The sequence below is a fragment of the Myotis myotis genome, unplaced genomic scaffold (genome assembly GCF_014108235.1).
Source record: "Myotis myotis isolate mMyoMyo1 unplaced genomic scaffold, mMyoMyo1.p scaffold_m19_p_10, whole genome shotgun sequence".
NCBI classification, from domain to species: Eukaryota; Metazoa; Chordata; class Mammalia; order Chiroptera; family Vespertilionidae; genus Myotis; species Myotis myotis.
In genome coordinates this window covers 73,141,565-73,202,512 of record NW_023416314.1, presented here as the reverse complement: position 1 = coordinate 73,202,512, position 60,948 = coordinate 73,141,565, and the positions used below count along the sequence as shown (strand labels likewise).

At 43.7% G+C, this 60,948-nt stretch overlaps 1 pseudogene; it reads left to right on the top strand.

The window, feature by feature from the left end:
• The first annotated feature begins 17,699 nt into the window (after nt 1-17,699).
• Nucleotides 17,700-20,085, top strand: LOC118664018 (annotated as a pseudogene).
• Nucleotides 20,086-60,948: the final 40,863 nt, after the last annotated feature.

Here is a 60,948-nt window from a genome sequence, read left to right as displayed (position 1 = left end):
TTGGTACACCATTTCCAAACCAGGCACCTTAGCTCCATACTTTTAAAAAAAACCTACCATTTGTTTAAAACAACTGGCTCTCATATCAAGAACCTGGAGGACACTTTTGCTTGTTAGTTCCTGAATTTTCCTGGGAATGTCATCTGGCAAGTATAAAAGACAACCCTGTCCCCTCCCCCCACCCCTCATCAGAAAAGGAAATTGAGTGCTAGCTGGTCTAAGGCAGTTCTCAAACTTGACCTCAGCCTCAGCTGGTCACTTGTTAGAAATGCAAACAGATGCTCTAAGGGTGGAGTCAGCAGCCTGCATTTGAACAAGTCTTCTAGGATCTTCTGATGTGTGCTCAAGTTTGAGAACTGCTGCTCTAAAGGAAAAGATGTTTCTGATGCAAAAGGAGACAACTGTCTCCTCATGACCTTGGCAAGGAGCTTTGGCAGGTGCTGGGGTCCAACCCCAGCAGGTCCAGGGGTCCCCAAAGGTGTGGACGGAGTCGGCGAAGAAGGAATGACACAGGGACTTCTCCAGCCAGGTTTGGTCGCCAGGTTCTAGTCAGGTTCTCTTGCCATGTTCTGTCTAGGTTCTCCAGCCAATTTCTGTCTCTAGGTTCTTCAGCCAGGTTCTCTCGCTAGGTTCTGTCTCTAGGTTCTGTCTCCAGTTTCTGTCCAGGACCTTTTGCCATGTTCTCTCCAGCGAAGTTCTTCTGTCTCTAGGTTCTGTGTCTAGGTTCTGTGTCTAGGTTCTGTGTGTAGGTTCTGTGCGCCAGATGCCGGGGTCCAACCCCAGCAGGTCCAGGGGTCCCCAAAGGTGTGGACGGAGTCGGCGAAGAAGGAATGACACGGAGACAGCGTTCAGTTGATCAGCAGCCTAGCCAGGATCTCTAGCCAGGATCTCCAGCCAAGTTCTGGTCTGGATCTCCAGCGAAGTTCTGGTTAGGATCTGCAGCCAGGTTCTGTGTCCATGTTCTCTTGCTAGGTTCTCCAGGTTCTCCAGCCAGGTTCTGTAGCCATGTTCCCTTGCTAGGTTCTCCAGCCAGGTTCTGTCCAGGTTCTCCAGCCAGTTCAGTCACCAGGTTCTAGTCAGGTTCTCTTGCCAATTTCTGTAGTCAGGTTCAGTCCAGGATCTTTGGCCATGTTCTCTCCAGCGAAGTTCTTCTGTCTCTAGGTTCTGTGTAGGTTCTGTCTTCCGAGTTCTGTCTCTTGCTGTCTTGTTGCATCTGTATTTATACCAGTTGATTCCAATCCTATCAATCTCTATTACAAAGGTTAGGGCGTTTCTTATCTCCATTCCAGGGAGTAAAGATTATGTAGCTTAAGCATGATTGTTTGTAGTTAAAATGATTAATTACCCGCCTGGCACTTAGTTAAGAGGTTTTATTCCCTCCCTAACTTCAGGGGAAAATCCCTACCTGGGGATTCAACCTTTCTCGGAGAGGTGACCTTGGTTAAAACACAGCGCCAAGAAGGTGAGCAAACATATTAAGAACCGTATACCATATATGCCAGGTCCCTTGAAACAGCAAGGATGGACCGGCTCCCGGCAGGCAGGTAGAATGGCTCATGAAATCATGGCGTCAGCCTCAGAGGGATTGGGCTCCTGTACTCAGTCCCCTAGAAAACTAGGAGACATTATACAATCCAGTGTCTATATTTCTGACTAACCCATCAGGCCATCGGGAAAGAATGCGATCACAACAATACTGCTGTCTCACATGAATTAGCAACACACAATTTGACAAAGTGCTTTCCTTATATTTTCTCATGAGATTCTCACACAACCAATGTGAACTAGAGCATTTTATATTGAGAAGATTTAACAGGTGAAGATTTAGAGGCTCAGGAAGTTTGATTTGCTTAAGGTCATACATTGATACACCTCAGAACCAGAACTTGAGTATTATCTCTTCTACCTCTAGTGATTTCTCAACACTTCTTTCCTCCACCAGCCATGCTCACTGTCTTTCACCTGGATTATTGCAATGGCTTCCTTACTGGTTTCTCTTCCTTCATTCTTATCCCTCTCCAATCTGTTATTATTAAGTCATTCACTTAACCTTTTTTTTGAACACCTGCTATATGCCAGGTACTATTCTCAGTGATAAATTATGGCAGTGATCAAAGTGATCAAAGTCACAGAGCAGTGATCAAAGCACTCATAGACCTGGCATAGCGGCAATAGGGATCTCCTACAATTTTAATACAGAACATGTTTCTTTTATGTTTAAAATCATTTATAGGCTTTCGACTGTACTTAGAACATAGTTCAAATACCTTGTCATGGCCAACAAGGCCTTCGATCAATCCCTGTCCCCTCAACAGTCTAATCTTCAGCTTTCCACCTTGCTCGCCATATTCCTTCTACACTCATTGAATCTCAGCTCCTGAACACCCAAAGAACTTTCCCAACTCTAGATCTTTGAACATCCCTTTCCAGTGCCTGAAACGCTCTTCTTTTTGGTCCTGGTATGTCAAAATCCTTTTTATCCTTTGGGTCTCAAACTAAATAGCACCTATTCAGAGAGGCCTTTTCCATCTTTCTTAGTGCCTTTGAGGTGCTATAACAAAATGCTACAGATCGAGTAGCTTACAGAGAGAGAGTTATTTTTCATAATTCTGGAGACTGGAAGTGCCATTATGGTCCAGAGAGGGTCCTCTTTCTGGTTCATAGCTGATGCCTGTGTCTTGACCTGTTGTAATTGGTCAGAGACCATTGTGGGTTTTTGTTTTATAGGAATTATTAATCCCATGCTTGAGGGCTCTATCCTCATGACCTAAGCATTTGCCAAAGGCCCCATCTCCTAACACCATCACAGTGGGCATTAGAATTTCAACACATGAATTTTAGGAAGATACAAACATTCATACAAAACCACCGCTCACCATGTAATATCCAAGATGGACTCTTCACTTGTGTTATCACCTGGCTGGGATGGCTGAATAACCAGAGCTCATGGGACTCTTTCTCCCCATGGCCTCTGAACACAGCTAGCTTGAGCTTCTTTACAGCATGGCAGTCTCAGAATGATTGGATCCATTGCATGTCAACTTCCTTCCCCTAGAGCAAGCATTCCAAGACAGGATTCTGCTACCTCTTTAAAGCCTGGATGAAGCATTACTTAGCCATATTCTACTAGTCTACACACTCTGAGAACCAGGCAAGATCCAAGGACTAGTGACAGAGACATCTCCCCTCAGTGAGTTGGGGCAATACCAAAGAATTTGTGGACAAGCCTATTCCATCATAGAGCACTTTCTATAGCCTCTATTGGCACACTGTTTTTGTCTCAACATGACATTTAAACTGAATTGGAACTGTCCAATTTTAGCCAACATTGTAACTCTAGAGGCCAGTACAGTACCTTCAATAATTCTTTGTTAAATGCATGAGTGAATTAAAAAGGATTGCTCTATATTTTCGATAATCCCAGGAAATCTGAGAAACAGGAAACAAGACATGAAGCTCCAGGAGGGGCCATGTCTTTCTTGTTCACTGTTGCTTCCTCTACAGGCAACACAGTTCCTGGTACATATTTTAGGTGCTCAACAGGTATTTGTTGAATGAACGAGTGAATGCATGCATGCATATATGTATGAGCCTAGTTCCACTACCCTTTCAATGGCACCAAAGGTGAATGTATGGGAACCTCAGAACATTTTTTTATCTTATTTTTAGTTAAGCCTCACCCGAGGATTTTTTTCCATTGATTTTTTAGGGAGCGTGGGAGAGAGAGGGAAAGACAGAGAGAAACATCGATGTGAGAGAAACACATTGATTGGTTGCCTCCTGCACAAGCTCTGACCTGGGCCTGGGCTAGGAAGGAGCCTGAAACCAAGGTATGTGCCCTTGACTGTAACCAAACCCAGGACCCTTTGTCCGCAGGCCGATGTTCTATTCATTGAGCCCAACTGGCTAGAGCAGGACATTTTTTTTCTGTACCAGCTGCAAAGCCACCTCCATCTCTGTCCTTCTTGGTCCTCTTGAACCTGTAGCCTCAGGGAACCAGATAGAGTCACATTCCCCATACCATATACCACACTTCACACATGTATTTTCAGATTCTTCAAGTAGGAGTAGGAGAGGGACACGGTGAGTTTTAAAATTCAGTCAGCTCAGAAAAAAGCTGCCTTCAAAGCTAAAAGTTCTCTTGACTGTAATATTTAGGCTATTGAAGCCTTTCAGCCTTTTCACGTAGGGGTACATTGGAAAATAGGAAATTGGAAAAGGCCTTGGATAGGAATGCAGAGAAAGCCGTAAGTGCGTGAAGCTCTTTCCTCTGTGCCCAGGAGAAATCCAAAGGGGGGCTTTGTGAACATTTGTAGGAGTTACTGGGACACTCAGGATGAGGGCCATTTCCTGTAATGGAATTTTGCTTTTCAGCTCCATAAGATAGTTTCTTTTTACTCTGGTGAGTTTACTTTGTGTACTTTGAATCCAGGGGTTGATCAATTGACCCGGACAATTGATTGTCAAATAAGGGAGTCCTTTGAATTTGTATCTTTGGTTTAAACTTTCTGATCATTAGATCTTTATATCAGACTGCCTACCACAGATCTCTCTTGGACATCCCAGTTATTTCAAACTGCACTTGCTTCAATTAGAATTTTTCTCTTCTCCCAGAAATGAGTCCTTTCTTTGATAGACCCTAGGCACCACTCTCCAAGAGTCAGTCACTGAGCAGAAGCATAGAGATAGAAGAGAGAGGAAGAGAAACACTGATGGCTGCCTCCTGTACACCCTCTACTGGGGATCGAACCCACAACTCCTGCATGTGCCTTTACAGGAAATCCACACTCAACCAACTGAACCACACTGGCCAGGGCTATTTTTACTTTTTAAATATGACTATAAAAACAGTCTAAGTTAGATACATGGCTCACATTATATTTCTACAGAAAAGTGCTGGCAGTCTGTCCTAGGACGCCCATTGCCTCTTTACCACACACAGCCTGTCGTATGTGAGACCTCACCGCCTGAAGGGGTCAGCCTAATGCACCAGCAATTGGCTTCTGATCCCATATAATTAGACCGGATTGAACAACCAGCGTTGAGAACCAATGTTATAATATTTGGTTCCTTGTGTGGTCCCTGATGTGGGCTCTCACTCCATGGATGTGAATAAAACATCAGAAAAACTCCACCAACCCTGCCAGAAACTTCATGCTGGACCAACCAAATAGAAAGTTGTAGGAGATGAAACTGCAAGGTGATATATTGGGCCTCCTGGTGACCCAACGCCTTCCTTGGGAGAACAGGAGCCTTGCAGAGGACACCAGTTTGCAGCGTGGAGAGCGGGTCCATGTGCAGGGCCCAACACTGTGAAGAAACAGTGGGACCAGCCGCACCTCCCACGTGGAGTTCTGTGAGATTCCCTCATGTCGTTGCCACAAATCTCTCTTGGTTTAATGTAGTTTGAGTAGATTTCTGTTTCATAAAGCTAATGATTTTTACACACACCTGCACACCCACAAACCACCATTGGGGAATAAGCAAAATATTTGTAAAAATTTTAAAAAGCATAAAAATATACACAGTGAAATTAGAGAAATGAGCATGTATATGAAGGTGGAGAGAAAATAGAAGGATGGACTAGAAAAGAGGTCCTCAGAGTGTTGTCTGGGGGTTATTGGGGGCCCCGAAGACCTTTTCAAAGGGTTCCCTATAAAGTCAAAGTTATTTTCCTAGTATTACTAAGACATTATTTGCTTCCCATGTTCTCATTCTCTCATGAGTGTCTGGTGGAATTTTCTGGAGACAGTAAAATGTGTGATATAGCAAGATTAAACACAAAAGCAAATATGAGAGCCCAGCTTTTTCTTTTTTCTGTTAAAGAGATTTATAAAAATGCCAATGTCACTTTTCTCACCATTCCTTTTAGAGTCTGTAAAATAAAATTATTTTGTTATAAGACTATATTACTTATGAAAACATGTAAAGAGTTTATTAACTATTCTAACACTTCTCCATTTTAATTGCTCATATGTTAAACATCTATAGATACAACCCATGTAAACCAAAGCTTTTTGTGTTCCTCCATAATCTTTAAGGGTATAAGTGGCGTTCAGCAGAAAATAACAAGATAAGTCAGCAAAGAGTTCGGGAGGGAGACTGAGCTTAGAGATGCTCTGAGATTTTATTTTCTGTTCATGATACCTAGTCTCAAACAGCAGCCGAACAAAGGTGTGATGACAGTGATTCTCAGCCTTGATTGACATCCAAATCAACTTAGGGGACTAAAAAGAAATATATGGTAGATCCCCAGGTGTTTCTTTGCAGGACATGCAAAGAGGAGCAGAGAAAACACATCAGTTAAAGCCAAAGCCATTGACATTCATTATCACGTTTAAAGCCAACGGGGTGCCATCCCCAGCCTGGCTGTGGACCTTTTCCTGGCAGCTCGGTGGGTGGGTGGCCTGGGGTGTGTGAGAGGCTGGCTGGTTAGGTCAGAGGGAGTTGCATGCACCCCGGTAGCCCGTGCTCTCCCGCTGACCCCCGGACGGCCTGCCAAGGCCACCACTCGAGTTGATGGCGTGGGTTCATTCACAGGTTCTCAAGGGCACATCCTGAAGCCCAGGAATCCCCCTGAGTTGAGAATTGGAAAAGATGAGATGCTGTAAACATGAGCTGGTCCCTGTGCTTCATTTCTACAGTTTTAGCTCTTTAAAAAATGTCCCCAGGGCTGACGGTGGCTTCTGAAGCAGAGGCTAGCTGTATTTCAAGAGGGGGGGCTGGACTTTGTCATATGAATAGCAAACCAGCAGAGGATTTTCGTGTGTGTGTGTGTGTGTGTGTGTGTGTGTGTGTGTGTGTGTTCGTTCTTGCTACCTTACAGGAAGGAAGTCCCCGAGACCCCTCCTGACTGCAATACTCTGCAAACTCATACTGATTGCTTCTGAGGATTTAAAGATTGCCATGTTTACCTGCGCCCATCCTGCACACAGGGAGCCTAGGAAGGGTTGATGTGGAATTTTCTCTCACTCTTGGGTGATACATTGAGGTGGATTATGGGCTTATTTTGGTTCTCCGGAATGTTTTCCCTTCATTCATGTTCTTCTGGAAATAGACACTGCTCTCCTGGACACAGGGGTATGCTATGATACAGGACTGTCCATTCATAATATCCTGTCCTTGGGAACCAGGTCACCATGCAGTACAACTTTAGTAACTCCCAACGCCATCACTGACATGGACTTTGATGTGAATGCTGACCCCTGGGGTTGTCTGACAGGCCAGGATTGATCTAGCATCTCAAGGCTCTGCTTTTTTCATTCTTTGTTTCTCAGCTCTAATTCTGCAGCATTGACTCTCATGTACCGAAAATATCCGACGGCACATAATGGGGCCACCTGCTCCACATCCAAGTCCTACAGGGAAGAAGGGGACCATATCTCCACATCCTTGGCAAACTCCAGGGGTTTCTTCTGACTCTGCTGCTCAGGTCTTATTTGTCCTTGAACCAGTCACCATGAGAGGGGCATATGCCAACCACGAAGCCAGTGAAAACCTACTTCTAGAGCTGGGGCTGAGGGCAATGCCACGCATCACATGGGGAAGATGGTGAGAAGGTGTGGTTCCTAAGGGAAAGCCAGAGCTCTGTTATCAGGAGGCAGAGGGAAATGAGTGTGTCCATTCAACTTTCTCCGAGTTGTGGGCAGGATTAAATGTGATAATGAATGTCAAGCATCTAGCACAGTGCTTGGCACATAGGACCTGCCCAATTAATATTAGCTTAGTATTTTAGTTACTAAATACACCTTTAAAGTATCTGTGTATATGAAAGTATGTGTGTATATGAAAGTGACGATTGAAAGATAAGTGAATTTATTTCTCTATTGACTGGCACTGGGGTATGCAGTTTCTATCTATCTATCTATCTATCTATCTATCTATCTATCTATCTATCATCTATCGATTTACCTACCTACCTATCTTTCTACAGTATACACATATCACCTCCAATGATATGTGTATAGTGTAGAATAGAGTAGAAACTCCAGGTAAGCAAAATGAGTACCCATGATAGCATTCCTGGAGATGAGCTCAGAATGGCCTTTTTGTGACAGGAAACTGCAACCCTCAATGGGACAAGGACTTGCCAGAAGTTCATGTGGTGCCAGGTTGGGCAGCAGACCCCAGGCCCTTGGCCCCCGCCCAGCTGTCTTTCCCCTTGATTGTGTTGCTCTCCTTACCTGGCCTGCCTTTCCCAGGTGCCTCTGTGGAGCTGGACTTGGCATCCAAGCTGACGGTGATACACGGCCCTGGGAATCCCCGAGAGGGTACTTTGGAGCCACACTGAACCCGCAGGTTAAAGGGAGCAGCTGCATCTGGAAGCCTGTGGACGCTTCTGTCTGAGGAAGCGCTGCCTGCCACTCTGTCCCTGCGTGCATCCCTTTCACTGCCTCTAACCTGTCATAATACAGGAAGCTGCCAATTAGAAAGGCCACTTCCAGCTGTTCTGGCCTGTGCCTACTTTATAGCGACTCCCTCCCGCTCCCGCAAATGGGTCCCCACTGCAAGATTGCTCCCTGCTGGCAACAGGGCACACAACAGCCAAGTTTATGTCAGAACGCTGAAGTCAGTTATTGCCAGCAACAGTAATAATGGTGCCGGGAACATGACCTAGTTTATTGCTCAGCACCTAGTTTGAGTTGATACGTTCTTCCTGAGAGACTGACGGGTCATGTGGGCACCTGAAAGGAAACACAGCGTAGGACTGTGGTGGGCACAACTCCAGGGCACAGAGAGAGAGGGAGGGGGGAGGATGGAGGGACGGAGGAAGGGAGAGGAAGAGAGAGAAATAGATGCTACCGCCCTAACTGGTTTGGCTTGTGGATAGAGCGTCAGCCTGCAGACTGAAGGGTCCCAGGTTTGATTCTGGTCAAGGGCATGAACCTTGGTTGCAGGCACATCCCCAGTAGGGGGTGTGCAGGAGGCAGCTGATCGATGTTTCTCTCTCATCGATGTTTCTAACTCTATCCCTCTCCCTTCCTCTCTGCAAAAAAATCAATAAAATGTATTTTTTTTAAAAATGCTACCATTTATTGACAGGCACTTGAGTATGCATTTTAAACACATTTCTCTAACCTTCTCCACAACTGTGCAAAATAAATATTTTTATCCCTGTTCCGGTGCTGAGAAAACCAGAGCCCAGAGAAGCTAAGTAACCCACCCAAGGGCACACCGCCAGTACATGGAGAAGCCCAGTTCAGATCCAGTTCTGTCCGATTTCAGAGCCCAAGCCATTTACACATTGTGCTGCATCGCCTTTGTCACGTGGCTCATGCTCAGCTGGTGTCTCCAGGGTCTCTTTCATGAAGCGGCTATAAAATGATTTCACATGCGTACTAACTAGCAGTGGGCTGAAATTCTCATTTGGATTAGTTATGAAAAATGGAGCGTTCCTAAGACAGGGGCCTGGAGCTGCCCCGGGAATGGTGTGTGCGTGTGCCTGTGTGTGAATCTTAATTGTGCCTACTGTCGTTGCAGCCTACATCCATGATAATATCTTATTAATTGTGGCCCTACATCTCTGCTGGCAGCCCCGTGTAATCCTGAGGCAGTAGGCTAGAAAGTGACTAATGAGAATAATTTCCTGATCGATGGGGCTGTTCTTTCCGGATTTAAAAGGGCCTTGTTAAAATGACAGAGTCTCATTTTCACACTGTATCTCCAATATCTGGATGTGAAAACCCGAACAAAAGAAAACATTGCAGAAACTTGGAGAACGGCCGCTGGAGCCGGGCATTCTGTTCTGCCCCGGCATGCTGAGCCCGCTGATCCAGCAAAGCTCCAGGCCGCAGCTGCTTGCCAGTTGACCAGATGTGACTCTGGGCGGTTGTTCTGAAGGGTCTCGCCCACCCTCTTTTGCCCTCACCGTTTGCTTGCACATGTCTCTGTCTCTGATAAGTCACCACTTAGTAATGATGCTTCTAGCATATGCCTGGCATTGTGTGTCTCTCTCCTCTTTGCTAATATCTGAGCTCAGCCTTGGTCCTCACAGGGAAGTGGACAGGACAGTGATGGGCATGGAAGTGGTCACCTTTGGGAAGTAATTTGAGGCACTGATTACACCTTTCTGTCTTCAAACATTTTATTTTTCTTCAGTAGACATTATACCCATTTACATTGGCCATTTACTGTGTGTGTGTTTTAAACTCTGAAGAACTTTAATAATTGAGGTCTCTTAAAAAATTAAAATAATCCTGAGAGGACAAATCCCAAAGAGACCATCAGTCATAACTCTTTTAAGAACTCCCTAAACCAAAGGCCCTTGGGTCTGGGCTGGAGGTCCGGTGTCTGGGACTGAGGAAGGCACGTGCAGGCATCAGGAGGGGAGGAGAGCAGAGAGAACAGCACAAGACACAGTGTCTGTATCTCAGTTTTGCAGAGAGGTGGCCGTTTCCCCTGCCAGCAGTTGGAGGAAAGGTCCAGGAAGGGCTAAGGATCCTGTGCTACTGACCCTTTTTTGAGTATCTGGCAGAATAGTCCTTTTATCAGGAAAGGGCAATGTTTCTTGGCAAAGAGGGTCACCATTTTAGCCCTGTTAGAATAGCATTTTGACAATGCCAACTGATAGCATCCTAGACATTCCCTCCGTCTGTGTGAATGGAGCCCATACAGGCTGGGCTGACTACCAACCTGATGCAACAGGTGGGGAAGGATCCCTCCTACAGGGTACCTGAGGGTTAAATGAAGGAGGAGATGTGTTGCTCTAGAAGAGTGTCATTGCGATCTGATCAGCCAGGAGATCCTTGACCTGGTCTTATCCTTGGTGTCTCAGAAATGCTTGCTGCCCAGTAGGAGTTCAGTAAAGGTTTTCAGAATGCATTGAACAGATGATAGACTGGGAGGAATACAGTTAGAGTGGAGTTTTACATAGTTTTCAAGGGTCAAGGTTTAAGGGTAGCTAGCATCTCTTCTTTGTGGCAATCATTGGTCAAAATAGTATTCTTGTAAAATAAATTCTATAAGATTCTTAAATCTGCATATGGTTATTAGGGCATTCCATCCATTCTTTTATCTGCTCATCCATACTGCTAGGCACCCATGTGTTCATCTGTCCATCTTTTCATTCTTCCTGCCCCCAAATATTTATTTCGTGTTTGCTCTTTGCCAAGTTAACTTTTAGAAGCTGAGGCTAGAATTTGTCTGAATAAGCAGCTTCTTAGAGCCAAGTAAATGGCTTTGACGCTGGGTTGACAGTATGTGTGTGAAATCCACCCATCCTTTCAACATATACTGCTTGAGCACCTGTTACGTGGCAGGTATGATGCCAGGTGATGGGGATACAGTGGTGAGCAAACCTAGACATATCTCTGTCCTTAGGTAGCTTATAGTCTATCAACAGTAGAATGAAATAATAACTCCAACATAAAATTGCAACTGTGTTAAGTGCCATAAAGTTCAAGTTCATGGGGCTGTTGAAAAGGACATTAGGGAAACTGACCTAGCCTGAGAACTTAAATGCAGTTTCTATGAGAAAGGGATCAATGAGTTGAAATAGGAAGGGATAGAAGGAGCTAAGGGTATGTGTTCCAAGCTCGGGGAATAGCATGTGCCAAGGCGGGAGTATATTTGTTTTTATGGCTGTTGTAAAAGATTGCCACAAACTGAGTGGTTTAAAACAATGCAAATGGATTAACTTATAGTTCTGGAAAGAAGAGAAGTCCGAAGTGGGTCTCAATGGGCTAATAGCAACGTGTCACAGGGCTGCTTTCCTCCTGGAGGCTCTAGTGTGGAATTCATTCCTTATCTTTTCCAGTTCCCAAGGCTGCCTGCATGTCTTCCCTCATGGCCCCATTCTTCTTTTTTTAAAAAATATGTTTTATTGATTTTTTTACAGAGAGGAAGGGAGAGGGATAGAGAGTTAGAAACATCGATGAGAGAGAGACATCGATCAGCTGCCTCCTGCACCCTCCCTACTGGGGATGTGCCCACAACCCAGGTACATGCCCTTGACCGGAATTGAATCTGGGACCCTTGAGTCCACAGGCCGACGCTCTATCCACTGAGCCAAACCAGTCAGGGCATGGCCCCATTCTTGCATCACTCCATCTCTCCTTCTGTTATCACATACTAGAAGCCCAGCGAGCGAAATTGCACAGCCCTGCCCACCCATGCGCACCCCGCCCACCCGCCCACCGCCCGCTGTGCTTGTAATCCCTCCCACCCATGCGTGCGTGCGTGCCTTGCTGCACTTGCAGCCTCCTGGTGACCGGTCTTTGGTCATTAAGGCGTTAGGACCACTGGGTTTTTATTATATAGATTGCCAAACCTTCTCTGATTCTGTTCCTCCTGCACCCCTGGTAATTATGGTCGGGCCCATCTGGATAATCTAGGAAAATCTCTCCTCTCAATTACATCTACAAAGTACCTTTTGACATGGAAGGCAACATGTTCACAGGTTTCAGGGATGAGGATGTGGATGTCCTTGGAAGGGGGTTGTTCTATAAGGAAGTATCTTGATTTTTAGAGTGATGGGGAGAAGCACCTGGCTGGAGTGACAGGGACCAGGGGAGGTGAAACTGGAATTTTATGCAGTGGAACAAATAAGGCATTTGTCAAGTTTGTAACTGTCTGCTGTCCTTGGTCATCTTTCTCCATTTGGGGAATTTCCCACACCATGTACTTTACCTCCTAAAGTGGACACTGGAACACCCTTTCCCCCTATTTACTAGCAGCTGGGACACAGCCATGTTCTAAGCTTCAATAATCAGACACCAACCAGTGTGATTTCATTTCAGAAGAGAGTAAGGCTAGGTAGTGGCTGCCACGTGGAATCCATTCTCTGGTGGGCGTGGTGGCAGAGGCATGGATTTCGGGAACATCTTTGGTGGAGGTTCTGGCGTCCAGAGCTCAACAAGGGTGGGGTGGACTGGGCAGTCCGTGTGAGGGATGAGGTCAGGGAGGGCTTTTCGGGAAGAGACTGGGTGAGGTTGGCTGCTGGCTGTGGAGCCCTCTGACTGTCTCTCCCACAACTTCTTTGAGTTATGTTTATTCCCCAATACATTTATTTTAGTCCAGTCATGGTGTGTCTGTCCTAAAGTATTCTGAATGCCCCACAAAGCCAGGCTCTAGGAGGTCCTGCAAGTCCTGGGAAGGACTTGGATCTTTACCCTAAAAATAATAGGAAGCGATATAAATGTTCTAAGTAGATGCTTTGGGGAAGAGTGACATATTGGAATCTACTCAAGTGCATTCACGTCACCCTAATATATTCTAGACTGCAAACATATCTTACAGGCATGGTGAGGCAAAGATGGCCCACATTTTCTGTACCATGTTGGTAAGTTGCAGTTGATGGGGGTGTTTGTTCTGATAGAAAAGAAGCACAGAAACAGTTCTGGAGTTACATGGGGGTAGTGAATGCGTTTATATCAGTGATTCCCAGTATTTTTAACACTGTTTGAACATCATTTAGCAAAGCATATGTAATGGTGATTATATTCCTACAGCATGTTGGAGAAATGAGGAAGACTGCTCACAACCAGAGGCAACTGGCCTGGGGTCTCCAACTTCCCCTAGCCCCAACCAGTGTGGAGGGGCTCAACATCTGGAAGCAGCTGTAAGTCACCTGTAGCACCCAGTGTGCCCTGAGGCGGGAGTTGGGAGGCTCTGGGTTAGAGGGTCGGGGATGGATTTGAATCCTCTGACTGCTGCCTCCTTGTTTGTACTGCCTCTCTCTCCCATTGCTTCCTGGTCTCAGTCCATCTGTCCGTGGTCTTATTGCTGCTACACCAACTGTCTCTGTTCTAAATGCCATGTGCTGCTTTTGATTTGTCAAGTGTCTGAGGTCTCATGGGCTATATTTGGAGTGGTCCATGCTGACCCAGTTATTTGTCGGTGTACAGACTGTAGAAGCTGTGACATGTCACCACTGCCTCTACAAGTGCTATTGGTGGGGAAGTTCCTGTTTATGAAAGATAACGGTTCAGTCATCTTTCAATTAAACTTAATAAGAAAAATGGACCTTTGAATTCCACTTGGAGGAAAGGGCATCTGAAACTGGAGAGGCGTTAGAGGCTCCGGGAAACAGTTGGCTTGAACAAGGTCATGGATTAATTAGAATTGGGCTTAATTAAAGCTCTGTGGGCATCTGGTCAACTTTGCCAACAAAGGAGATGATGTGGGTATCTCTGAATGGCCTCTTCCTCTGCTGGGCACTCATCCTCTGGTTTGGGCCTCAGTTCCAGCTGCTGTGAGAGACTCCTGTGCCTGAAAGCTTTTCCAAGTCAATTATTTAGGCATCTCTATGGCTAGTTTGGTTAGGGAGCTATTCCAATGAAGCAAAGTCTTAATCCCCATGTGGGCCCTTAGTTATAGTCTGTTCTGCAGCCCCTATGAAATATTTCCTTATGTGGGGTGAGATCACACTTTGTGGGCATAAATTGGGTATAGGCTGTGGGGGGAGTACTCATGTCCCAACAAGCTACGGTTGGCCCTCCCTATTCACGGGATTCACATCTGTGGTTTTGACCAACTGCGGATTGAAAATATTCAGAAAAAAATTTCAGAAAGTTCCAAATGCAAAAGTTGAGTTTGCCATGTGCTGAGCACTATACTGAATCTATAGGAGTGAAGTGATGTGTAGGCACACCCTGCTGTAGCCTCTATGCAAATGTAGGTTGTAAGCAAATCCTGTGCCATTTTATGTAAGAGACTTGAGCACCTGCAGATTTGGAACCTGTGGGGCCTTCCTGGAGCCAATCCCCCCTGAGGATACCCAGGGGTGACAGTATCTCCTTTCTTATAGCTGATCCAGGCCTGGCTCCATGTACTGTTTGCGTTGCAGAGATGCTCAGCTAGTGTGTAACCGTAGGTAACTGGGGGCTAGAGTTGTGAATAAATGAGAGCACCATCAGGGCACACTTATGGGGCAGGCAGCCGTGCTCATCCTTTTCTCTCTCAGACCCTGTTCTACACCTGGCTGCCATTTGGAAAGTAGCTGATGAACTAATTCCTACTAAGGTAGCAATGACCCACTGTGGCTTAAAGCATGACCCATATGAGAAATGCTTATATTTTTGACAAAGGCCATGCATTTTTTAAAAACCAGTGATTTTTCAAACCATCATGTAGCAGTATTTAGGACTGGGTAACCAACCATCTGGTTTGTATGGAGCTGAGGGCGTTCCCAGGATGTGGGGCTGTTAGTACTAAACCCTGGGACATCCTGGACAGACTCTAAACCCAGTCTGCCCAGGACATTTTTAAAGAATTTTTAGGAAAAGTATGTGAGGCAGGAGGATCGGGCTAGGACGGCAGTGCCAATGGAGGCTGAGCACAGTGATCTCAGGGTCCCTCCTTCCCTTCAGCCAGAACAGCAACACTTTTTATGTGTTTCATATTTGGAAGTTGTGGATGATATTTCCCTTGAAAGGCACTGAAAAACCTTGCACTCAAAGGAAGGGCAAAACGAGTCTTTGAGGAAGAAGAGCAGGGGCATACTTAGGGGGCAGAGGTGTTTTGAGTTCCCCCTTTTTCTCCAAGAAGGCATCGCTACTCCGCTGACATGAAAAGCTGAGCTTGGCTGTACTCACAGCAGAGACAGGAGGGGTTACCTTGTGTGGAGAATCAAAGGGAAGAGGCTGCTTTGGGAGCCAGATAATATTTGGCATGATCATTTGTGTGTTTCTCTGTATTTCCCCCTTGCATGCCTCCTCACTCTCCCTAGGGGTAAATTTCCTTAACCTCAGGAGGGGTTGTGTCATGGTGGATCACCAAAGCTGCCTACGATGTACTTTTTGTCCAGGCTTTTGTTTTAACAAGTCTCATTTTATTGATGCAATTATGTTAATTATCTTTGAATACTATGGGAGTAGAGGGAAGATTTATGCAAATGTTAGGGGACCAAAGGCTAAAGGACTTTGAACATCAAGGATCTAAAGAGGTGATAAAACCTTAGAAGACAATAGTTCTTTCTGGGCGCATGTGAACTGGAATCCAAGTTATAGCTATGTACATTTATAGTCTCATAATCTTATATGTGTACATTTATAATCTCATCGGATATATGTATATCTTGATATATGTATTTTAATATTTCAAATGCAGTGTGAAAGGATGACCCTGCCTTCCTCTGGAGACCATTAGGAGAGTTGCTAGTTTTCCTAGTCACCATGAACGCCCAGTCTCCCAGGGCATCCATTGTCACCATGACCTTTAATTCTGACTCGCCCTGTGCGCTTCCCTGGCCTTCAACCCCTCCCTTTTGCTATGACTTTGGAACCCTTTGGTCATTATTAGCCAATGCCTCAACATCTTCAACATCTTCTCTGAGTGCTGTCATTTTACTGTAAAAAGAAAGAGCTGCCCCTGATGATATCGCTTGCTCTGCAAAGCTCTCATGTGAACCTTGTATCTCTCGCAGAGCGTGTACCCTTCATCGTTCCTTCTGCTGTTTCCAAACGATTTCTTCTCTATCCCCAAAAAGAAAGCCTCTTCCTTCTAGTTTTAAAATAAGTGGAATAGGGAAGCATTTCACTACCCACTCTTGCATTTAAGAATAAGAAACAGAAAATCAAATTCCATCTGAAAGAACATGAGAAGACATTTATAACTCCGAATCATAATATTTGAGGAAGGATGTCAAAAACAGTAGAAGTCAGATAGTGGCTCTTCCTCCCAGAGAGGGTGTCGGTGGCCGCTGATCTCCAACAAGGCTCACAGAGCAGACATTCAAAGTCAGGAACATACCCTTAAGGACAAAGCTTTGTTGTTTTATTTAAGATTAAGCGCACCTAACTGAATATCCAAAATAGCAACTAAGATGTTTGTTTCTCTTTCATGTAAGAGAAGTCTCGAGGATTTTCCTGGAGAGCTGGTGTCATGGCTCCACTGTTATCAAGAAATCAGTTTTTGGGGAGGCGGCGGCGGCGCCCCAACGCCTGCCCCGGAGGCTGCCGCTCAGTGAGGGTCAGTGAGGGGCGTGGCGCTGCCTCCAAACCCGCGGAGCCCGAGCCGGAGCCCGCAGCTCCGGGAGGGGGGGGGGGGGGGGGCGCCGTTTCTGCGGTTCTCAAAGGCGCGGCCCGGCCGCGCTCCCTGCCTCTCAGCGGGCAGCCGCCCAACGGGCTCCCCTCAGCCCCGGGCCTCAGGGCGGGCGCGGCGAGGCCGCTGGGGCGCTTCCGTCGGGAGTTGGAGCCGCGAGGTGTCGGGCGCTGCGGGGCTCCCGGCGGAGAGAGCGCGAATCTCCTCCCCGGCGTTTCCCGGAAGCGCGGCCCGCGGGTGGGCGATGTGAGGGCGGCCGGGCGCCTGGGGAGGGCATGTTCGGGGGGGGGGGGGGGGGGCGCCACGGACGCCCCAGCGTCCCCTTCGCGCCACCGCCCCGTGATAACTAACATGAGACCCGCGCTCCCGCCGTCCGCCCGCTCGCCCGGCCGCGCGCCCGGGCGGCGATGACACGAAGACTCGGCGCTGGCGGTGGCCGCGAGGCGCCGGGCGGGCCGTTGGCTGACCGTTGGCTGACCGTTGGCTGACCGGAGAGCGGCCGCCGCCAGCATGGGCTGCGCCCCGAGCACCGCAGTACCGAGACCCAGACCGTGTGCCTGGGCGCCCCGGAGGCCGAGGACGCGCAGGACCCCGCGGCGCTGCTGCCCCCGCCGGGCGGGCCGGGCGCCCTGCTCCGTCCGGAGCCCGAAAGCCTTGGCCACCACCAGCGGCGCCCCCCCGCGGACCCCGACTCGAAGAGACCAACCTCTCATGTGCAGTTTGGCCCCATGAGGCTTCATGCACATCAACTCCAGGTACTTTTAGCGTTTGTCAGAGACGATAGACAGTGGAAAGGCTTCCGGAAGGCGTGTGAGAAAGCAGGGTTCAAGTGCACGGTGGCCCTGGAGGTCCAGCTGTGTTAACCTGTTTCGTGGCTGCAGATCACGACATCATCATCATCGACCACAGGAACCCCCAGCAGCTGGACGCCCCGGCGCTGTGCAGGTCTATTCGAGCAACAAAAGTTTCAGAAAACGCAGTTATCGTTGGTGCCGTACGCAGGCGGGATGGAGATGATGTGATGCCCCTCACTAGTGCCGGCTTTCCGAGGAGGTACGTGGAGAACCCCAGCCTCCTGGCCTGTTACGCGGAGCTGCGGCAGCTGGAGTTTGGAGAGGTGCGGTCACAGCTGAAACTCAGGGCTTGTAATTCAGTATTCACGGCACTAGAGAACAGCCAAGACGCCATTAAAATCACGAGTGAGGACAGCTACATACAGTCTGTAAATCCAGCATTTGAAACAACAGTGGGCTATGCGTCGGGTGAATTATTAGGGAAGGAGTTAGCAAACATGCCTCTACATGAGAAAAAGGCTGACTTGTTCAGTACTATAAATTCATGCACGAAGATGGGCATGGAGTGGCAAGGCGTTTACCACTCCGAAAACGGAGATAATGTACAAAATGTGAAGATAATACCTGTCATTGGACAGGGAGGAAAAATTAGACACTATGGGTCCATTATGTGCCGAGTGAGCATCGGCAACAGTAAGGCCGAGAAGATCACGGACTCCGTTCATTCTGGCACTCCCACAGATACTCCAACGGGTACACATAAAGACAAGAGGAAAAGGAGTGTTGCCTCACGAGCCAGCAAAGGTGATGGATGTCATCAGCGCTGTCCAGGAGAGCAGTTCCGTGCCTGTGACGGAAGCCTTAGACCGCGTCCTGGAAATTCTGAGAACCTCGGAGCTGTATTCACCACGGTTCGGGGCGAAGGAAGAGGATCCTCACACCTAGGACCTCCTTGGGGGCCTGATGTCTACCTGCATCAAGTTTCGGGCCGCTTACTCACCTCCGAGTCCCTTCACAATATCCCACCGCGGATAGCTGAAGCCCTGGAAAGCGATGACGACTGGGACTTTAATGTGTTTGAACTGGAGACTGCCACTCAGAAAAGGCCTTTGACTTTTCTTGGTCTCAAAATCTTTGCTCGCTTTGGGGTCTGTGAATTCTTGAAGTGCTCGGAGAGGATGCTGCAGCTGTGGCTGCAGACTATGGAAGCCAACTCCCACTCCTCCAACCCCTACCACAGCTCCACCCACGCCGCCGACGTGCTGCACGCCACCGCCTCCTTCCTCTGCCAGGAGAGGATCAAGCAAGCCTTAGACTCAGGGGATGAGGCCGCCGCCCTCATCACAGCCGCCATCCACGACCTGGACCCCCCGGGGAGGACCAACCTCTTCCTGTGCAACGCGGGCAGCGCGCTGGCCGTGCTGTACAACGACCGTGCGGTATTGGAGAGCCACCACGCGGCCCTGGCCTTCCAGCTGGCCGCCAAGGAGGACAAGAGCAACATCTTCAAGAACGTGGAGAGGAATGACTACCGGACGCTGCGCCAGGCCATCATCGACATGGTCCTGGCCACAGAGATGACCAGGCACTTCGAGCACATCAATAAGTTTGTCAACAGTGTCGTCGAGCCCTTGGCAGAGCTGGAGGAAAGCGAGGGGAGTGAGCCAAACCCTCGTGACGTAGACACGATGCTCCGGTCTCCGGAGAGCCGGACTCTGATCAAGCGGCTGATGAGCAAGTGCGCGGACGCGTCCCACCCCTGCCGGCCTTGGAGCAGTGCATCGAGTGGGCTGCACGCCTCTCGCAGGAGTATTTTTCTCAGACCGAAGAAGAAAAGCTGGACTTGCCTGTGGTGATGCCAGCTTTTGACCGAAACACCTGCAGCATCCCCCAGTCCCAGATCTCCTTCATCGACTACTTCGTCACAGACACGTACCGTGCTTGGGACGACTTTGTAGACCTACAGGAGTCACTGCAGCACCTGGACAACAATTTTAAATACTGGAAAGGACTCGACGAAATGAAGCGGCGGGGCGTCCGACCACCTCTGGCACCAAAATAGAGAAGGCTCCTTCTGTCCGAAACTGGACCTCTGAAACTGCTCTACTCGCCTGATGTACTTTGCCAGTGATTCTACAAATGAAAAGAAATTAGGACTGAACACTTTTTCATAAAATTTTATTAATGACTTTTTCCAGAAGTTTGCCTTATTTTGAAGTGTTTATACCAGATATTGTCATAGAAACATAGCAAACAGAATATTTACTAAATTGACTTTTTAAAACCAATCTGTTTTTATCTTCATAGGTAATTTTTAATTCTATATATTATAAAGGTTCTGTATCTTCACACTTTCAATAAATGTAGTACCATAAAAAAAGAAAAAAACAACAACAAAAAACAAACAGTTTTTGTTTGTTTGTTTGACCCACCATCCTGGTGTGTGGCTTTCATCTTTCTGACAACTCCTTGATCCAAGGGTTGGCTGGAGCATCAACCATGACATCTACTTTCCAGTCAGTAGTAGGTAGTAGAACCAAAGCTTTCTCCAGCTTCCCCTCTTCTTTTTTTTATTTTTTTTTAAATATTTTATTGATTTTTTACAGAGAGGAAGGAAGAGGGATAGAGAGTTAGAAACATCAATGAGAGAGAAACATCGATCAGCTGCCTCCTGCACATCTCCCCACTGGGTATGTTCCTGTAACCAAGGTACATGTCCTTGACCGGAATCAAACCTGGGACCCTTGAGTCCGCAGGCCGAGGCTCTATCCACTGAGCCAAACCGGCCAGGGCTCCCCTCTTCTTTTTTATAGAGACTTTAAGGGGAAGCAGAATGGGCCACCCTAGAATGTACCACTTTGGTTTGTGCATTATTTTGAGCTGAAGTCAATCGGAGCTCAGCAGCCTCGGGAAGAGCTCTTTACCTCCCGGGTGACTTCCTACAATAATTGCGATGGGAGGGCCTGTACCAGGAAGAGAGCTATTACCAGAGATAATCTTTTATATCAGAAAGACTCATCTGCTTGGCAGGGCAAACATTTGTTTATCGGACATCTGTTCTTCTCATCTTACTGTGAATTGTCCTTCTGCATTTGAAGCCCCAGACCCCCACCCCTTCTCCTTAGTTCAAGATGGTATATGAGGCTCAACTGCCCCACTGTTGGGAGTCTCATATTTTTAGGGGGCTTCTGTACGTACAAAATTTGTTTTTCTCCTGTTCGTCTGTCTTAAGTCAGTGTCATGATTAGACCAGACAAAGACCCTAGAAGGGATGATGGGAAAGTTTTCTGACTCTGCACTTTCCAGAATTCCCTTCCTGAGTTAGCCACAGAACCTAATTATAGTCACATCTAGGAAAAGCAATCTTTTAGCAATTTACATCGCTACCTCCAATAATATGTTCAGATAGAAGAGCAAAAGAGAATACATGTTAGTAGCCAGGAGTGCCCTTGGTCTTATTCTTGTTTGGAACAGGGAGAATAATGAGGACTAGTTACAGGAACTTTGCTAGGCCGAGCTGGTAAAGAGGATGGAGGGCAGGACTGAATGAGAAATTACACAGACGAGGCACAATGACTGGAAACAAACTGCAGATGAGAAAGAGAATCCGCATTGTGAAAAGACAGACGGCTATGGTCCCTGATGGCTGGGGGGAAGAAAAACCTAAAAAAATTAATTCCACTCACAGCTTCATATAACAGAGAGGTTTCTTTCTAGTTTGGTGAGTTCCTTACATATTTTCTGCAAGTATTTAATAGAGTGAGAACTTATCTCACTCATGAGTAGCAATGAAAAAGAAATGACCCATGGGATCTAAAATAAAAAAAGAAAAGATGTTTTTATTTTGTCTTGGGCGGTGGAGTTATATTCAGAGACTGATTCTGTCTTTAAGTGTTGCCAACAATTTATTCAGCACAGGTTTGCTGTGGGAATTATAATAATTTCACAAGCCAATAGCATACAGGAAAATATCATTTGATAAGCCAAATAAAGAAATAACAGACTCCAAACAAATGATGGATTAAGCACACTATTGTTCCAGGCAAGGGGAGGTGAAAGGAATAAAGTTCACATTTAGAGGTGTACCTTTATATGAGTTTGGCTTCTCAGGAGAGACGGCTTAATTAACCATGAGCCTACTTCCAGCTGCCAGTGCAAAAATGAAAGTCCCTTGTTGCTAGAGCACGTTGCTAGGGAACAAAGACGCTGGTGTTGGTGGACAGGCCAGGCTGCTCTGAGGGTCATCACTCCAGGGACCACTGCCCCGTTTAGCGCCACTGCCAACCAAAGAGTTGCCTTGGCTATGTCAGGAGCAAATGTCTCAAGATATTTGGAAAGCTGTTTAGGCCAGCAAAGTGTTGCCTTGCCCAGACGGAAACTCTCAAATAGTTCCCACAAACTTTCCATATTTATGGTCTAAATGTCCCCCTGCCATAGTTGTTTCTCCATGTGTTCTTATTTATTTTTTATTTTTTTATAATATACTAGAGGCCTGTTACACGAAAAGATTTGTGCAATAGGCCTTCCCTTCCCCTGGCTGCCGGCACCAGTTTTCCTCCGGCACCCGGAACCCAGGCTTTTGCTGCTCTGGCCGGAGCCGCCTTCAGTGCCTTCGCTGCTCCGCCTCATGCCTATGTATGCAAATTAACTGCCATCTTTGTTGGCGGTTAATTTGCATATCTTGCTGATTAGCCAATGGGAGGTGTAGTGAAGGTATGGTCAATTACCTTGTTTATCTATTATTCGATTAGATTTTTATTGACTTCAGAAAGGAAGGGAGAGGGAGGGAGGAATAGAAACATCAATAATGAGAATCATTGATCGGCTGCCTCCTGCATCCTCCCACTGGGGACCGAGCCCGAAACCTGAGCATGTGTGGTATTGAACCCTGACCTTCTGGTTCATCAGTCGATGCTCAACCACTGAGTCATGCCACCAGGCCAAGTGTTCTTATTGATAAGTCCCCAGGAGGGCCCCTCAGCTGCTGATGCTTATCAAAGACAACAGATGAGATGATGATGCATTGACACAACTTCATATCATGGCAACTTTAGTTCTAAAAGTAACTTTTTTTCTTTGTCATAACCAAATGGATTAAAACAACTTCACTTAAGTCATAAACAAGTGGATTTGAAGTCCTATTAAACCAATACCAGGTACATGTCAGGAGGAAAACTGTTGGCAGATAAAGAATATTCAGAAAATTATTGCCTTTGAGAAGCTAAAACTATGGTCAAACACCTCACTATTCATGAAAATTAATGAAGTAATTGCTTCTAGAAAATAAGGATCTAGAAAGAGATGCTGTATGAGCTTTGCCAACAAAAGAACGGAATGCAGCACTTAAGGGAGAGACACTGGTGAGAATAAGGAAGAGGGAAATGAAATGTAAATTCACATAAACATTTTCTTAAAAAGTTAAGACAAAAATAACAGATGTAGAAGATTGACACAATCATACCCATAATTGGTGTTAATGAGGAAGGTAACCTCAATACAGAAACTGAACTGATACCTAAGGATGTAATTTAATACAGAAACTGAGCTGATATGTAAGGAAGTAATTTAAGAAAACATTTCAGAAACAAAAGAAAACTTGAAGGTATAGGTAAAAAGGTCACATCATAACCTAGAAAAAAACAGCCTTGTTAAGTGAGAGAAAACAAGGCATAGACCAGTGGTTCTCAACCTTCTGGCCCTTTAAATACAGTTCCTCATGTTGTGACCCAACCATAAAATTATTTTCGTTGCTACTTCATAACTGTAATGTTGCTGTTTTGAATCGTAATGTAAATATCTGATATGCAGGATGGTCTTAGGCGACCCCTGTGAAAGGGTCGTTCGACGGCCAAAGGGGTCGCGACCCACAGGTTGAGAACCGCTGGCATAGACTCTTATGAAAGAGGCTGCACTTCATGCAAATACAAGGATACTTTTCTATGCACTAAATATTCCTGAAATTATCTCAAAAAGCTGGCAACAGTGCTTGCCTCTGGGGAGAAGGAGTGTTTTTTTTGTGTGTGTGTGTGTGTTTTTCCCCCCTCAACAGAGACTGCTGGCTATTTAGCAAACATTCATTTTCCTGTTCTGTCTGAGAATACAGAATCCCACTTTACCATGATATTTTGATATTTGCCACCTCCCTTTTAGCTTGTGGTTCTCTGCCAGGGAGGTCCCCCTCCCACGGGAATTGTAGCAACATGTGGGCACATTTTGTCACAGTGCAGGCTGGGTAAGGGTGTGTTCCCCGGCATTTGGTGGGATGCTAGGAGAAATGCCCCTAAACACCCTACAGTGTGTGGATGGCCTTCCACAACAAAGAGTTATCTGGCCCAAATGCCAATAATGCTGAGGTTGGGAACCATGGCTTAAGTTATAGACGATGGGATGTAAATAGAAGTAATGTATAGAACTTCTGGTATTTGCAAGCACCTTTTCTTTTCTTAAAATAAAGGTGATACATCATCCTTCTTCTTTCCTGTCTTGGTGTTTAGAATGTGGATGTGATGTCTGAGACAGAGCAGCCATGTTGGACCCTGAGGACAAGGATCACATCCTAAGGATAATGGAGTGAAAAGCTGATATATGTCTTCCTTCTTTCATTACTTATTCGTTTACCTAATATTTATTTGATGTCTACTGGGTCTGGAGTGTGGTGAATAAGGGGAGGAGTAGGAGGAGGCTGAGTTGGACAGGTGATGGGGGCTTTGTGGGCACTGTAGGCATTGGCTTTTACTCTGAGTGAGATGGGAAACCACTAGAGGATTTCAAGCAGCAGCGTGGCACAATCTGACTTAATATTTTTTGAATGTCGGATAATATGTATGTAGTTTTAGCAGACTTGATATTTTATCACGCTGATTTTTTTTTTGCATCTCTGAGCATCAACATAGTTTCTTACTGATGTTTGAACTGCTTTAGGATGGGGCTGTTCTCTTCTTGGCATGTCACATGAAGTCATGTCCAATTGGCAGCAAATAATGACCAACACTGGACTTGTTTAATTTATTAATTTCTTCCTCAAGTGCCTTTTTGTCCTGCTTAACAGATTTTGTTTACCTCAGGGTTGTGAGGATATTGTTTTTTGTTTTCTTTTAAAATATATATTATCTTTCACATTAACATTTATAATCTGTCTGTAATTGACATTTTTATGGTATGAGTTATGAATCTAACTTCACTTTTTCCTTCATGGATACCCAAGTAACCTAACATCACTTACAGAAAAGATCAACCCTACTGCATTTTGATGTCATCTTTGTCATACATTGAGTGATTGTAGTCAGGGGGTCTGTTTCTATATTCAGTTCCAGTATTCTATTTTCACGCTTGTACCTATACTACACTGTTAATTACTGTAGCCTTATAATGTCTTGACATGATGTGTTAATATCTGGTAGTATAAGTTTTCCAATTGTGTTCTTCCTTGTTGTCATTATCTTCCTTGGCTATTTTTGGCCTTTTGTTATCTATGTAAATTTAAAGATTAGATCACACATTTTCTAAAAATAAAGCTGCTGATATTTAGGTTTTAGGAAAGATTATTTTAAATTTACAGATCAATTTGTGGAGAATTGCCAGATTGATGATATTGAGTCATATGGTCCCTTGATTTACTTAGGGGTTTATTAAATCTCTCTTAATAGTATTAGGTAGTTTTCTGTGTAGAAGTGTTGCACATCTATGGTCAATCTATTGTTAGATACAGTCTTTGCCATTTGGGTCTTTTTATGTTATTGTAAATAGTATCTATTTGAGAATCTCATTTTCTTCCCCCTGGTCTGATCTCTAGCCCAGAGCCTGAAATCTCAGAGGGTGAGGATTCATTTGTCCTTTCCTTATATTGTGGCAAAAGGAAAGGGTGAAGGAGAGGGAGAGACAGAAAGCAAATTACCCAGCAGGATAAAATCTAGAGTCATTTGGAAAATGGACTAAAATAATGCTCATTTGAGGGCACTTGAAATATCTCCATGGTGACTACCATTTGCAAAGTTCCAGACATGATGGGTGCCTGTGATACTGTGACCATGTCATTTCATGTGGAGCTGGTTAGCTCTGCTAAGAGGACAAAGCAATCTCCTAGAACAACCTCTTAAGTGGTGACCCGCTCTGTAAGTTGTGCTTTTTTTTTTTTTGTGGCTTGATTTTTACTGCTTTTGATTTTCCTTTCTGCTTGCGTTCGTCTATAAACTCCCTATGATCAGATTTTATACCTCTCAGTGATCATTTCAGCTTCAGAGATGAATGCTTTTGACTCTCAACCCAAACCGAGACCTTTTTCTCTTTCACTTTTCTCTTTTACTGATAACCTTTACAGAGCAGGAGGCTTCATCTTTTTCTCTCTTTGTCTTGTCCAGCCAGGTAATTATTCCTAAGTTGTCAGCTAAGAATGGCAATATATATTGGCCTGGTCCTTTGAATATAAATATAACCTCAAATATCAGGGTTTGGGCCTTATTGTTCCTGGGCCAGACTGTCTGTGCAAATATTGCCCAACAGTGAATAATCAAGGTGGATAATGCCATTTCTTAAACGACTTGAGCAAAGACACTCTGTAGGCAGTGGTGTGATGAACAGTTTCCCTTGATGCTGAATCAGTTCTTGTTTTTGCTCATGAGCACAGTGGATACATTAAATTTTGTCTCCCAGCATCTACTCACCCTCCCTCTTAAGCAGGACTTTGTTTCCCTTCTAGGTAAGCACTTCTTCATCACTATGAATCTGTTTGTTGGATGGAGTTGACTGCAGCCCTGGCTCCCAGGGCAGTTTGGCCACCAGGCATCTATATTCTCTTCCTAGCGACTGCTTTAGAGATGGGCATGCTGCCTTGTCAGAGGCAATAGTTCACACGGAGGCGTTTCTGGGGATGTTGGTAGAAAAGCACTCTCTCCTTTGTATTGGATTTGATCTCAGAGGTTTTGTTCTGGAAAAGAGGAGGGCTGCCGTGACCAAGTGGAGCTTGGGATGAAGTCAATGTGTGGGAGAGCAGCGCCGGGGAGAGGGTGAGATATCATGCTGGCGACCTTCTCTGGGTCTCTGAAGTTGAGATTCTTTACATTTAAGTTTTGTGAGCCCGTGCATTTCGCTTACTGCTTAAACCAGTTCAAGGCTTTTGTGACTTGTGTTTATGTGTGTGTATCTGTCTGTGTCATAAAAATATTTCTAACTTGCTGAAACCGGTTTGTCTCAGTGGATAGAGCGTCGGCCTGCGGACTGAAAGGTCCCAGGTTCGATTCTGGTCAAGGGCATGTACCTTGGTTGCGGGCACTTCCCCAGTGGGGGCTGTGCAGGAGGCAGCTGATTGATGTTTCTATGTTTCTAACTCTCTATCTCTCTCCCTTCCTCTCTGTAAAAAAATCAATAAAATATATTTAAAAAAAAATATTTCTAACTGATACAATGGCAGTGAAGTGAAAAGTAGAGGCCTAGCCATACAAACTTTGTGTAGGATTCTTTGATACAAAGGAATACTGACTTGATTCTTGTCCATATTATTCTGATATATGAAGGCTGCTGAAAATGGAACTCAATGGTTTCTTTAAGTGAAATGGAGCAGGCAGGCTTTCTACAAGTACCTCCTTTTCCCAGCTTCCTCGTTTCTGTTGCTGTGCTGAGGCTGGACCTTACAGATAGACCAGAGGTCTTGTGCCAGTGTGAACAGATGCAACAGTCTCCACTGCGGGCAGCAAGAAGGTGTGACAGAAAGAACTGTGCTCTTGTTCTATTTTCCAGTGGAATAGAATGTGACCTCGAACAAGTCCCTTGATCAGGGCGGGGCTGTTTTCCTTGTCAGAAATATGAGGCGAATAACCCCTGTCCTGTCTCTAGGTTGTTGTGACACTCAAATGAGATTAATGTAGAACATTTTCTAATAAGGGTCTATTCAAATTTAATTTGTTGATGACGGATGAAGCTGACCATACAAGGAAAATTCAAGAATGACATTAAACGTGTCTATATTTCTAAGTCCCGGAGCAAAAGGAACATTTCCTTTAGTAAACACTTGAACTGTTGATTATACTTCAAAATCTGGGTATTAGTATATTTTACCAAAGGCAGACTTAATTCACTGGTTTTGCTTCACTGGTATTTGGCAAACAAGAGTGGGTTCACAATCTTTAGGAACACTAAAGGTGGCTTTTTTTTTTTTAAATCAAATTTATGGCATATTTGAATAAAAAAAATTAAAGGACTCATGATAGGTTTTAGTTGCCTCCTCTTGCCTCAGACATCTCATCCACAGCCCAGGAGGAACTCTGATTTCTAAACTGATAAATACATGGAGTTACCATGATGATAGTTACTAATCCATGGGTGGAGGGATGTTCTGAGCTGGCCTAATCAGAGGGAGAGGCTTGTCTTTAGCTCCTGCTGGCTGTTGGCAGGGACATATACAGATCCAACAGTCACTGGCAGCCACGTTGCAGTGATGAGGGAAAGCAGCCCCTTGGAGGAAGCTGACATTGAGGAGAATGGTGGGGGGGAACCTGGGTTTTTATGGCATCACTACATTTCTGGGCATCTAGTTGTAGGCTTTCTGGCATTTCTTTATTATTTAAGCCTGTCTGACTCTGCATTTTCCGTTAATTGTAGCCAAAGATATTCTCAATGACCCCATATATTTTTAGAGGCTTCTGGGAACCCTTGAGATGGAATTACAGCAAAAACTATGTGTTAGGGTATCATTTTTCCATATTTGTTAACCTGCAGCCAAACTTCTTTTACTTTCTTAGGAAGACCAGAATAGAGATGTTAGTAATCACTTGGATTCAGAATTGAGAAGGGGTCAATCAATGGCATATTATTGTAGTAATATTTTTAACATGTGTGTTCCATACAATATTTGACCTGTACTTATGCTAAAATTATTTATTGTTCACACACAATTCAAAATTCTGTGGCTAAATCAAATACTGAAGTATTTTTAAATTTATAAAAGCAATTGTGAAAATGAAACTATAGGCTAAAAGGGGTAAATTTTGTTCCCTGCTAGCTTGTTCCTGAATGTAATTACTGGTCAAATGCACATTAGGATTACCTAAATTTAAAAATATTTTCTTAGAACAAGGTGATAATTAAGATACATTTATAAAGTGACTCTTTATTCTGAGACTTTTAGGTCCTGGGTGAAGGAGGTATTTTCACAAGGTCTCATATGCTACACTACATAAACAACTTCTTTCTATATCTTCGGGTATAGTTGGCCCAGAGCCTCGAGTAATTATTGTTTTATTTCTTTCCAGACAAAAGTGAGTCTGAGCTAAATTGCTTGGTGTATGTTGAAGGGATAAGTCAGTAAATTCAAGGTCAGTCAAAAGTGCAAAGGGAATGAGTAGAGTTGCAAAGAGGAGACAGAATTAAGAGTCAGGATGTAGAAAGGTAGACAGAGGTATTTAGGGAATGCAGTGGGGAAGATCTCAGCTCATTGCTGAAAATCTGGCCAAAGCAACTAGTTGAGGACAACACGTAGTCTTATTCATCTTCATAATATCAGACTTCAGTGCAATTTTATTTCTTGGAGCTAAATTTTCTCATTGGTAAAATAAAGAAGCAGAACAGCATAATCTCTAAGGAAAACATCTACCTTCAGAGGTTCTACATAATTGTAGGTCAGGCATGTGGTAACTAACTGTCACATCTTTTCATCATATTGACGGACAATAATGGAAATTATTGATATTATAAAACAACCACACTAGTTAGTTTTTAATCTTTATTTCCACAGCTGTTTCAGCAGCACCCAGAGGACTGTTTAACATAGAGTAGGTGTCTAATCAATGATCAGTGATCAGTGATTGCAATATTGATCTACTCAGTATGAGCACCTTTGGTGGCTTTGCACACATTATCTCATTTACTCACCCAAAAACTCCAAAAGACAATCCTTATCCTTCCCCCGGTAGAGAGCATGAAACTCAGACTAAGTGTGACTCATGAAACTGCCTATTTTCACAGCTAACAACTGCAGAACCAGGATTCAGATTCAGTTTGGACTCTGAAAGTTGTGCGCTTTCCACAGTGTCATGCAGCTTATTTGTAACATCCTAACTCCCTGATAATCTCCAAACTAAGGTTTAGCTGACTTCTTCATGGGGTTTCATATCTGGTGCATTTATAAAAATGAGATGATAGTGGGGAGAAGAGACGATGACATAATAATAATCCTCATCAAAAGAGTCCCATCATAGTGCAAAAAGATCTACTTTAAAAAAGCAAGGTGAGCCCTACATAAAGATAAAAAAGCTTTAATTTAGCTCAACAGCTATAAAATCTCCTCAATGTTATTATCATACAAGCAATAACTCAGGTTCTGCCACGAAAAGATAAATCCCATATTTCTTCAGCATGCAAGCAGGGGCCAAGCAGGCAATTGTTGATGTCCTTATGAGCAAGCTAACAGCATCGATACCCTCCCCTTTCCTTTTTTTTTTTTTTTATCTCCTTGCTGTTACCGGCAAGTCTAATCAGAATGATATGCTACGGATATTGTTTTATTTCTTTCCGTTTTATGATACTGTTGTGATCACATAGTTTATGGTTCTCTTTGTGTCTGTCATGCGAGCTGGCATAATTTAGCTGCTCCATCACTTTTATTAATCTAAATAAATTGAATTTTGCTGCTAGTTCTCTAATGATTTGTCCACCATGGAATGCTTTAGGAAGAAAAGGAATTAATTTTAAAAGTTTTGCTTTTTTGACGTGGCACCTAGAACATATAAAATTATATTTGTGTTGGACATCACTAGCCTGGATCCTGCATCAGAAGGAGCCCTGGGGCCCACCATCCCCAATAGACCATGCACTGTTTCTTAAAGGTGCAAAAGCCCTGGATATCTCTGCCTCTGTGCCTTACTCATGCTCGTCCATGTCAGCTGCTCAGATTTCCCTCTTACCCACACGCTGAAATCCTGTCCCTCTTTAAGGCCCAGCTCAAATATGATCACCTCTGAGAATATTTTTAGTGCTCTTTCTTAGACCTTCCTTGGCACTCTATTGGTGGTTTCCAGTTTGGAACAACTGCTTTAGGGCTAACAACCTCCTGCCCCCTGGCCTCCATGCTGACACTGTCCCCTCCTTTGTCCATGGCAAACCTTGCTAATCTGTCACAGCGTTCTCCTATTGAATGGGATCCTGTCAAGAGAATCCTCAGAACAGCATTTGAGGCAGCAACCACCAGAGGATCAGAATAGAGACGTGGTTTGGAACGTTGAAGTGTGTTAATAGGCTGTATGCCCCTGAGGTGTTATATTAAATTAACCAAGTGAAGATTTCCTATTCCAGCAGAATTCTCAGGGAGGGACCCAGCATCATGGCTCTCCAGGGAGGATAGCTGGGAGGGATCATATATTTGCATAACATCTTTTTTCTGGTAGCCTAATTTGCAGCAGGAGCAGCCACTAGGCTGACTGGGATGAGCGGTGCTGCCACAGCAGGCTATCCACGCCGGCCATGCTCCCCACCAGTGCACGAGTCCATGCACCGGGCCTCTAGTTGTTTTATAAGAGCAGTGCCACTTTCTGCATCTTTCCTTAGGTGTTTCCACCAGTCTGCTGATAAAATAGAATGTAGGTAACCTGACTCCTTCAGAGCAGATTGGTTGCTGATGAATCAGGCCAAGGACTGTTTTAGAATGTTGTAAACAATCGAATATCTAATGATGAGGTGAGACTCGTGGGTTGTACAAACACAGAAATAATTCTGGCCCAAGGGGAGACTGTCCATTCATGTCAGGTCTGTGATGAAGCAAAGCACAGACATTCCATGAATATCTCTTTCTGTCCCTTTGATGTGAAGGTTGTCTAAGTGATGGGAAGGGTTAAAATTGGGAGAAGACCGGAGAAGAAAAGTTTTCCTAAAATGACCTTTTTAAAAAAATATGTTTTTATTGATTTCAGGGAGGAAGGGAGAGGGAGATAGAAACATCAATGATGAGAGAGAATGAATCATTGATCAGCTGCCTCCTGCACGCCCCACACTGGGGATTGAGCCTACAACCTGGGCATGTGCCCTGACCGGAACTGAACTGTGACCTCCTGGTTCATAGGTTGACACTCAACCACTGAATCACGTTGGCTGGGCCCAAAGTGTCCTTTTCATAGTCAGACTTGGGCACTACTTATCTCTTCTTGTAGAGTGATTATTTAACATGATTTTCTAATTTTGGGGGGGCTAACCATTCACTGTTACCCTTTTGGGACTTTAAGATGCAATAGTTACTAGATAGCGGTACCCGTAACAGAAATGTATTTGCACCTCAGTTATAATTCTTATTCATGTCAACCTCTCCTATAATATAGGAAACTCATGAGGGCAAAGGCTGTATGAAGGCAATTACAGGTGTTTTATTTTGCTAGTGTGTGTGAGGTTTACAGATGAGTGACTGATAAAGACAAAGAAATGCTAGGTGCGCTGGCTGAACATCACCCTGGAGACCTTCCATGCAGATAACAACATGACACAGTTTGATATGAAAGAATTTGAAATCTAGTTGGTGCAGTGAGACAAGTCCAAGACATTATAAAACAATGAAATAACAGGGTGCGATGACACCCTGGGTGTACAAGGAAACAGCTGTGTTGCCAAATACATTACACAGACGCTGAATGCAGAGTTTGATCTTCCTGGAGGAAAATAGAGATTTTAATACGAGTATGCCCTTCTTCAGATGTTTGTGCCAAAGGACACATCACAAGTGAAACAATGCCACATTAATAAATTACAGCCCTTGGCCAGCATCAATGTCAGAACGATCAAATTTCCATATATTGATTATTTAAAACGCAGCGAGAGAGTGTTGCCTTTGGACTTAGGGAGTTTTTGGAGAATAATAGGAAGAGAGGAGAGTCTCTTCTAATCAGAGATGATTTTTTTTTTTTTTTTTTTGGCAGGTGGATAAGAGGAGAAGCCAGGCTAGCAACAGGAATTAGATATAAAACTGCTCCTTGTTCAACTTTTAGGCCTCCCCTTGGCCCCATCAGAACAAAAGGGCTTTTCCCATGCTTACTTTAGAAATAATTCTGGCCAAAGGGAAGACTGTCCATTCGTGTCATGTCTGTGAGGCATTCCCATAATGGACAAGATCTGGGATGCCAGGGGCGGGAAGGAAGCTGAGCTCTTTGGCGATATCTGTGCCCTCATGTGACTGTTTCCCAGCCATTGTAGCTGAACTGATAGGGACAGTGCCAAGACTTGTATAAGAAAACCCAGTCACTAATCTATGGGGGCACCCATGGAACAGATCAAAATCAAGATAAAGTAAGTCTTTGCTTTTCAGTCCTGTTGAAAACTGGTGTAAAATTGGCATGAGAAAGTGGCTCTTTGATGGTGAGGGAAGTCCATAAATGCTATCTCTCGTAAGCTGGCCCTTTTTGTCATTCTGCCTTTTTTTTTTAATAAAAGAAAATATATTTTATTGATTTTTTACAGAGAGGAAAGGAGAGGGAGAGGGATACAGAGTTAGAAACATCGATGAGAGAGAAACATCAATCAGCTGCCTCCTGCATGCCCCCCGCTGGGGATGCGCCCGCAACCCAGGTACATGCCCCTGACCGGAATCGAACCTGGGACCCCTCAGTCCGCAGGCTGACGCTCTATCCACTGAGCCAAACCGGTCAGGGCTCATTCTGCCTTTTTTGCTTGTTTGTTCCTTTTAAGTTTAATTTTTCTCAGTACTGAACCTTAGTTGAAACATAACTGAACATGGAAGTTACAAACACTCCCAATGATAGATGAGAACATCCGGGATCCCAGTCAGATGTTGTCCTCTAGGTTTCCTGAATCATAGATAAGCCATAAAATTCTGAGGGGCCTCTTGGAGCAACAACTGGATGTGGGTTCAGGTTCTTGTTTGCATGAACCACTTTGCTTTTCTGTACTGCAGAATTGGCCTCCATAAAAGCTATCATTTATTGAGCATTTACTAAGTACTAAGCACAGCATGCTAAACACTTTAACTTGATTCATCTCCAAAATAACCCCCTTAGCTAGATCCAGTCATCACTGAAATTTTTAGAGTCCAGGAGCTGAGCCTTAGCAAACTAAGGGTTTTGCTCAAGATCTTGAGCAGCAGAGCCAAGACTTAACCCAGGTGGTCCGACTCCAAAATCCATGCTCTCCACCCTGCATGCCACTGTTTCTACTAAAGAATTTCTTGGCTTCCTCTCCACAGTAAGTGTCAATGATCCTGTGAGCATTAAGTTCATCAAGTTGACCCTTGAATGACATGGATTTGAATTGCACGTGCCCATTTATATGCGTATTTTTTTCAATAAATACTGTACACTTATTTTCTCTTAAGCTTTTTTTTAAACAACATTTTCTTTTCTCCAGCTTACTTTGTTGTAGGAATGAAGTAGATAATATGTATAACATACAAAATATGTGTTAATCCACTGTTTATGTTACTGGTAAAACTTCCTTCCGGTCAACAGTAGTCTATTAATAAAGATTTGGGGGCATCAAAAGTTACATGTGAATTTTCAACTGCATGAGGGATTGGTGCTCCTAACCCCTATGTTGTTCAAAGATCAATGACAGTATATCAACTGTCTTCAGAGCCGTAAGTTTTGAGGGAGGGTTTTGTCTAATTGGTTCTCTCGTATTAGACTCCTTTGAGTTTTTCTAATTTGGTGTAGCATAAGAAGGCATATAATGCTACTAATATTAATATTTGTGTGTGTTTCAAATGAAAACACACCTTTGCCCATAGAATTTTCCACTTAATGGAAATTTCCATTTTCTTTAGGCAGACTGTTGAATTAGGACATGGGCAGGGTGAACATTGCTGTTTTCATTTTCCAGGGGGTTAGAGAGTGAAGACATTGGCTGAGGTTACTCACCCAGTAAGTGTTGGAGCCTGGACCACAATCCTGCTTTTTCTAATATACTTTGTTATTTGGGGTTGCTAGAAAAATCCATTTGTCTTCATTGATCATGTCTTACAGCACAAGGTAAGAGCTTGGGAAAAGCCCCTGCTGTGATTTCTTAGTGAATACTAGGAAGTCCGTTCCCCTTAGTTTCTCAAATGCACTTGAGAACGTCTGTACTAGTATATACTTGTAGCACAGAATTCTGTAAAACTTAACCCGAACAGGAATCCTCTTCTGTTTGAAACGTCAGCATTGCTCCACTTCACTATAATGAAAGACTCACATTAGTGCTTGTGTTCACTAACCTAAAGAATTCCACAGAGGATTTTCGCTTTATGAAAAAAGGCAAAAAGTGAAGACAGCCTTTAGCATTTGTTTTGCAGCGACCCCAGACATTATAGAGGAGTGAGCACCCGGAGCAGAGAGAGTGGCACTGCGTTTACTACATGTTCGTGTTATTTTAGGTTTTATGTGCTATTTAGTATGAGTTGGTAGGTTATTCTGGGGGTCTGAGAAGACTCAAAAATTTTTCATATACACTAACAGTAATGGCTTCTTCATTTTCTACTATTTTGGCTTACGAAAGGTTTTATAGGGACGCTCTACTTTTGGATAGAGGTGTGTGTGTGGGGGGGGAACCTGTGTCTGCCAGGTGCTGGGCCCAGGATGGGAGGTATACATATAGAACCGGGAAAGCAAAAGATCTGTATCACAAGGGAATCACAGGAGAGTGCCCGCACGATTTTCCCAGGGCAGATGCCTTGTTGTTCTATAGTGACACTGGGTCTCTAGCCTGGCAGCTTGGGCTTGGTGGGGCCTGCACACAGCTGTTTCCTTTCCCCAGTCACAAGGAGAAACCAGGTTATCAAACTGCAGAGCAGCTCATCCCTGGACAGAAGTTCTGACGGATGGACTTGGTGGTCCAGGCAGCCTCATTGCTGTTTTGTGACTCATTTGTGCTCTCCTTCCACCGAGGTGGCTGGATGCTAACTGATCCTTTCTGTCAGCCCCTGGCTCTGTAGTTTTTGGAGGTGGACACTTGTTCTCTCTGGATCATCTCTAAGCCTGCCAGCGCCTGCCATTGCTCATGCTGGATGTCTCGTCCCCTGGCAAGCAGTCACTTCATCCATCAAAAAGAGCAGGGACTGAGGAGCCCCCCAAGGAGCTGCTCTGACAGTGTCTGTCAGCCTCTGCCAAGGTTCACACTGTAGTCTGGCCATGCAGATGGGTGAGGGCGATTCTAACCCAACTCTGATAGTACTCAACTGGATGGTGATGAACTTCTCCCCTGTCATTTCCACCTCTGCCCCCACCCGCGCGTGTCCTGGAAGCCTTGAAGTCAGAGTGTCTGATTAATTTTTGGCAGCAACTTGGGGAAGTGGTGGTGTTCTGAATTAGATGCAGCTGGTGAATCTAACTTGGCCTTGAGCTCTGATAGTCTGATCTCCACCATTTTTCTTCTCTTTCCTAGACCCAGGAGGCAGCTCGTTGTTGACTAAAAACTACTGGCATCTTGCATCTTGCATCTCGATTTATGCCAGAGGCAGGGAGCAAGTGACATTTCTCTTTCCGGGTGGATAAACCTTGTGTTTGACAGAGAACCTGTGTTTGCCAAAGCTTTAGACATGAAAATGAATGCTAATGCACTTTCACCAGCCTTGAAGGCAAGGACAACTTATCTCATCCAGAAAGTTTCCATGATGCCAGCAGTTCCACTCATATCTTCCTCAAACATAATCAATAGAGGCACCTTATAAAGTAGGTGATTATTGCTAATGGGTCCTTTGTTCTGACATAATAACTTTATACTTGCCGAAGCACTGTGACATTTGATTCTCAAATGTTTTAAAGTTATATACAGTTCTTAAATATTTAAATATTCTTTTTTTCAAAAATATGTTTTTATTGATTTTAAAGAGGAAGGGGGAAGAGAGAGAGAGAGAGAGAGAGAGAGAGAGAGAGAGAGAGAGAGAAAGAGAGAGAGATCAATGATGAGAGAGATTCATCAGTTTTCTGCCTCCTGCATGCCCCCTGCATTCAGAGATCAAGCCCGCAACCTGGACATGTGCCCTGATTGGGAATCAAACCGACGACCTCCTGGTTCATGGGTTGACCCTCAACCACTGAGCACACCGGCCGGGCTACAGTTGTTAAATATTCTTTTCTTACCCTCAAAGCCAAAAACACTTCTCCACCTCCACTGAGGTAGTCCCTTCTCCCTGAAAACTCCTCGAAATGAACAGTCAAGAAAACAAACTGGCCCTAACCAGTTTGGCTCAGTGGATAGAGCGTCGGCCTGCGGACTGAATGGTCCCAGGTTCGATTCTGGTCAAGGGCATGTACCTGGGTTGTGGGCACATCCCCAGTAGGGGGCGTGCAGGAGGCAGCTGATCGATGTTTCTCTCTCATCGATGTTTCTAACTCTCTATCCCTCTCCCTTCCTCTCTGTAAAAAATCAATAAACTATATTAAAAAAAAAAAGAAAAGAAAACAAACTGGTCTTTTCCAAAAAGTGGCTTATGTGTCCCCTGCATAGTTTTAGCGATGCCTTTAGATCTCAGAGTTGGTTGGCTCTCCTTGTTTTTTTTCCTTCTTTTCCCTTTAGGTTCTGTCACAACCTGCCTATGTTATCATTCACCTACCAAGATTTAGGCTTGTGTTCCCCTCTACTCCCCCAATTCCTAGAAACTCTTGATACTTGAGTAATAACTGTGTTAGTTCTCGCCCAATCTACTCCATGATAGTAAACACAAGCAAACAACAACAATGAAAATAAGAGGTCCAGTAGCAATGAGAGACTTGCAGCCTCCCTCAAAAAATATCCTCAGGTAAGAAATGAACAAAAGCCTTTTATTTTTTCCTCTGAACAAAACTGCTCTTCTTTTTGGAGTTCATGAGATACTATTAAACCAGATGAGCACGCTCAATGAGAAATGGGCAGTCATGCCCAGTTCAAGACATAATCAGAAGCACGGGGAATTAAAGTGAGTGGTTTCTCAATTGCATAAGACCGATAATTTGTGCTGTCAGGAAAGTCCCCCCTCCCCCCGCCCCCCGCTCTGCTGAAAGCAGACAGAATGTCAAACACAAGTTGTAATTGGGCTATGTGAGTTACATACAGATTAATCCATTATTAGTCTAAGTGAGAATCTTGATTCAGCAAGATGGTATTTATCATCCAATTGCCTTGCTCACATAATCCAAGTGGCTTTGTAACTTTAATTGTATTGCATGTTCTCGAAATATTGCTCATGATTACACCCTGTTTGAAATAATTAGGTGGTAATTAGCATTACAAGTTTCTTTTAAAAATACTATCATTACAGAGATTGCTAAATGAATTACCTGGCACTGGGGACTAGGTTTTCTTGGCATGAATACCTGTCTCCACAGAAGGGGCAGTGATGTTCAAAGGCATTCTTAGAGCGAGCCTGTATTAGTTTGAAATCATTGCTATAACAGATTACCACAAATTTTGTGGCTTGAAACAAAACAAATTTATTATCTCACAGTTACTGGAGACAGAAGTCTGGTAGACCTCACTAGGGCTCTGTTTAGACACCCCACCCGCCAAAATCAAGGTGTCGGCAGGCCTGCATTCCTTTCTGGAGGTGCTAAGAGATCATCTGCTTTGCTCATTCATGTTGTTGGCAGAATTCAGTTCCTTACTATTGTAGGACTGAGCTTCCTGTTACTTCATGGCTGTCAGCCGAAGTTCATTGCCAGCTTTTAGAGGCCACCTGCGTGCCTTGGTTCATGCCCCCTCCATCTCCACACTACCAATGGCAGATGGAGTTCTTCTCATGCTTCCAATATCTCCTGCCTTTTCTTCTGTGGCATCTTTGACTTAAGCTGAGAAGAATTCTCCTATTTTATGAACTCTTGTGATTAGATTGAGCCCACCTGGATAATCCGGGATAATCTCCCTGTTTCAGTCTTTCTTTCTTTCTTTCTTTCTTTCTTTCTTTCTTTCTTTCTTTCTTTCTTTCTTTCTTTCTTTCTTTCTTTCTTCCTTCCTTCTTCTTCCTTCCTTCCTTCCTTCCTTCCTTCCTTCCTTCCTTCCTTCCTTCCTTCCTTCTTTCTTTCTTTCTTTCTTTCTTTCTTTCTTTTTTTCCTTCTTTCCTTCTTTCTTCTTCCTTTTAATCCTCACCCAAGGATATTTTTTCCATTGATTTTTTTTAGGGAGAGTCAAAGAGAGAGGGAAAGACAGAGAGAAACATTGATGTGAGAGAAATACATCGATTGGTTGCCTCCTGCACAAACCCCACCCTGGGCCCGGGCTGGGAAGGAGCCTGCAACCAAGGTACCTGCCCTTGACCGGAATCAAATCTTGGACTATTTGGTCCGCAGGCTGATGCTCTATCCACTGAACCAAACTGGTTAGGGAACCTGTTTCAATTTCTTTAACCATAATCACATCTGCAATGTTTCTTTTGCCTTGGGAGGTAACGTGCTCAGGCTCCAGAGATTAAGGCATGGACTTTTGGTGTGTGTGTGGGGGGGACATTATCAGTATCTCATGGAGCCTGAGCCACATCTGTGTTTCAGCCCGCATGTTGCTTCTTCTCAGAAATGGTAGTAGTAAAGTAGTCATTTCTCTTTCTTTGCGGGTATTGAATGACTCCATCAGATAAAGAACAACAACTGAATAATGTTTTTCTGTTTAGGAAATATCAAGATGCAACAATAGGCAGAGAAAAGAAAATTTCTGTTAAGTAACTTGCTGATATTTTTTGGAAGAGGTATATAATAATGTGCCATTAATTTTTAAAATATTGGCTTGTATAGTGAGTGAACGTTTATTTATTGAAGAAATGTCTGTTTTATTTTGTGTTGTCCATGTGAAAACAAGGGTGATGTCTATCTTATCCACTATTGAATCCACATAGCCAGGAAGGGGATCTAGCATGGGGTGGCTCAGTAGCTTCTTGATACATAGATAAGTATTGAGTGAAGTACTTATCTTAGCAGCTACTATGACAGCATGTGGCAGTGCTTGAGAGTTAAGCAGTGAAATAGGCAGACATGGTCCCTGACTGTCTAATCTTAAGTGGACATTAAACAAGTAATTATGTAACTAATTAATTATAATGGGGGTAAAACAAAATCTTAAAAGTAGAACATGTGTACTTTAATTTCTTTTGTTTTAACTTAAAGTATACAATTGTGCAATAATATTTTGAGGTAGGCTCAAGACATTTTCTTAGAATAGGGTTGACTGAATAAACTTTTACATCTTCTTTCTTATATAAATCACATCCAAAATGCATATTCTATGATTTCAGTTTTTGTTTCTCTTAAATTGAGTAAAGACCAAAGATCGGGGTTGGAAAACTGTGGCCTGAGCCAAATCTAGCTTACAGTTTATTTTCATATAACCCCAAACTAAGAATGGTTGCTACAGTTTTTAAATGGTTAAATAAAAAAGTTAAATATTTTGTGACATAAAATGATATGAAATTAAAATTTCAGTGTATAAATCACCTTTTATTGGGACATAGCCGCTCTCAGGCATTTAGTCTATGATGGCTTTCGTGCTGTGATGATGAAGCTGAATAGCTGTGACAGAGAACCTATGACCTGCAAAGCCGAAAACATTTACTATCTGACTCTTTAGAGAGAAAGTTTTCTGACTACCCTCAAGATACTTGAGAAGCAAATTGAGTGCAGAAACCTAGTAGATTCCTCCCCCAATCATTTCCTTGGTTGGGTGTGTATTCAGGGAGGGTTGGCCATGGGGGATCAAAGGGAGGCTGGTGATGAGGGCTTCTGCCTATAAGATTTGATCCAAATCGTATACAAAATTTGCATAGGATCATTAAAACCATGAGTTTGTAGATGTCATGTTGGTATCCCTCATGCCAAGTAACTTGCATCTAGAATTTTGAATTTTTGGCATTATTAGTAGGGGGGACTCTCTCATATTGCTGGATCTCAAATTTCGAACTTAAGAGACTTTCTTGCCAGATTTCTCAGGACTCTGATTTGACTTTCACAAAAACTCTGTCTTCCAATCGATACCAAAGTGAAACTGCTTACGCCTCTCTGTTTAGAATTCAGTCAATAACCACAGTTGTTCTCAGTGCTTTCCTTGGATACACTATTCCTCTTGTAATCTCTTAGTTAACCAGAGAGTAGACATAATCTCGCCTTAAAATTTTTTAATATGCTCAGTCATCTACCTCTGTCCCCTTGAACGAGTGGTTCTCAACCTTGGCTGCATATTAGAATCACCTGGGAATCTTTTTAAAATCCTGATTTCTGGGCCTCATCCTCCGGAAATTCTGTTTCTTTGTTACTAATGTTGTGGCCCCACCCCATAAAAAAGAAACAGAATTTCCAGAGGATGAGGCCCAGAAATCAGGATTTTAAAAAAGATTCCCAGGTGATTCCAATGTGCAGCCAAGGTTGAGAACCACTGCCTTAAACCAATATTCATTCTCCTGATTATTAATTTTAATTTGCTGAAATAAGGCCAATCATTGCAACGTGTAACGGAGAATTGAAAAGTAGCATCTCAGTCAGATACAGATGTTTAAAATAGCATGAAGGCGGATTTGGTATCCCTTTCCATTTAGAAACTCTGTCTTTTCATATTTCAATAGTTCCTTTAGCCACGATCATCATCACTTCAGTGAACAACAGTCCCATTTTTATGTTATAAGGCCCTAGGGTTCCAGAGGCAAGGCAACGTCTATCCATCTTTTCTAATTTGCTTCAGTAGATGTAAAATGAAAAAAGCAAGCATTAGGGAGGATTTCTTCTTTCTTTTCAGTTTCCCTCTCTAGAGCCAGGTTCAAATGGAATACAGCCATTAAGAGGTTATCTAGTGTAACACGCTCCCGCCCAAGGCAGAGCAGAAGGCTGTATTCCTCTGTGAGTTGTTTATGAAGTAGCTCATGGCTGACAATCAGTGAACTAAATCCTTCAACAAGCAGAGATTTACAAGGACTTGTCTACAGAGACGAAGTGTTTCTACAGAGGTGAGCAGAGCTGGGACCCGGGATTAGCAACCCCTGCACAGAAATACAGCTCGCGGCTTCGGATTCCACAATAGGGAGCTTTCAATAGCCACTCTGTGTAAATATGTCTCTGGAATGAGTTCTAAATACTCACCGTGTACTGCATACAGGATTCATATTTCTTCCAGAATCCATGGACAGGTTAAACAGGTGTCCTCCAGACACACATCGCAACTATGCGGCTCATTTTCTTGATATCTTAGGAAGCTACAGTGGTTAAACCACTGCTCTGCCACTAAGGAAGGAGCTACCCAATTTAAATTTCCACCGCAGTCTTTCTTTGGCTCTCATCTCTGTGCTGTCCTTTGTGATAGCTGTCTCTAGGCACGTTTGTTAGATATTAGCGGTGGTGGTAAGAGTAAGTGCATGCTGTGTGCTCCTGGATATTAGCTGTGGTCTGAATGTTTCTGTTCTCCCCAAATCACATGTTGAAATGCTAATAGCCAATGTAATGGTATTAGGAGGTGGGTCTTTGGAAGGTGCTTAGGTCACGAGAGTGGAACCCTCATGAATGGGATTAGCGTTCTTATAAAAGAGACCCCACAGAGCTCCCCAGCCCCTTCTGTCCCAAGAGGACACAGCAGGAAGTCTGTCACCAGGAGGAGGGCTTTCATCTGACCATGCTGGTACCTTGCTCTTGAACTCCCAGCCTCTAGAACTGTGAGCAATCCATTTCTGTTGTCTATAAGCCACCCGGTCTATGATATCTTGTTATAGCAACCCGTGTGGACTAAGACAACATTCAATTATACAACCATATTTTGACATGATGCCTAATATAGTTTGGTTAGGTCCCAGGGACAGAATTGATGTTCAGAGATAAATTGTACCAGGGAGGAAAATGCCTAGAATAACACACCTTGAGAGATATGCAACATCATCCAGGTCATCTCTGATATTTTATAGATGAAAAAACTAAGGCCTACAGAGGTGAATGACTTGTCCATGGAAACATGGGGAATACATTTAACTTTCTGTGTCTCATTGTCCTGATCTGCAAATGGAGACAATAAGGGTGCTGTTTCACTCAGCTGGCTGGCTTATTGAGTTAGCAAATAGACGTAAACCACTTAGAACAATACCTGGGAAACATAAACACTCATGAAATGTTAGCTGGTGCTACCATTACTACCACTATCACAGCTCCCCTACTACACCTATTGGTAACACTACTACTGCTGCTACTGCTACAACTTGATTGACTTCCCCCAACTCAATGTGATCTGTGAGCAAATTAAAAAAAAATTAAAACAAAGAGAGGACATATACTTAAGCATTTGCATCTGAATGATATGTATGAGTATGGTATGTGTGTGTAGGTGTACTATATGGGTGTTTAAATCTGTTGTGTGTATATCATTTGTGTAAAATTACCAAATAAGATCACCCAATGTGCCCCTGAACTAATGAGGAACTGCTCATGTTTCATCACTCTCAAGTTCCTGATTTCTATGTATCAATAATCCATTTTGAATTTGCATGTGACCTTGATCTTATAGGGGCACACCTGGTGAAATATATTACTGAGGCATGTCTGGGAGATGCCTCTTACTCTTTTTTTTCTTCAGTAAGTTGAGTCATAAAGCAGACTGAATTTTTCTTTTGTCTACTAGTATGTGCACAAAATGCAACCCAGGTGTAGTAGGTATAAAACATGAGCTTACATATACAAGTTACTCCCTGAACAGTTATTCCAAGGAAGAGTATGAACTTGGTTGAATAAATTCTCTACGTGCTGATTCAGTGCCCCCTCCATAGTGAATTCAAAAGCAGCCTGAAATAAAGAGAAAGCCTGATGGCTTGTAGCAGTCTCCCTTTGTTCTAAAGAACTTCCTGCAAAAAGTACCTAGTGGCTCCGTTATCAATCACAAAAAACTTGAAATGACCTGAATCACCACTGAGAAGAAAATGGAAAAACAAATTGCAACTGGTTTATACAACAACATATTATAAAGCAGTATAAATGAATTAACTATAGCAACATGCAACAACTTAAATGAATACTGGTAATATAATGGTAAAACCCACAAGTTCCAGAAGGTAATGTATAGTATGGCATGCTTCTTATAATGTTTAAACACAAAACTAAACAATTTACTATTTAATAATATACCTGTAGCCTAGCTGGTGTGGCTCAGTGGTTGAGCATTGACCTATGAACCAGGAGGTCACGGTCTGATTTCTGATCATGGCACATGCCTGGGTTTCAGGCTTGATCCCCAGTAGGGGGCATGCAGGAGGCAGCTGATCAATGATTCTCTCTCATTATTGATGTTTCTACCTCTCTCTCCCTCTCTCCTCCTCTCTGAAATCAATAAATATATATTTGAGAAAAAAGAATATATATGTTTGTCATAAGCCTCTTTCCCTATACACATATACATTTATATATTTACTAGAGGCCCAGTGCATGAATTCATGTGTGGGTGGAGTCTGGCCACCGCCCCAGGGGATGCGAGAGGTCGGCCAGCTGGTCTCACCCGCAATGGGCGGGGGGGGGGGGGGGGGGGGCGAGGAGGCGATTGGGGATGGAGCTGGCTGGGTGGAGGGGCCATGGGCAGTTACCAGTGGGCTCTATGGTTGATTGTGGTGGGGGAGGTCGATTGGGGATGGGGCCACCTGGGGGGAGGGGTTGCAGGAGGCTGGGGGCCTGATCAGGCCCCAATCGGGGGCGTTGGCCACCACAGTGCATGTCATAGCGACTGGTCATTCCATCGTTCTGGTCACTTGGTGTTTATATATATAGATTTCTAAGTAATAAATAAGTGAATAAAAAAGACCATACATTGTCCAGTGACAACGGTGTATTATAATTAATCCAGTTCTCAGCACCTGAGGAAGGAAGAAGGAAGAGAAATGAAGAAAAAAATTACACTTTAAAAAAGAATGATCTCAGAGAGCCATCGTTTTGCAGGAAATAAGACTTCAGCCTGCAGTGTGCACGTACTGAGCAAAAACCACAGAGTGTGACATGGACTGGGAAACTGTTACTTAAAAGTTCTTAAAATTTGTTTTTTATTTTATTTGATAACATCTCTCCTCTGTAGCCCTTTTCACTGCCTTATTTCTGGCCAGGACGTAGCTGTTTGTATTTGAGTCCATGGGGTAAGGCTGTGAGATAGACTTTGCCAGAGCTCGTTTGAAAGAAATCAAATCCTGGCACATTTCCATTCTCTCCAGTTCTGCTGACGCCCAGAGAAGAAAAATGGCAACCGATTCTGAGGGCTCATCCTTCAAAGACGAGGAAAAAAGCCCAGCTCATCCTTTCTTCTACCGCCCGCTCCCCTTTCACCTCGGCTGTGTGTTTCCGCCCTGCAGGGGAAGGCGGGGATGCGTCCCAGAGCAAGGAGGGGCCGCGGGGAGATGCCCAGCCCAGCCCGGGAACCTGAGAGCAGCACACCCTGCTTGAAGCATCTGCCTGTGTTTCTACGGAAATGCCTGGACTTTTTTTTTTTTTGACTTTCAAGTGGAACGGCTGCCGCTGAATAATAACAAGGAGCAAACCTGCACAGCTTCAAGTGCAAGGGTGGGCCGCCTGGGGCGAGGGGCCTTGCAGGCTGCTTTCTCTCTTTTTTCTTTATCTCTTCTCATGATGACAAAGACAACTCTTGAGATCTGCTTAAAGTTTTTTTTTTGAATTGGAATTTTCCAACTTGTAAAACTTTTTTGGGGTCTAATGCGGAGAAATCTGGATGAATTCCCCCTCTCCCACCCCCCTCCAATGTTGAGAGAAAACCTTCCAAAGGCCCAAGGGAAAATTAAGCGGCTGCTCCCCAGACTTTTCTGCTGGAGTCCCCTAGCAGCAAAGGACAGAGAACCTGTGCCCCCCGGGGACCTGGCAGTACCGTCCACATGGCCTGCTACCAGCTCTGTAGATCTGGGAAGTTTTACAGTTTATCTTCACTAACTCAGTTTACCTTCTGCTCCGTAACATACCTGTTTGTTTTAATCGAAGAAAAATACTTCCTGCCTGAATTGTCACAACAAAACAAAGCTTCGGTTAGGTGTCTATCCTATGATTCCTGGTGTCTCTTTGAACAGATCACTACCTATCCCCACATGTAATCATACGGCAGTTTGAAAAGTAGAGAGTTAGGCCGTATGGAAAAGTAGCCGTGTTTTCTTTCTTCTGTGTCAGGTTGCTTTACAAAGTTAATCTGTTTAAGCACATTAATTTTATCAAATCAATTCATTTAATTAATTTGAACAATTTAATTGATTAATCCCTCAATAATTATTTGCCTAAGCTTCAGATGAAACCACGAATGTATAATCAGTATTAAGTAGTTAATTATTACTTTGTTGTATGGGTGAGATATAAAACATACTGCATTATCTTTACTTGCTTATAATAAAGTCTATATTATTTATATATTATTTATTTATAGTAAAGTATAGGAGATTGCCAGTATATGACACATTTTTTCAAAATAGTCTTAAATATATTTTTTGGAACTAAGAGAAGTATAAACAAATAAAAACACATAAAGACATTAAATAATAGAACAATTGCAATAATGATATCTGATTAGGATATGACTGAATTAATAACGTAGCAGCCTCCTTAAATTGATGGTCCACCTTCCTTTTTTCCACATTTCTTCTTATTTTTTCTGTCACCAAAATTATCTAGGAAGGTAGTCATAGTACTTTCTATCTGCATGGAGCTTTCAAACTTGTATCATCAGCTTTCACCTCTCTCCTGAGCCCCAGAGTAGCCCATATTACTTAAATATCTTTTTTAAAAAAATATATATATTTTATTGATTTTTTTACAGAGAGGAAGGGAGAGAGATAGAGTTAGAAACATCGATGAGAGAGAAACATCGACCAGCTGCCTCCTGCACATCTCCTACTGAGGATGCGCCCACAACCCAGGTACATGCCCTTGATCGGAATCAAACCTGGGACCTTTCAGTCCGCAGGCCAACACTCTATCCACTGAGCCAAACCAGTTTCGGCTACTTAAATATCTTTTAAGTAAAGATGTCTAAGAAGTATCTTGAACTTGACATGGCAGAAGCAGAACTGTTTCCCATTTCAGTAAATGGCAATACAAACTACCCAGTTACCTAAACCCAAACTGGATATTATTTTTTGATTTTTTTTTTCTCCTCAACCTATCCCATATCCAAATCATCAGCCATTCTCTTAGCTTTTGCTAAAGAGCCTGGATAGAATCTGTCCATATCTCTCCATCTTCATTGCTAACACTCTGGTCTAAGAGACTACTATTTCTTTTCTGGACTGTAGCTGTGGTTGCACTTTTGGCTGCTCATCCCCTCTCATTCCACCAGCAGCCAAAGTGAAGTCTGAAGAGTGTAAGTCAGACGTGTGACACTCTTGCTCAAAGCCCTCATTCGGAGCCCACTGCACATGGGTGTACTACATAACCTTCTGTATATGGCATAACCTCCTTCCCCAGCCATGCCCCCTCTCCTATCCCCTCTCCTGTCCCTCTCACACTGTTTATTGTGCTTCAGCTGCAAATGGCGTTCTTCGTGTTTCTGGGAGTCTGGTTTGTGTCCTGGGGGCTTTGCACATGCTGCTTGCTTTGCCTAGACTGGATGCTTCTGGATTTTTCCATGGCCAGGCTCTTTTTTTTTTTTTTTTTAATCACTCAGGTTTCAGCTCAAATCCCCACTTCCTCAGGAAGACCTTTCCTGACCAATCTATTGAATGCAGCCCCTTCCCCTAAGTCACTCTTAAGACATTACCCAGTTTTAGTTTTATTCTCTTAATATTTGTCAACTTCTAAAATTTGCCTAGATTCATTTATTTCCGGACTACAACATAAGCTCCCCCAGCGTAGGGACCTTCCCTCTATTATTCAATATTGTATCACTGGCTCAGTAAATAGCAAGTGTTTGTTGAGTGCCTGGACTGCCCTTCACTGACCTTATTTGATTTCTCATAACAACCCTCTGAGGTCAACACTGTTATTGCCGTGTCTTAGGGGGTTGGTATTTCAATTATCGGTGTCCTCAGGGCCTTTGAACAGATCCATAATACACGTTTGGTGCATGATTCTCATTTTACAGATAAGGTAGCCTCAGTTTATTGAAGCCAATGCTATAATTATAAACTTCTCAATGTTTTAAAGTACGTGAATGGCACAGTTGGGTCTCCAACATATGTCTTGAGTCTCTTGGCCCCTGGTTATTTACTATTTCCATTCAAACCTGTTGCTTTCTAGTGTGGGTTTCATTGATGTCTGAGTGGAAAATGTTTGCATAGTAAGGTTTGAAATGTCATTTTGACACCTTTACTCTTGTCTTTTCCTAGAATTCTTTTCCTTGATTCTCTCTACCTAGCCAGATCCTACTTATCCTTCACTCGGTAAGTAGCAAGCATTTTTAGTGCAAGGCAGGTTGAAGAAACTCAAATCTTAGAGGTAGGTGTCACTTAAGCTTGAGTGTCCATAAAAGTCAGAGATAACTTATTATTCAAAAGGGACAGTTGTGAGAATGGAAAAATGGGCTCTTAATAGCAGCACAAGCCTAGACCAGACTGCCCTGGCAAAATCATGTGCCAGATTCCTAACCTATGGAAACTGCCAGATTAAAATGGTGTTGTAAACCATGAAGGTTTGGAGTACTTTGTTAAGGAGCAGTAGATAACTAATACAGTGTCCTAGCCACAAGGTCAGTGTCAACCACAGCCTTGGTTCCTTATCTTTTAGCTTGGGGTGGTGGACAAGGCACTAAAGTTACACAGCTTAGTTAAGAGAACTAAGCCTAAAACTTGATCTTCTTAATTCAAGACTCGGGTTTGCTTCTTTAGCCTATAATTTACATGCTGTTTAAAGAACTCTGTACAATAGTTTTATCAAACCATTGTCTGAGTATTTGAACTCATTCAAAACTAGTGCTTGGGGGGGGTGGGGAATCCAGACCAAACCAAAACAAACATACTTTCCCTTTCTCTTCCTGCAATGGGCTGCCAGTATCTGAGCGAAACAGAAATGTAAGGTTTTTAATATCCCTGGTGCAATACTAGTGATGCTGTTTCCATTTGGGAACTCATGCATCTCCATTCAGTCAGCAGCACAGGCACTTGCATGGAAGGATTGTCAGGTGAACTTGACTGTTACACATTGCCTGACAAAAATCCTGCTGGGAAAATTGGTACTCTGCGTTTAGAGGCACTTGACCCATTTCTTTTACCAGATCCTTTAGGTTTTATTGTGGTATCAAAGCACACCAGGAGTTAACTACCTCCTGGAACCTATTACTCTGATTCCCTGTAGAAATTCCCTTGACAGATCTATAATTTAAAACGATTCCCTAAACTTTGAAATAAGAAATGGTCATAAATACAACTGCCTATATGAGATTTTTGCGAAATCATTATTAATGACACCATCATCTTGTTGTTTGTTTTGGTCCAGTGTTCTTTCATTATGATACATTCTTCTCAGTTCAAAGCGATGAAATTGGAGTGTTCCCCTGAAGGACTGAGTGCATGACCTTTTAATAAGCAGTGAGAAATATGCAACAAATTACTTTACCATTTTGCTTTGCTTGGTAGAAAACAGCTATTTTGTGATGAATTATAGTAGTTACTTAGCTTAAGTTTGGCATTATATTTATTTTTGGGTCCCCATGTTATTACTTGGCACTTACTTAATTAATTTTATTTTAATCATGTTTTTGTTTATTTCAATAACTTTATTTTATTATTTTTTATATTTTTTTAATTGATTTCGGAGAGGAAGGAAGAGGGAGAGATAGAAACATCCATGATGAGAGAGAATCATTGATCGGCTGCCTCCTGCAGGTCCCCTACTGGGGATTGAGCCCACAACCCCGGGCATATGCCCTTGACTGGAACTGAACCTGGGACCTTTCAGTTTTCAGGCCAACACTCTATCCACTGAGCCAACCTGGCTAGGGCTATTATTATTATTTTTTAAAGTATACTTTTAAAAAAATCCTTACCTGAAGACATGTTTAGAAGGAAAAGGGAGAGAGAGAGGGAGAGAGAGAGAAACATTAATGTGAGAGAGAAACATCAATTGGTTGCCTTCAGTATGTGCAGTGACCAGCAATTGAACCTGCAACCCAGGTATGTGCCTGACCAGGAATAATACTGGCAACCTTTTGGTGCACAGGACAATGCTCAACCAAATGAGCCACTGTGGCCGGGCTTGATGCCATTAAATTTTGAACTATGATGTTTTTGGAAGTAGGTGGTAAAATGGTGCCTTTTAAACATTTGAGAAAAGATTTTATTAAATTAAACAAGGAATATTTATTTCATTTTTTTTCCCCAGTAGCATAGTGAAACCCAGTCACAGGAGATTGAAAGCATTTCCTTTAATAATTCTATCATGTAAGAGGTAGGTATACTTTACTTGCTTTCCTCCACATTGAGTAAAATATCACAGCTGGAGTGAAGGAATAGGATCCTGGTTCTGCCACGCAGGGGTGGAGATGCGAGTGAGCATAGTGAGGTGGTGGTGGCAGGAGGGGTCAGGCCTCTACACAGAGCCATGGGGAGCCATCACTTCTGCGGGGAAGCATGATGGAGCCTCTGTATGCAGTTCTGAGCGCTCTTGCTGCTAAGTGGGTCCAGTGGTGTTTTCAGCAGAGAAGCCCTTTCTGTGGTTGGTGTTGCTCCTGCTTGATTAATGCCTTCATCTGGTGTTCTCACCCTCTCAGCCAGTCTAAGAGCTACCGAGTAGCCTACCAGGGCCCTCTTTCCCTGATGAAACTCATCACAACAGGTCTAAGACACCTGACCAGCATAGACTCCCAAACATGGATACTTCAGGCACCGGTCAAAAAACAAAGAATGACTGGCGTGGGTCAGTGTAAAAGCATAGGGAACAGTGAGGCAGTGGGGAGGAGAACAGTACATGTCCCTTGTAAAGGCACTCAATTTCAACTTTCCCAAAACATTCGCTTTAACAGCCTAACTTGGTTGCATCTGTTCTCTGAATCATGGAGCTACCAGTTTGTGACTTTTAAACTCGAATTTAATGGGGTTGAGGTTGTTTTTTTGTGTTTCTTTCCTTTTGGCTACTTGATTGAACTTAAAAATTTCTGCTTGCCTTTTTTGAAGTTTGCATTTTCCACCTCTGTATTTTGCCATTTTGACCACATGTCCGGTGACTCTGTGGATACTCTGGAGTGTCTAAGCAATTATCCGGTTCTGATTTTCCTTATGGAGAAAGCCAATCATGTTCCTGAGTAAGAAGAAGAGAACCATCCCTGATGTTGTTGGCCAATAGCAACAGCACTTCTTTGGCAAATCCTTGTCTCCATGTCACAAATACGGAAAAACCTGTGATCTAAGTGTATTTCAATGTCCCAAATAGTTCCTTTAAAGTTTAAAATCTATCCTATATAATAAAAGCCTAATATGCAAATTGTCCCCTTGGGCGGTTGTTTGACCGGGAGCTCGACCACTCGCTATGATGTGCGCTGACCACCAGGGGACAGGGCAGAACATGGCGGGCGTCAGCAACGCGGCGCTGGCAGTGGGTGGCAGTGGAGGCACTGCTGGCTCCGATGGGCCCCGATGGGCCCCGATGAGAGCAGACTGTGGCGGGATAGTGAAGCAGGTGAGGGGGCAGCACCAGGCCAAGGTGGGGTGCCAGGCAGGGCTGTGAGGCTGGGGGCATGAGCTGGGACTGCAAGCCTGGGGGTGTAAGCTGGGGTCCAATCCCCACAAGCCACCTGAGGGACCCTACCTGTGCATGAATTCATGCACTGGGCCTCTAGTTTTAAAATAACCACAGAACTGAGAACCTAGCCAACATTTCTAATCTAGGATACAGCAGAAGTGGGGGTTCTGTTGCAAGTGATGTGCCTGAAAATTGCATCTGAGAGAGTGATTATTAGGGGGCCTATTGGCCAGTTTGCAGAGTGGCAGCTGTCTGGGATGACACTCAGGGGAAACTTTCCTCTATTTCATCCTTGCTCTCAAGAGCCGGTTTAGCTGTAGTCCCTTAAAGAGTGAAATTCGGCACCTTAGTCTTCTCTGTTTTTCATCCAGATGGACTCAGTGCTTTATGCCAACATTTTACTTGCAGTTTGAAAACTGTATTTGGATTGCATTGTGTTTAGTGATTCATGTGTTCATCGCTTCATTCCCTCTCATTGAAACACCATGTCTACCAGTCTCTTTAGCTCTAATGGACCTTTTAGCTCTCTCAGGGTTATATGGTTTCAAAGTATTATAAACTCATTCATGTCACTCTCATTTTAACATGAATGTTATTACTGCATGTATTTTGTAAACTACCCTTTTGCTGCTGCTTCTTTTTTTTTTTTTTTTTTTTTTTTTTTGCATATCAGGTGAATGAGAAGTGGAAGATAGCATTCCAATCTACTTTGGAGCTAAAAAAATCTGCGTAATTGCAGTTGACAGATGTTGGAGCTCCCAGATACTTGCAATACCTTCCTTACTGATTCCAGCAACAATGTGCTGGTGCTAATGGGGGATTTTTACCGCAGGCCCTTGAACGTGGTCCAGATAGTCATCATCAGGCATAAACCTTTCAGGTTTCTTTGTATTGCTTTATCTTTCAACTGAAGTCAGGCCTTTATTTTTTCCCCCAGGAATACAAAGATGTATTTGTTATAGATATAGGTCTTAGAATCTTTGCAAAAAGCCCCCTGCGGCCCTCCCCCACCCCAATAAAAAAGTCATGGAGAAAATGTGGAAATAAAGTGAGATGATAATGTTTGTCTAAGGAAGAGAGTGGTTTTGATTGTATGTGTTTGGTTTTTTTAAAAAAATTTAGTTATTAAATTGATTGGGGTAACATTGGTCAACATGAACATAGGTTGCAGGTGTATGTTTCTCTGTTACGAGATCTGTATATTTTACCATGTCCACCACCCAAAGTCAACTCTTCTCCTATCACCTTATACTATTTGGACCCTCTTCTCCCCCGAGGGTTTGGTTTCTTTAGCTCACACAGATATAAGGGGAGAGCTAATTACCTGGGTTACCATTTCTGAACAGGAAATGTTGCTTTGGAATTACAGATTAGTAGAGCCGGGAGAAAGCTCAGGCAGGATCTTGTGCAATCCTCTTGACTTGCAGGCAGGACAGTGTGGTTCAGAAAATGGGAGTGACTTGCCTAGGAAGGGTGTGATTGTGAGGTAGGAGGAAATTGAAAGAGAAACCGTTTCTCCATAACAGAGCTCTCAGCTTCTTGGAAGGGACTCACAACTAAGTGAAAGTAAGGACCTTTAGTGACGGATATGAATCAGCAGTGGCAGAAATGCAGCCAAATAATATTTTTGAAATATATATTGGTTTATTTTTTTTCCTTCCTTCCCTCCCTCTTTTTTAAATTTTTTGACACCCAGTATTTTCCCCTGCAGTTCTTTTCCCATTAATTCTAGGTCCTAGTTTTCAACAGGGATTGAAATGTGCAAATGTGCAAATTGAAATTAGCAAATGTGCTCGGGCGGGGCGAGAGGGGGGATTAATTCTCTCATCCCGCCCCGGCACATTTGCTAATTTGTGAAAACATTTTCCATGTCATGATTGGGGAGATTGCTATTGGCATCTAGTAGGTAGAGAACCAGGGATGCTGCAATGCACAGGACACACCGGACCTTGCCCACAGTGAAAGATTTTCTAATCCAAAATGTCAGTAGTGCTGAGGCTGAGAAACCTTGTCTAGGCTGATGCTTAGAAAAGAGAAGAAGCCAGAGCATTCTTAGAAGGAAGGAGGAGACATAATATGGGCCCTTATTCATGTCTGGTAAGTCATAAGATGCTGTCTATGAGAATCATGCCCTTCCTGATGGACAGCGTGTCACTGCATAGGACACCCAGGCACATTCCTGAATCGACTGGGGCACAGCAGAAGACAAGTGCAACTCTGAAATGACAAGTTTAAGAAAGGCCTTATTTAAAAGCTATGGGCAGGGTTATTGAAAATTAATAAGGATTGGAGAAGTGACTTGAAGACAGCAACAGTGGTCCAAAGGGGGAAAAGAAGGGTGTGCTTATTTCTCTCTCTCTCTCTCTCTCTCTCTCTCTCTCTCTCTCTCTCTCTCTCTCTCTCTCTCTATATATATATATATATATATATATATATAAAATTTCTTTATTGATTTCAGAAAGGAAGGAAGAAAGAGAGATAGAAACATCAGTGATGGGAGAGGATCATTGATTGGCTGTCTCCTCCACACCCCCTACTGGGAATCTAGGCCACAACCCAGGTATGTGTCCTTGGCTGGAATCAAACCTGCGACCCTTCAGTTCGCAGGCTAATGCTCTATCCACTGAGCCAAACTGGCTAGGGGAAGGGTGTAACTATGGAAACACAGTGATATCTCCAGCCTTAGGAAGAACCTTTGGTAGAGGAAGGACTTACTGCCAACCTATGACCCAGTAGGGAGGAAACCAGGGCTCACACACCCTGATCTTGGTTTCCTATTACCATCTACAGTCTTGCTGGTACCTCTTTTTAGTCTATTCAACTGCAAATCAGAAGGCAAAATAACTTAGTTTATGAAAAAATCATAGATATCAGCCTTCTGGGACACAGATGGAGATGGCATCTGGAGGGGCAAATGGAGAAGATCCAAAACAACTATGTGATGGCTTTTCTTTGGGTCGGATAACATGGAATTGGGCTCTGCCACACATAGGTGTGACCTTGTGCAGGTTACTTAACTTTTCTGTACATTAGTTTGTCTTCTGTAATTTGGTACTAATGACAGTATCCACCTCATATGTAACTGTTTTGAGGATGAGGGTGATAATGCATGTAAAGTACTCATAACTGTACAAGGCACATAAAAAGTGCTTGGCAAATAGGAGTGTTTCATTGTTCTGGTCATTTATTTTCCAGCAGGACAGAACGGGGGCTTTGATTTCAGGATGCTGTTTTCCATGTTCAGGAGTACGCCTTGCTAGGGGAATCTTGAACGTGTGGAGAATTGGTTAAACTCTATAGTACCAGTGATTTCACACTTAGTTAACTTCACTATGTCATGAGTCTGCTTCCATCTTCTTTAGAGGACGGTTTTGAGACATTGTCCTTCAGGAAAAAAAATTAGTCACAATTACACAGAAATTTATCGTCCAGTTGTAAGGTAAATGATTCATGTTAGGATCTCATAATAGCTTTAATGTTCAGAGATTGAATTAGGTGGCTTAAACATAATTGGGCCCTTCCCTTAATTCAGAAACAAAACCTGGCCTGTGTTGTTGTTTGTTGCAGTGGATGCGGTGGTGGGCCACCCATGTCTCCCCTCCCCTTTCAGGATGGTGTTATCCATTTCCCCAGCTGTCGATGTGTGAGCCATTGACAGGTTACACTGACTTTCTCTCTGAGGCTTGCCTCTCCAGGTATGGAATTGTCATCTTCTCCATGCCCAATGACCTGTTCAGTATGCTTTTTTTTGGTTAGCCCTCACTAGAGGATTTTTTTCCCCATTGAGTTTTTAGAGAGAGTGGAAAGGAGGGAGAGAGACACAGAGAAACATCAATGAGAGAGAGACATTTCAGTTGGTTGCCTCCTGTATGTACCCCAGTGGGGGCCAGGGACTGAGCCTGCAACTGAGGTATGTGTCCTTGGCCAGGATTGAACCCAGGACCGTTCAGTTTTCAGGCTGACATTCTAACCACTGAGCAATGCCGGCCTGGCCCATTCAGTATGATTTTTAACGTTTTAGCTACCTAGCCTCAACATGAGACAACTTTAAGGAACTATCCCAGCTCCTTAGCTTCCTGTAGGGTCAGCCAAAGCCTTAGTTATGACTGCATTACAGTAAAACTTCTCCCACTTCCAGGTACTGCTTCCTTCACCCTTTCCCAGGTGCCGGTCCCATCAATATGCTTCAATAAACTTCCTGCATGCAAATCTCCATCACGTAATCAGTTTCCAGACATATCTGATGTGCAACATTTGGGGTCAAGTTATTTTTTTTAATCAACATTTCCACTGATGGCTATGCCATCTGGAATGCTCATTAAATGTTTATCCAGAAGTTGACTCAATAGGACCCTGGATTTAAAGTGATCTGATTTTCACAAAGATCACCATTTTAGTCTCCAGGATCGATTTGGATGACCAGGTTGGTGATAAATGGTCTGCTTTCCTCCCCTACTATTCCATGTGTTCCACCAAAGCCACGTTCTGTGTCAAAGAGGGCCACCTTGCTTTAGTATCAGCATGGCTGGGTTCCCACTGAAGAACCATCATTCTAAAGTCCAGTCTTTATTATGGAATGATACATTCCAGTTAACCAGTGCACAGGCAGTAAAGCTCCACTGTGTACCCCGCACAGGGAATCCTTGAGTTTGTGTCTGATTTTAGAGTGCTCCTTAGGCAGAAATGCCCACCAGAATGAGGCACAAGATGGCAGTTCTATTGTCTTGTGGCTGGATGTGACTCGTTAAGGCTCTGACTTCCCTTTTACACTGCTGTCTTTAGGAGAGTCAGGCTTGGCAGCTCCTGTTAGCATTGGGAGTAGATGTAGCTCCACTGGAAAAACCTACCTGAAGAAATGGCTATGTCTTGGTAGCTTTCAGATGTTCAAGGTGTCGGGTTGATTTTGCCTGGTCAGGGGACACCCTCAGTTTTTCCAGCTGGTTGCAGCAGGTGTGACAGTAATGACATTGCCTACAGTGCATGCTTTACAGCAGGGGTGGGGAACCTTTTTTTCTGCCCAGGGCCATTTGGATATTTACAACATCATTTGTGGGCCATACAAAATTATCAACTTAAAAATTAGCCAGCTATATTTGGTCAAACATTTAATTAAGTCACCCCCAATGCCTTGGTAGGGCCAGACCAAATGATTTCTTGGGCCTTATATGGCCCGCAGGCTGGATGTTCCCCATCCCTGCTTTAGAGTGAGGTCTGTGGGTTCTCCTTTTAATGACACTATCTTGATTGTACTCATGGCTTTTATGAAGATCTGCCAGGCTTTTAGAGCAGATTCTGTTCATGTGCAAGTGACCCAATAACGCATTCTCCTGTGGCTAAAATCAGGTCACACTCTGACGCTTCCAACATGGCCCCTGTGCCCAAATTCAAGCTTCTGAATCATAATCACATTATATCATCCAGTTTTTTAAAATTTAATGCCTATAGCTGCCACGAAGTTAAAAGAGGGTGTGAGGTTTATATTAACAGTCTTATTTACAGTGGTAATTTCATGGGGGTCCAGACCTCAAAAGACCTCACTGGGTTGGCTAAGAAGTAAATGAGTGAGGACATTAAAAGCACAAATTAGACAGTAAACCCTTAAGGGTAGTGTGAAAAGCTAGCTGCAGATGGCCTCACCTAGTGAGTGATGAGCGAGCTCTACCTGTTAGGCTGACGTATGACACCTTCTGGTCTAGGAAGCAACTCTATGCCTGCAATTCTAGATGAAGTCACCCGAATCAAAAAGAGGGGCCTGTGCGATATCTCTCAAACACTTAGGGCTTTTTTTCCTTTTCAATTTTGCTTTAAGTTGGCATGTTGCCTCCTTTACATTTTTGGTAAAATATACACACAGACACAGAAGCATCCTCCTTTTTGAGAGGATATATAAAACTATTTGTTTTGAAAAGGGCAACTGGAGCTAACTGGGATCAGGTTTGAGAGACGTATTTACAACGTTTGTGAAGAGAAAAGAATGCAGTCGAATTCCGGTGTAGAGGACCCAGCAAACTGCAGTTGTCCCCGTGGCTCACAGCGGGAGAGGTGCTTTCACACCCCTGGAGAGCTCGACAAGTCCATTCAGATCCGTACACTGTGACTAATGTGGTCTATTAGATCAGGGCACAGATGGCTGTTTCAGTCAGTAGGAAAGACACATGCCCATTTAGAGTGGAAAGGCTCACAGGAGAACTGTATGGCAGTTCAAAAAGTTAAATGTTCACCTCGAAACTGAGCGTGACACAGATTGCATAAAATAGATGACAAGATGCATCATAGGGTTCATTCAGGTAGATAAGCTCTAGGAGTTCCATTGAGGGATATGGGGTCCTGGCTGACCAAAGGAGACAGGAAGTGTGTGGTGTGTTCCTAGAGCTGATTCTCAGGTAGATCTGGGCTTGAGGACCTGGGCTAGTTTCAGGTGCTAACAGAGTTCTGGATGGGGGCAAAGGGCCATGTTGAGAGGGAGCACAATAAAAACTGAACATCAAGAGCGGATAAATACCACAGGATCTCACTCATTTGTGGAATATAATGAACGACATAAACTGATGAACAAGGACTGATCCAGAGACGGAGAGGCATTGATTGGACTGTCGGGCCTTGGAGGGAAGGTAGGGGAGGGTGGGGGTATGGGGGAAAGATCAACAAAAGGACTTATATGCAAGCATATAGGCCTAACCAATGGACACGGACAACGGGGGGGGGGGGGGGGTGTGAGGGCATGAGCGGGGGGGGGGGGGATAGGGGGTAACATGGGGATAAGGACACATATGTAATATCTTAATCAATAAAAAATATATTAAAAAAAACAAAACAAACAAACAAACAAAAAAACTGAACATCAACAGGAAGAAGAAGCATGGATCCAAGGAATTTTACTAAGGCATTCACAGGAGGGTGGATTCCAGAGATGGTGAATTTACCTAGAAGTCTAAAAAGGCACTTGCATCCAAAAGGTGGTTCCTGCCCCTGGCAAAGGGATGGGCTTCAGGCACTGACTCCAGGATATTGGAGAGGACAAGCAAGTGCAAGTCAGAGTCTCCAGTTTTGGAAGAAGTCTTAGAGAACCATGTAAATTTTGAAAATAGAGAGACTATGCTAGAATACAAGGCTGGACTCCAGAAAGAAAACAAATTGTGATTGGCTGGTGGGGATCCATTCACTCTCAAGATTATCGGGAGTCTATTTCTTACATTTTCAGGCACCTTTTGAGTGGCTCGTCCAATAGTTCTCAAGTCACCAACTCGGCAATCTAAGCAGATGTCATCTGATTCTTACTCTGCCATTCACTCTTCAATCTTTTCTATTGGTCCTTGGGATGCCTGGAGACTCATTAGTTTGCATCTGTTTTTATTGTTCTTGCAAGTAGTGAGTGGCTTTGTTCCATCAACAGCAGATTCTCTTTCAAAATCCAATCAATATATCTAACTGGTGTTCAGAATGAGTACTTAGGATCAATGTGCGTTATTTATCACAGAATTGCCTGTGTGCATATTTTTTCTTGAAATGCTGATTAAAAGTCAAGACTTTAGGTATGCTTCTGGATATTATGCATAGTAATCAGAAAATTAATAATTCATAGATTAAATATTAAATTGGACTTGAAATGAGAAGAATCACTTCTGCCTTCTCATCACTTATAATGTTTTCTTATTGTTCTAAAGGGGGATTTAAAATAGATGAATGATATAAAAAATGAACGGTTTCAACTCTCTGAGCCTAGTGTCTTTGAAAAAATGAGTACAGTAACACCTGTTCCTTAAGGTGGCAGAGAACTTCAAATTAGAAAATGTGTACAAAGTGCCTAAGGCAGTGAATACATACCACATAGTAACCACTTAATAATCATTAGACAAAAGTCCTCAACACAGAGAACATCCAAAGCAGAAAATTCTCCTGCAAGGGAGAGTCCAGTTGAGGGGACTATCAGAAATGCCAAAATATTTATTTAAGATAATGGTAACAATGTCATAGATACAAAAGGATAACTTTTTCCTCCTTGCATTTTTGTAAAGGTAAGATGAATCCAAATTGGATATTCAGGGCTCATGATAATAACGGCTAGCTTTGCTTTGTAGTGTTGATTTGACACTATATAGAAATAAAAGTATTTTCTGTACCTGAGCTATTGCCAAAGTATCATATACTGAGAAAAACACGCGGGCTTATTTATTACGTAAGAGGACTAAACTGACAAATGCCTATGTTTCAGTAATTTTAAAAATTTAAACGCATGTTAGCTCTGAGAAAGAAGTTGTAGGCATGTTAATGTTTGAGAAGCTATGAGACTGCCTCTCCTTGCCCTGGATGGACGGGAGCCTCGAACAGCGTGCTCATTGCACGTGTGGCTATAAATATTGTGTTTGGTTGTCTGATGTCAACTCAGCATCACCACTACCTCTTGAGGGTGGAGGGAATTATAACCAGCTGTTACCTTCTTCTGAATGGGTGCTGCTGTCTGTGGACACCTGTGAGTACCTCTGGAACAGCTGGGTGGACTTGAGATGGAATAAGAGTTGCAAAGTTTCCCTCAAAGGTTAGGCATTCATAATTTTCTCTGAAGAGCAGTTCAGGAGACTTACATTGCTGGGCTGCCCATAGTCCCTTCTTAGTGAAACTAAGCTCAGGGGTGGACAAAACCCACAACTGGGCCAGCCACTCATGCATAGCATGAGTTGGTGTGAAATACAAGAGGGGCCGTCAAATACTCTCCTTAGAATTTAAGCTTTAAACTTGGAAAAACCTGCCAGTTCAAGTTGGTTTCTGTCAGGATTGAGGCTGTGGCAGGAGAGGCCTAATAATCTATATATATAAAAGCCCAGTGACCGAATGGTGGAACGACCAGAACGACCGGTTGACCAGTCGCTATGACATGCACTGACCACCAGGGGGCAGATGCTCAACATAAGGGCTGTCCCCTGGTAGTCAGTGCACTCCCACAGTGAAAGCACTGTTCAGCTGACCGCTAGCAGGCCCAGGGTGAGGCCGAATCTCTGCACCTACCAAATACCTGAGACAATCAAGACTCTGGCCTGACCCCACCAGCTGATGCAGGCCCTCTAAGGTGTGTTCTAGAAAGAGTACAGGGAGTTGGCATAGGCAGATGGAAAGAGGGGACATGACTGTGGATCCCCTGGGGAGGCTGTCTGAAGGCTGAGCATCCTGGAGCACGGCTATCCTGAACATCCCTGATGGTGTCATTGACCTGGCATCACACGTCAAGGACATTCACTGAGTGGCTTTGGGGTGCAAAGTTTCCTTCCAGGTTCCTCCAGGACACAGAACAAGCCTTTACCCAAGACATTAACCTGAAATATCAGCTCAGACTAATTTCCTCATTCAGCAACCACTCCGAGGGCGGGTCCACAGCCACTCAGCTGACTGGGATGAGTGGCGCTCCCACAGCAGGCCAATCCCCACAGGCCACGCCCCCCACCAGCACATGAATCTGTGCACTGGGCCTCTAGTCCATATATAGTCATTTTCCAACAAAACAAACGCCCTGCATTTTTAAGATAACCTCAGTGGGCCTCTGTCACTTGTAACCAAAAGAGCCCAACAGAAAACATATATGTGGATTCACATTCCATGTAAATAGTTGGTCAAGGGGGTATATTGGTTCCTTGACCTTAAAATATATTGACATTTTTTTT